Raw genomic sequence first — 72089 nt, forward strand, 5'->3', positions numbered from 1 at the left:
TTCCTTTAAAAAATAATGTCAAGAAAGATCATTCCTGTTGGTGAATGTTTTTTTGACCGGTTAACTTTTTTATTTTATATTTTGTTAACAATTTAAAGTTTAATAGTGCAAATTGTGATAGTATTTACACGTAAGTACAACATATGTGGGTCTATAGTGTCAATGGGGAAGACATTGTTGTCTAAACTCACATACACTTATGGGCAGGGCCAGCTTGTGGGCATTGGGGGCCCAAGGAAAATTTTGGTATTTTTACAATATTTATATATAAAATAATATTTTTGTAAAATTATGAGGCCTTTTTGTATAGAAAAAAAATGACATTTTTAAATATTGAGGCATTTTTATTTGGGGGCCCTAGGCGCATGTGTGCTTATAGGAGAGGATTTTGTTTCTTCTTTTACAATTTTCTTTTCTTTTTTCAAAGGTAAATGTGACTTGAATGGTCCATCCTACTCAAGTTTCAACAATATGAGTACTCAGATCCAATTTAATTAGGGATAGTGGAATACAATCTATTTATTTGTTTAATTGCATTTTAAAATATTAGAAAAACAATCCATTTGAATATTCATTCCAAATAACTACAATTATAACATTATGTTGTATTTAATTTGCAATTAGTAGAGAATTCAACCAGATGCAACAATTATATAAATTGAATATCAAGTAAAAAATGATTAACCACCATTCAAACAATGCTCAATTTTTGTTTTATTTGGAGCTCAAGAAAACATCAACTCAAATTCAACTTCAGCCATAGATATTCTTCACATAGCAACATCAATATTTTATCATAACTCAACTAAAGAAACATCAATTTGTTACTGTGTTAAATGCTTAATTAAGTAAAAAAATTAGCTGCAAAAATATATACCGTTACAACTTTGGTGCAATCGTAGGTGTCTGATCGTTAAGTTTGACCAGAGAGCTACGTGGCAGCCACGTGATTGCATTTGAAATGTTTATCTTTTTATAAAATAATTAAATATTATATAAAATTGATTAAAAATATATTTTTTAAAATCTAATTAATTTAAAATAATAAAAAATAAAAACTTAAACTTAACTAATTAAAAACATTAAACCTAACACAATTATATCAAGAAAAGGCGTGTGTAGAATCCTCTCTTCTTTCCCGCGATGAAGAAGAAGAAGGTTACTCGAAAGCCTGCATCTAGATCTCGAAATGAGGAGCCCCCTTCATCCACGATCGTGACTAAATCTCATACGAAGGATCAAGTGCGGAGTATGCAGTCAGAGGTAGATTTACTAATGCAACTGTCTGAAGGAAAGGATCTGATGAAGAACCCATTATCGAAGAAGAATATGAGCCCTGTATGTGGTGGTGGTCTGATTAGCCTAGAGGAAGAAGTGCTGAAAACGAATTGGGCTGAGGATTCTGAGAAGGACGATTTTCAAGCTTCAGCTCAATCTCATTGGGCGAAACTTAAGGATAAGCATCAGATTAGTGAGGCGGCCAAGCTTCATTGTGAGGAGCCGATACTGAAAAATGGGAAGAGAGTTGCTCAAATTGATATGGCAGAGGTTGCAGAACAGGCTCAAAATTGGAGTTCTGCAATGATATGTATGGTGATGGGAGCCAATCCCCCATTTGCTATTTTTGAAGGCTTTGTGAAACGTATCTGGGGACACCTTGGCATTGAATGAGTTGTGAGGATGAATATGGGACTCACCATTGTCAAATTCAATGATGAGGCTACTCGAGATTTTGTTCTGGAAATTGGCATTGTGCAGTTTGACAAGAAACCAGTTATTGTGCGACCTTGGACTCAAGATCTAAACACAATAAGGTTAGTCCGTTCTGTACCTCTTTGGATCAGATTTCCTAATCTAGGTCTTCAATATTGGGGCCAAAAATGCCTCAGTGCCTTGGTTAGTACTATAGGGAAACCAATTATGGTGGATAAGTTTACTAAGGAAAGATCTATGATTAGATATGCTAGAGTTCTGGTTGAAATGGAGATAACAGATGACCCTCTGTTTGTCATTTATTTTGTGAATGAGAGAGGCCAAGTTTAAGAACAGTTCACAAGTATGAATGGCTCCCCATCAAATGCAACAATTGTAAAGGATTTGGCCATAACATGGTTTAATGCAAGAAAAATTGCCCTAATAGTTGGGTAAAGAAGAATGTGACCGAAAAGGAAACTGCTGGAACCAATGTTGTACCTGAGATTGCGGCTACTGATGCAATTTCAGGAGATTTAACTAGAGATCCTGTGGCTATTAAGGAAGTGGAAGAGAAACATGATGAGGCAGGGATAGATGTTCGAAGGGTAGCAAAGGAAAAGGGAAATTCACTGGATCATCCCTTAACACCTGATCAGGACAACAAAGAGAATTGGGAAATTCCTAAGAGAGTTGGGAACTCAAAAGGGAGAGGGAAGTTAGTGAGGACTGATATAGACAAAAAACAGAATGCTTTCAAGGTTCTTCAGGAACAGGGGAAAGGAGAGAAAAAAGGGAATTGAAATGACTCAAAGATTGAGGGACTGCTCCAATATACTTAGTTGGAATATAAGGGGTATGAATAAGAGGGAAAAGCAATATGCTATTCTGAGTCTCTTAAAGATGAATAAAGTGGGAATTGGTGCTTTATTAGAGAATAAGATGAAGAAGGACAAAGTTGATGATATGATGGCTAAATTGTTCCTTGGCTAGGATTATTATAGTAGTAATATCACAGAAGGCAGAATTTTAGTTCTTTGGCAGAATTCGTTTATCAAAGTTCAGGTCCTGCTAGAACAGCAACAATTTGTTCACTGTTTGGTTAAACTTACAGGCATGCAGACGGATATTTTGGTCACTTTTGTATATGGTCTTAACACTATGGATGAGAGATTGGAGATGTGGAGGGGTCTTTCTTTTACTCATGAACTGAAAAAGCCTTAGTTGATTGTGGGAGATTTCAATGTTGTGTTTAATTTTGATGATAGAGCGGGAGGGAGGACAATAAGTGCTGCTGCAATTCTTGACTCTAATGCTTGGCTTGCCCATACTCAGTTGGCTTCTCTCAAGAGTATTGGTTCTAATTTCACCTGGTCCAATAAGCAGAATGGAGGGGATAGGGTTTACTCGAAAATTGATCATGTGTTTATTAATGAAGATTGGATAGATGCATTGCCTAACACTATTGCTGAATTCCAATGGGATGTCCATTCGAACCACTGTTATTGTCTCATCAAAACTCTCAAACATGGTAATCTGGGCATAAATCCATTTCAGTTTTTTAATTTATGGATTGTTCACAGAGGGTTTAAAGAGGTAGTTATAGATAGCTGGAATAAACCTATGGCAGTGAGGGGTTTACTGGGTGTGACTAAAAAACTGCTTCGGCTAAAGCATATTTTGAAAGCATTTAATAGGGAGGAAATTGGAGATGTTGAGCAGGGATATCATCAAGCAAAATGTGACTATCAACTGGCACTAACTAGAGCTCAAGCTTCACCAACAGATAATGCTGCTCAAGAGGCTGAAAAAATAGTAGCAGTTCGATATCAATATCACTCTGCTAGGTACATAAGTTTTTTGATTCAACGCAGCAAAGTTACTTGGCTGCAGAGGGGTGATGATAATAATGCGTACTTTCATGTGTGCATTAAAAAAAGAAGGGAGGAGAATCGTATTGTTTCATTTCTGAATGAGCAGGGGGTCATAATTGATGATTACAACAAAGTGGTTCATCATTTCCTGGACCATTTCAGAGGTTATATGGGAAGCACCAGTTCAACTAATAGTACTTTTAATTCTCAATGTATAGAGCTGGGTCCTTGTCTGGATATTGAGATGCAGCTGAGTTTGATTAGGGAATTTAGGAAATCTGATGTCAAGAAGGCTTTATTTAGCATTCCGGGCACTAAAAGTCCAGGGCCGGATGGCTATGGTTATGAGTTTTACAAGGCAATGTGGCAGAATATAGGTGATGACATATCAGAGGCTATCCTTGAGTTCTTTCATTCTGGGAAGATTCCTGCAGAGCTTAATGAAACAGTTCTTGCTCTGGTCCCTAAAACTGATAAGCCTAGTAGGGCAGTTGACTATAGACCCATAGCGTGTTGCAACACTTTATATAAGTGCATTTCAAAAATGATATGTAGTAGGCTCTCGGAAGTTTTACCTAATCTGATTAGTCAAAATCAAGGTGCCTTTGTAAAAGGGGTATCTCTAGCTCATAATATTCTAATTTTTCAAGATTTGATCAAGAATTACAATAGAAGAAATACTTCCCCGAGGTGTGCTTTAAAGATAAACCTAAGAAAGGCCTATGATACAGTAGACTGGTGCTTTTTGGAGAGGTTGTTAATCTGTCTTTGATGTCCTACCAGGTTCATTCATTGGGTGATGGTGTGTCTCCATGGCACTTCTTATGTACTCATGATGAATGGAAGATTGCAGGGGGGTTTTCAGGGAGTTAAGGGACTTCGCCAAGGAGACCCTATCTCACCATTACTGTTTGTCTTGGTTATGGAATACCTCACTCGGCTGCTTCAACTAGGGGCTATGCAACAAGATTTCTAATTTCACCCTATGTGTAAAAGCCTTAAGATTATCAACCTTTGCTTTGCTGATGACTTAGTGATTTTCTGTAAAGCTAACAGCGGCTCAGTTTAGAATGTTAAACAGGTTTTTGAGGACTTCTGCAGTAGTATAGGGTTGAAGGCCAATCTCAGTAAATCTCAAGTGTTTTTTGGAGGTGTTTCGGCTGCTGTCAAGGTCCAGCTGCTTCAGATTTTGCAGCTTGAAGAGGGAACATTTCCTCTTAAATATTTGGGGATTCCTATGAGGCCAACAAAATGGAAAGTGGCAGATTGTGGAGAGATCCTTAAAAAAATTAAACTAAGGCTTCACACTTGGGCAAGTAGACATCTATCTTATGCAGGGCGGACTCAACTCATTACATCTGTTCTTTTGGGTTTGCGAAACTACTGGATGAACATCTTCTTGCTCCCTCAAAGCACAGTCAAAGAGGTAGACAAGCTATGCTTGTGGTTTCTGTGGGGTAACAATGGTACCAGAAGTAATTGTCATCTCACCTTCTGGTCCACTGTTTGCTTGCCAAAATTTTTTGGGGGTTTGGGTTTCGGTGAAGGAGCTAAGTGGAACAAGGCAATGCTTGCCAAATATGTTTGGGCTATTAGTCACCAACAAGAGACTCTGTGGGTGAAATGGATAAACACTATATACTTAAATGGTCAATGTTTCTGGCAATACCAACTTAAGGCAGATTCAAGTTGGTATTGGCGCAAAATTTGTCACATTCGAGAAATTTTTACTCAAAAGGAAATCGATGAAGCTGGCAGTCAAGGGAGATTCAAAATTGGTTTGCTTTATACGAGATTTATACACCAAGATCCAGTCAATTACCATCACTTTGTGTGGAATAGGATGAGTGTGCCAAAACATCGATTTATTACTTGGCAAGCGGTGAATGATAAGTTGTTAACCCGGGATCACTTGCATAGGGTGCTTATGCATCTTGATTGCTTCCTTTGCCCGGTTTGTGAACAAGCTGAAGAAAACCATGAACATTTATTTTTTGATTGCTTTTTCTCTCAGCAGGTGGTGCATCAAATCCAAGATTGGATTGGATGCAATTGGCCTTTAAGATTCAGTGGCTGGACCCGATGGATTGAAGATATGAGAAGAGGTGTTAAGGCAGCGATTGTGGCAGCTGTGTTTTCAGCAACAATGTATTACATTTGGCATAATCGGAATACTTGTTTTTTTAATAGTTACTCTCATAGAGTCAATATTATAGTAGATATGATAAAAAAAGATATTGTATATAGAATTAGTTGCTTTAGACAAAAGAAAATGAAAGGAAATGAGAGGATCTTTGTAAGGAAAATATGTTCCTTGTAATGTTGCTGGTGCCATCTCCTTGAGTGAGGTTGTTAGTTTGTATTCTGATTGTGATTAATAAAGTCTTTCTTTTTTGATAAAAAAAAAAAAAACATTAAACCTAAAAACTAAAAACTAAAACTGTATAGGTAATAATACTATAACTCCTTGTTAAACCATAAATTAATCTCATTTTATTATTGTATTTCTCTAATTAGTTACAATGGTTATAGTGGTTATATGTAAAGGACAGATGTCCATTTTCTATGCATTGGTCCCCTCCTTATTGGACTGTATATATTCCTGTACTCTGTTATTGAATATTCAAGGAATACAAAACAGCTTCTATTATTCCTTCTATTTTTCTCCTTCTTTTCTGTTTGTTTTCATGGTATCAGAGCTCCAGTGATACGCATCCATGGCCTCTGACCTAAGTACGGGCTCCACTGGTTCTCCGCCGTCACCGGTGCCGGCTCCGCCCAGTTCTCCAGTCGCGTCTTCCCCGATCGGCCCTTCTTCCTCTTCTGGTCCGATCCCCTCTTCAGCATTTCCTTCGGTGACCCAAACAATTACCATCAAACTTGATGATTCCAACTATTTGGTTTGGAAGATGCAGCTACTGAATATTGTGATTGCTAATGGCCTTGAGGGCTATCTTGATGGTTCGGTGGTGTGCCCCTCCCAGTTCCTTGATGCTGCCTCCACGGTCCCTAACCCAGCTTTCTCATCCTGGCACAGGTATAATCGGTTGATAATGAGTTGGTTATATGCTTCTATTTCTGATTCCTTTCTTGGTCAGATTGTGGGTTTCTCTACTGCTTCTGCTATTTGGCACTCTCTGGAACAACTCTTCACTGCTGCCTCTTTTGCCAAAATTTCTGAGGTCCGAACCTCTTTGCAGACATTGAAGAAGGATGGCCTCACTGCTCTTGTTTGTTTGCAGAAATTGAAATCATTATGTAACATTCTTGCTTCTGTTGGTGACCCCGTCTCTTACAAAGATCAGCTGATTTATCTACTCAATGGGTTGGGACCGGAGTACAACTCCTTTATGAGCTCTATTCAGGCTCGGCCGGATCGTCCTTCCATTGAAGAAGTTCACTCTCTTCTTCTCAGTTTTGAGGCTCGTTTGGACCGTCAAACTTCTGCCGCTACCATTAGCTCCCTTCAAGCAAATTTTACCCAGCTTCCCTTCTCCAAACCCAAACCAAAACAGTTTCCCTACCCCTCCTATCGTCCTGCTCAGGCCCCCACTCGTCCCTCCCGTCCTCCGCTGCCTTCCTCTTTTACTTCTTCTTCTCCTCATGTTCCCAATACCCGTCTCCCTTACCGCCCTAAGTGCCAAATCTGTTTTCGTTTGGGCCATACCGCCGCTTATTGCTATCATCGCCATAACCATCAGTACAGTCCCTCCCCACCTCCTAAACAGTATACTGCCTATTTTTCCCAGCATCCCTCTCAGCCACCATTACTCCCCACTCCATCAGCTACTCCCCAAACTGTGATGGACCTGAACTGGTACATGGACTCAGAGGCGTCTCATCATTTCACTCCTGACATGAATCTGTTGGAATCGGCTCAACCTTTCCATGGTGGTGACACAATTACGGTGGGTAATGGTAAGCAAGTCTCTATCTCTCATATTGGCCATGCATACTTACCTGCTTATCATACTTCCCTTCAACTCAGTCAGGTGTATTACTCTCCCTCTCTCACTAAAAATCGGTTAAGTGTTTCCAAATTATGCCAAGATAATGCAGCTTATGTGGAATTTCATCCTCACCTCTTTCTTGTTAAATCTCAGGCAAACAATCGAATTCTCCTCAAGGGTCTTCTTGAAAATGGTCTCTACCGTGTCTCTACTCCTCCTTCCATTCCGTCATCATCCCCACGGCTGTTCCTTTCCTCCAAGACCGACCTCAGTTTGTGGCATTCTCGTCTAGGGCATTCCTCACCTGATGTTGTCACTCGTGTTATTTCTAAGTGTAATATTTCAGTTTCTAAGAAAGATCATTTTCGTTTTTGTTCCTCTTGTCAAATGGCTAAGTCTCACGACTTCCATTCCCAAATTCTGTATCTAGGGCTTTAATGCCTTTTGAATTAATACATACGGATCTTTGGGGACCTTCCCCTGTTTCTTCTGTCAGTGGTGTTCGTTATTTTATTTTATTCATTAATGATTATAGTCGTTTTACTTGGTGTTACTTACTTAAAACAAAAGATGAGGCCTATCAAGCTTTTCTTATCTTTAAATCCATGGTCTCTACTCAATTCACTAGTTCCATTAAGCGTGTTCGCTCGGATTGGGGCGGTGAATTCCGTTCCCTGTCCACTTTTTTCTCTCATCATGGCATTCACCATGAACTGGCCTGCCCATACACTCCTCAACAAAACGGTCGTGTCGAACGTAAGAATCACCATGTAGTTGAGACCGGTCTTGCCCTATCAGCTCACGCCCATATGCTACTTCATTTTTGGCCCTATGCTTTTTCTACTGCAGTTTACATTATCAATCGTCTCCCTACTCGTGTTTTACTTTATCAAACTCCTTTTCGTGTTCTTTATGACAAAGATCCCTCTTACTCTCATTTTCGTGTCTTTGGGTGTGAATGTTTTCCCTTTCTTCGGCCATACAACTCTCATAAGTTAGAATTTCGGTCTTCATCATGTGTATTTCTTGGGTATAGTAGCCATCACAAAGGTTATCTCTGTCTTAATGCTTCCACTGGTCGTCTTTATGTTACTCGCCATGTTGTTTTTAATGAACTCCGTTTTCCTTATGATCACTCCATCTCTTCACTTTCTACCCCTCCCGTGCCATCTCATACCGTCATTCATACTCTACCTTTTCCTTCCTAACCCGCGACTTCTCCTTCCCCTTCCCCTCCCCAACCCGAGGCTTCCCCTTCCCCTTCTTCACCCGAAGCTTCTTCTTCCACTCCCCCACCCGAGACTTCCCCCTGTCCCATCACTCCCCTTGTGTCTCCTCCCTCCACCTCTCCCGCCGTAAGTTTGCATGGTCCATGTGTGCCTACCATTACCCCTCATAATTTGCACCCTATGGTAACTCGAGCTAAATCTGGGATTCACAAACCTCGGTTATTTTATAGTGTGGTTGCAGGTACACCTATTGAGCCGTCCACTTTCAAGGAGACTAATTCTCAGCCGGAATGGCAGTTGACTATGCGCCAAGAGTTTGATGCTCTTCAGTCTCAAGGTATTTGGACTCTTGTCCCGCCGCCTCCACGATGTACTATTATTGGCTGCAAGTGGGTCTATCGGCTTAAACTTAATGCTGATGGTTCGGTTGATCGTTTCAAGGCACGCTTAGTTGCCAAGGGTTATCATCAAACTGCTGGTCTTGAATTTCATGAGACATTCAGTCCCGTCATCAAACCAGCCACTATTCGGTTCGTTCTCTCCATCGCTGTCTCTTTTCACTGGCTTGTCCAACAAATTGACATCCAGAACGCTTTCTTACATGGGGACTTAACTGAAACTGTCTATATGACCCAGCCGCCTGGTTTTGTGAATCCCGCTGCCCCCACGCATGTTTGCAAACTTGCTAAGTCCCTATACGGCTTGAAGCAGTCCCCTCGTGCTTGGTTTCTTAAGTTGACTACTGCCTTACTGGATTGGGGTTTTCAAGCATCAAAAGCTGACTGTTCTATGTTTATGTACAGATCTGGAGCTATTATGTTGATTGTTCTTATCTATGTAGATGATATTATCATCACAGGATCTACCTCTGCTGTTATTTCTGATTTGATTGGTTATCTTCGCACCAAATTTGCAGTGAAAAATTTGGGTTCGCTACACTATTTTTTGGGCTTGCAAGTGTCTCGGACTGCTCATGGAATGCATCTTTCCCAGACCAAGTACATCAGAGATCTTCTTACAAAAACATGTCTCTTGGACTCCAAACCAGTCCCTACTCCAATAGCTTTGGGCTCCCTTTCTATTCATGATGGTGACTTGCTCTCTGATGCCACTTCATATCGCAGCATTATCGGTGCTCTTCAATATTGCACATTCACTAGGCCTGACATCTCCTACTCAGTTAACAAGTTATGCCAGTTTATGCATTCCCCTACTACGGTCCATCTACACGCTGCGAAGCGGGTACTACGATATCTTAAAGGGACTCCTCACTTGGGACTTTTCATTCAGCCCGATTCTATTTCACAACTCCGCTGCTTTACAGATGCGGATTGGGCTTCTTGTCCTGATGATCGGCGTAGCACTAGTGCATATTGTGTTTTCCTTGGCCTTAACCTTCTCTCGTGGTCCTCTTCCAAGCAGAAAGTGGTCTCACGCTCCAGTACGGAATCTGAATATCGAGCCCTTGCCAATGGGGCCTCCGAAGTCTCTTGGCTTGAAACATTGCTGGCTGAACTTGGATTTCCAGTCTCCAACCCGTCTGTGCTTCATTGTGATAATATCGGCACCCTTCATTTAGCCTCCAATCCAGTTCTGCATGCTCGTACCAAGCACGTGGAAATCGATTGTCACTTTGTGCGTGAATGGGTCAATCGCGGCAGTCTTCGTCTTGTCTTCACTCCTTCGTCGGATCAACTTGCAGATTGTCTAACCAAACCGCTTGTGGCTTCTCGGTTCCATGACTTACGCACCAAACTCAACGTCCTTCCTTGCCCGTTGAGTTTGCGGGGGGGTGTTAAACCATAAATTAATCTCATTTTATTATTGTATTTCTCTGATTAGTTACAATGGTTATAGTGGTTATATGTAAAGGATAGATGTCCATTTTCTATGCATTGGTCCCTCCTTATTGGACTGTATATATTCCTGTACTCTGTTATTGAATATTCAAGGAATACAAAACAGCTTCCATTATTCCTTCTATTTTTCTCCTTCTTTTCTAATTGTTTTCACTCCTCATCTTATAAATTTTGTATAGCTTCGTCTATTGTATACTACTCAAGTTGTGTAATTAAAAGGAACTAGATTATAATAATAAAAACAATATATAAAATAAAGTATATAACATTGTAAAATCCATAATAAATCAAAGTAAAAAATATCTTATTATAATTTTTTTTTACCAAAATCAATAAACTTGATAAAATTGTATCATTACAATTTTTTTTAAAAAATAAAAAAAATCAAATTTGAGACTTAACTAGACAATTAAACTATTACTTTTATTTTTCTTAATAATAATAATAATATTTTCCTTCTTACAATCATAGAAAGTCAGTTCAATATCCATTCTTAAGAGAATACCCACACCCCATATGGCCCGAGCCATTGGAATGGAAGCTCTCCAATCTCAGAGCTTACTTTTTCAGGTTAAATCACCATCTTCTTCCACTCCTGTAAGGTATGAATCTTCCTTTCTCTTCCCGCTACTACTTTATCTTTTTCTTTCTGGTAATGCCATTTTTATTGGTTTAGATTAGAATTCAATTCTGTATATATTTTCTCTGTCTGCCATTCCATTTTACTTCTTGAGCTCAAGTCAACACCATGGTGTATATTGGCTCTCTGCTATGGTACTAGCAAGAAAAAGAACCATTTTTTACTGCTTTATAGTCAGAATTTGGAGTTTTTGTTTCACAAATCTGTGATAAAATGGTTTAGAATTCTACATTGACAGTGTTTCACTTTTGGGTTAACTTCATTTTAGGGTTATAGTGTTGTTTTTATCATCATGAGTATCGTATTACATACAACAAACTAGCAAAATCTCACCTCTCAGGTGCATAAATAGGACCTTATTTGCTCTTTTTTTTTGTTTTGAGAAAAATAAGAAACTATAGAGATTGCTATATAGGTAAGAGCAAACCACAAGTCTGATAGTTTTTACTCTTGTTGGCAATTGGGAAGATATTAAAACACCAAGATTGTCATAATGGCTCAGAGTTTTGACAGTGCTATATATGGTTAAAATGTCATGTTCTTTTCCATTTAAGTATGTCTCTTGATTTTGTATTAAACTTGTGCACAAACCAGCTGCTGCATTCATAATGATCAACCCAAGAAGGCTATGGAAGAGAGATTGCAAAATAGTTTTCGGTCACTAACAGCAAAAAGGATGCCAAGGAGGCTGCTTTTGAAGTTTATGGGGTTCAACCCTCTCCTATTCATAGTACAGCCTGCTTTTGCAGCAACAACACCAATGCCAGAAATGAAGGATCCCGAAGTCATTCGGTAATTGTTTTTTGTTGTATGTATTTGTTTGGTTGGTGTTCTTTCCTTAAAATTTATAACTCAGGTCTAAATTGGAATCTAGAAGGTGATTGTTTTGATACTATTCATGTTCTCATTTGGGATCTTCTGTTTGGAATTTGAAGTGTCCAGGACCTTAAAGCTTCCTAATGGGGTGAGGTTTCAAGGTACTGCACTCATAACATTCTATAGTATATTTGCTCATAGCAGATGGTAGGGTTGCTTTAGTATGCATGTTTAAGTGTAGAGGTGATGTAGAACCAAGGGAGAAAATGAAAGAATAAGTATTTAGAGAGAGAACTATATAGAAATAGGGGAATATCTAGAAAAGAACAAACGAAAGATAATAATTATATAGAGTGTAAACGAAGATATGTATATATACACACACATACCTTTCACTATAACAAGTCTTCTAAAACTTTTGTATAAAGAGACCTGTTTATAGATAGGCAGTTGGAGACAAACCAATTTAGAATTTTTTGAAACTAGGCTACTGATCGGTCTGTAGCAACTGTTGTTATGTAGATGTTTATCTAGGAGGTCTCGAACCATAGACTTTGTGAGAGCAAACCCCTTGCCTAACCATTTGAACAATTCCTCTTGGAAACTAACACAATTGCAAATCATAGTTCCACTTAATAATATATCATTAATATCATATTTCAAATCAAGAGCCTAAGTTATCTGGTCAGCTAGTCTTATCCATTATAAAATACAGATTAATAACATTATAAGCTTCTTTTTATGCAGTCAACCGATGATCTATGATATGATACCTTTTGTTGTATGCATTATTTCTCATTTTCTAATTAGTATGATCTTTTCGGAGATGAGTATTCTGGTTCTGAATGTTTATGCTAATCAGAACTTTCCCTTCGATTTAGAGATACTTGAAGGGAAAGGACTAGAAGCCAATGAAGGGAATCGAGTTGAAATAAATTATGTTTGTAGACGTTCAAATGGATACTTTGTTCATAGGTCAGTTTCCTTGCCAATTTCTTTTCATACAAGTTATACTTACATTAATTCTATTTTCTTAGCCTTCCTCTGAAAGTGTAATGTACCTCAAATCCATGTAGCACTGTGGATCAATTCAGTGGAGAAAGCTCACCTGTTATTCTTCCTTTGGATGAGAATGAGGTAATCAGTTCCTATTTTATTCAACATTTTCTCAAAAAATACTAATATAAGTATAATTTCTACTAACATATATATATATATATAGAGTAATTGGTAAAACTAGACATTTTTTTAGTGTCATTTTGCAAAATGACATTTCTTTTATAATTCTCTGCAGTGTGTTAGACAAAGTGTAAAAAAAAATGTCTATTTTCCAAAGTGACATGAAAAAAATATAAATTTTACCAAACACTTTATATATTTATGAATGTATCTGTTTACATGTCAAAGTTTTCTCCTTTATGACAGATTATAAAGGGTTTGAAGGATGTGATTATTGGGATGAGAGTTGGAGGTAGATTGAATTGCTTATTATCTCTACCCTTTTTATTGTTTTCTTGGCTTCTCAATCTTTAACTTGTACTTTTCACTTTTGTCCATTAATCCCTTGTGACTTATTTTGATTTTGGATATGAGATTGATTCATGATATTATAGCAAATTTTCATACTTTGTTTGGATTATTTCATTCTCAGGAAAGAGAAGAGCATTGGTACCTCCTTCAGTTGGATACATAAATGAAAACTTACAGCCAATACCTGAAGAGGTACATTTTAACTTCCCTATACATCTATATATAGGAGAATTTGACACTTCCTTGAACTATGCAGATTATTACAGTTTAGCTCACAAAGTTGGAGCTTTAGTTATAAAGTCCATAAATTTCAACTTTCTTAGCATTCAAGTCATTTTTACTAACCAAAGTCAATTTTTTATCCAAATAAATTAGAAAATATTATACAGACTAAGAATCTAATTTTTTTTCCTGAACATATTAAAATGCTAACAGATAAAAAAACATGTGATTTTTTACTTAAAAAATTAAACTTTTGTTATTCTAAAGGACTTAATTAGTTAAAAGTTTAGGACTTTAATGCTAAAACTGAAATTTTGAGGACCAAACCATAGTAAGTGGTATAATTTAGAGACTAATAGTGCCAACACCATATATATTAATATATATATATATATTATTCCTTTATCAAATAGACTCTTCTGATATTGCTCTTTTTTGCCTTTCTTTTGCGAAAACTATGAAGTGTCATAACAATGTCATTGTAGTGTGGCCTTATTAGGCTCTACAAAGTTGTGTTTCAAGTTTCCATTTGAAGATTTTTCAACACCCTATGCATGCTGGTTCATTAGTAAAGAGAAAAGTGGATGCTTGTTGTCTTGTCCATCGAGTTTTTTGTACACAGTACTCGCACTTCTTATATTCATTGTTGCTTGCAGTTCGGTCCTCGGCGCAGCCTCATGTCTCACATGAACGAGCCTTTGATATTTGAAGTGCAGCTGTTGAAAGTACTTTGAGTTTGTGTGTTTTTATTATTTGATTTATTTGCAGAGCTTCCCTACCATTGTTCCCATGAACAAACCTTCTATGTTGGTGTCCTTCTTCACTATTCAACACACACTTTCACCAAACATTTATTTGATTTATACGAAATACGTATAAATTGTTTGTATTTGGTTGGCTAGTTCAAGTGGTTGGTTGAGTGTGTATGAGTCAAGAACCTAGAGTTCGAACCCGAGTTAGGATTAGCTTGGCTAAGAACCAATTGTTTGAAGTTATTTCATTTGGTTATTAATTGAAGAGACTGAATTAAGTATATTTCAAAGATTTCTAGACTCTGTAGCTGTTCTTGTATTTTAGTTTAGAGGAGCCTAGTATTTTTAGTTTATATTTATTTCATAATCTAAGTCTGGTCTTGTTTTCATCAACATATTTATTTTTTAGTAGCATTTTTTGCTTTTGTCATTTACAACATTCTTGCAAGGATATAATGTTTACCATCTTTTCTTTTACCCATAAATTTATTATAGGTCTTTTCGTGTTATTGATCATGTTGTGTTTTGTTTTTCTTCTAGCTCTTAAAATGGTACCTTTTATATGGTTATAATTGTGTAGATTTTGAACCATTTTTTCCTCATTTTTTATGATAATGTTTAGTGAATGGAGTCAATACCAATCTTGATACAGAGCAACGGTCAATGGAATAAAAACAAGAATTATATTGATTTTGAAGCTAGTGGCGAATTGATACCGATAGATTGCGAGTAATGGAATAAAAACAAGAATTATATTGATTTTGAAGCTAGTGGCGAATTGATACCGATAGATTGCGAGTATGAAGACCTGGTACAAATATTGTTGCATAAACTATATTGCAACCCCGAAACAACACATATTCAACTATAGTATCAAGTTAAAAGAAGACTATCCACCCTTGAAAATAATGCATGGTGGCAGTCTTATTTTCAATGTGCAACTAAAAATTAAGAAAATAGATTTCATTGGATATCCATTATGTGTGAATATAGTTAACAACATCAATGAGAATGAAAGAAAAAGATGGAGAGAGAGAGAGAGAGAGGTGTTGGACAAAAAAAAAGAAAAAAATAATGAGTACTAAGTATCGGAAAATAAAAAGGAAAGATAAGAAAGAAAATAAAAGGAAAATAAAAAGGAAAGACAAAGTAAAAAAATAAAAACCACAACATTTCAAATACTTCTAATGATCGACAAAACTTTATGCAATTTTTGTTTTTATTGGAATAAACAATTATTAATAATACATTTTACCTGTAGCTAGTATCTCCCTCTTTTTTTATTTTTTGAAAAATAAGTTTTTCTCTTACTCTTTATTTGCATCATACACTTTTATTTTCTCAATATTATATTATTATTATATAATCCTTTACAACTTTTTGCAAGTACTCATCGAGACTAACAATTAGTTTTTAAATTTGTAAATAATTTATCATACAATTTTTGCTCTGTTGTTGCACTGTTTCCGTGACTTATAAACACTACTTACAGTTTGTTCTATTCAGTTGCTCTTAAGATACTTTTGCGTTGTTTTAATATATATATAAAAAAAATAACTCAAGTTCTTAAAAAACAACTTAGCATTGATAATAAAATTTGTCTACAATCACATATGCATTACCTAACTAAAAGATTAAAAAAATATAAGGGCATGGTGCAAAATGACATTTAATGATGTGTGAAAATAAGTAAATGTCCATGTTTTTAATTTTGTAGTAAAATAGTTCAATCATCTCATTAATATCACATATTAGCAAATATGCACTTTAACAAATTACTATTTTATTCTAAATATTTTGATATTATGGTATATGTATATTAGTTTTGTTTAATTAGTTTTTATTTTAAAGTTATTTTGAATTTTTTTCGTTTTTTTATGGGTAGTTGAATGATATACCATACCACAAAGTATATATACTGAGTTGAAAAATAATATACCATCAAAACTTACAAAATTATTACTAAAAAATATATATACTATGCTAACAAAGTTATATACTATCATTAAAATGTATATACCATGATACAAAATTATATATTACCACTATGTATAATAAAATAGAAACTAAATATCACAAAAAAAAATTATATATCATACCACAAAAAACATATACACTAATTGGAAAATAATATACCAACAACCTATAAAAAGCTTAAAAAATCAATATAACTTTAAAATAAAAACTAATATATATATACCACTATATTAAAATCATACAATCCTAAATAAATAAATAAATTATAAAAAAAATGGCAATTTAGGTAATCAACGATGTAAAAACGTCATTTATCTACAATTTTAAAAATAAGGACATTAGCTTCTTGATACTTTTATTTTGGGTCATTTACTATAATTTATCAAAAATATATTCTTACATAATCCAGAATATAAAAAACAAAAACAAAAGATGCATTCATATGATGCACATCATAGATAAACAAAATTAAAAAAAAAATACACACGCAACAAAAATCATAATAACAACTACACTACAACAACAACAACAGACAAACTACAAAACAACTCCAGCATCTAAAGATCAACAGTCATTCCTGAAAGGAGACTTCAAAGTTACTCCAGGCTTGACACTCCTCTTTTGCATATCACGAGTAACTTTAATTGTAAGTACTAATTTGACAACATCTAACTCAGGAACATTAATATTCATCGCAACTTGACTCCAACATCAAAACAACTAATTAAGAAAAACATCTTAATCTTTGTCAACATTACCACTTGCTTCTTCGACAAAAGTACTTAACAAATAACGGTACAAAAACACCACAATCGGCAAAAGTACTTAACAAATAACGAACAATAACTACAGAACAACATAAAAACAACTTATAACTAAACAAAAAAGGAAAAACCAACAACTTATAACTAAATAATAAAATTCATACTTAGTGTAGATTAGATAAATTATAAGCAAAATAATGTGGATTGGATTGGATGAATACTCCTAATAACATAATTTTAAAAAAATCAATTGAAATAAAAAATTAATATATAGTAAGAAATGGCACGTACATTGCACATGCTATCAAAAAAGTAATCACGCAAACAATTTTTTAGGAGAATTACATATATTTTATATATGCATAATTAATTAAATAATATGATTAAATTACTAAGGTAAGAAAAATATATAAGTATACTCACATTTATTTACTAAAAAATAAAATAAATTTTCACTTACTAAAGAACTGTAAAATTATTAAATATTTTTATTTAACTAATTGAGTTAATTAATATGACAAAGAAAATTATAGCTTGTTGATCTCTACTATTATTTGGATGTTCCTTAAAATTAATGTTGTGAAGTTATTATAGATTAAATATTATTGGAATATTTACGGCAAAACCCTGTAATCTTTCTGAGTTCACGCACCAATAATCCCAATAAATTTTTTTTACGGCAATACCCTCAATTGTTATATACTGAGTATGATATCGTTCGGAGCTTAAGTCTCTGTGTTCGTGCATGGTCCTAATTGTACTAGTACTTGTTAAGTAAGCATGTTGAATACCTTGTATATGGATATTGGACATGTGATATATGTTTGGTGGCATGACTTACTTGTGTATGGCACTGACTTATTAGTCAGATTCGACAATGGTGTTAGATCCATCTGTGAAGCTGTGATTTATTAGTCAAGTTCACAATGAGTCGAACACTGGTCGTGTTTTACTGACCTAAGAGTCAGAAATGGCATAGCATTATGAACGCCGAGCCAAATGAAGATTAGATCTAATCGACATCAGCATTAAATGACTCATATGGGGTATTAATGCTGGACCGACCAGAAGGTCGATGAAAATTATAAGCGCTTGGCTAGTCTAAGACTAGTTATTCAAAGCCAGGGCATATGGCCCCGATGACTGTTTGTCACATGGCTAGGGAACACTGTTCCATAGTTATGACTCTAGAGTCAGGAGGAAGGTTATGTTGGTGACTAATCACCATGCACCTATCCTGTTAAAGCTAGTGAGATGCTCACTTATTTGTTAAGCCCTGGTGATCTTATCGACACATGGCTAAAGGGTGTTGTCCCCATATTTGTGACTTTTGTGATAGTCACCTATTTGTTTGGATTGTTGGTCCTGAATAATTAATACGATCAATGTTGATATTATATCATGTTATATTGTGTTTTCTTGCTGGGCTTCGGCTCACGGGTGCTATGTGGTGCAGGTAAAGGCAAAAGAAAGCTAGACCATCCTTGAGCTGGAGAGCTTAGGTGATGACGTGTACATATGCAGCTGCTCGTCCACCACGGCCAAGGTTTGAAGGGGAACTAGGGTTAAACCCTGTTTTGCCGCATAGAACGGCCTGTTGTAAATATTTTCTTATAGCAGACTCTGAAATTATAATTTTGGGATCCCAACATATATATTAAACGTTCTAATGAAACGTTACATCTTAACCAATTTTTTTTTAATCCCTAAACCGCTAATCATACTTAGTTACACGATTTTGGCCAAATAACTCGATTAGCGAGTTTAGCACTGTTTACAAGGCACACCGTAACGGTCCCTAGAGTTGGGGCATTACACTTTATGTTAGTGGAAGTTGTAGAATAGTACAGAAGTTTGAAGAAAGAAAATAAGGAAAAACAGAGTTGTATTCTCTAGGGTCGGTTTGTGGTTCTCTCACCACTTTTCTTGGGTTTTCTTGGAGCAAAGCTCAGAGGAGAGCTGAGTTAGGCTGAGCATCAAGGATCCTAAGCTAGGTTTGAAGAACTGGCAAGGGTTTAGCAATAACACACCATCACTTGAGGTAAGACTTTAGAGTTCTTCAGTTTCTGGTTTTGGTTCTTGAAATATGGTGTTTAAGTTGAATCTGATGGGAACTTTAGGGAATTCAAGCCAAAGGTTGAGGGAGAGCAAGCTAAGGAGGTGTAGAGGTTGTCTTGAAATCGAATTCCCACTAAAGGTAAGAAATTCTAAGCTTTTAACTTTGATGTCTTGACTGGTTTCTGCTGAGTTTTGATGTCTAGAAGTGGCTATGGTGAATTTTGAGATTAGGGATGCATGTGCTTGAGTTATGGGTATTTGGGGTGCTTGGCATGAGTGGAGTGTGTTAATAAGGCTGTTTTTGAGTTTGGTGAAGGTTTGGAGAGGTTTTGGTTGAGTTTGGCTCGAGGAAATCGCAGGAGGGAAAACTGGGGTATTGCCTGTCTGTGACTAGAGCTACAGAGCTAGCCTTTGGGCGCTGTAGCGCTAGGCCAAGCTTTCAGGGGGAATTTGGTTCTGCTTGTAGCGCTGCAGCGCCCTCCTAAGAGCGCTGTAGCGCTGCCTTGTTTCCAGAAAGGGATTTTAGGGTAATTTGCAAGGGTTTTTGACCAAGGGTTTGGGGTTTGGTTCCACCACCTTGTTTGGTGGAACTAGGACTCCCCGGGGGCTCGGGATTGGTCCCGAGGCTAGGTTTTGAACTTGAGGTTTGGTGATGACTTTGACCTATGATTATGTTTAGGTGAGCGCTAGGGCTCGAGAGGGATCGTGCTCAAGCAGTCAAGTGATCAAAGCTAACAAATCGAGAGGTAAGAAAGCTGCACTTGATTATGTGGTTAGGTTGGGACTAAGTGTTCCCTATGTTTGTATGCATTGTTGTGAATGTGATTAACCATGTGGACACGATGGGCCTAAGAGCTCCCTATATTTGTATATCATGTCATGAGATGGTATTATTATGCCATGGGACATGCGATAACCGGCCTAAGGGTGTCAGAATCAATATTTGCGCACAGGGCGCGACTCGGCCACTGGTACCTGAGGCAGCTTATTTATCACTGAGCTCGGTTAAGCTGGCCGGAGTCAGTGAGTATTACACTGGGGGCGGCCCAAGTGAGCCGAAGACAGTGTGTTAAATAGAGGGTGCGACCTAAGGGCGCCGACCCTGAGTATTATTTGATGGATGTGATAAACTGTTGATTATGAATGTGATTATTGTGTTATGGGCAAGATTGATTGACTGTCTGGATGATAAGCTGTTAATCTGCTGAGTGTTATCACTGATTGGATAAATGTTTTGAATTGCTGAATTCCTGGTTGTGCACTGTGGAATATTTGATTAATGATGTTGATCTTGCTATGTTATCATGCTTTCTTGCTGGGCCTCGGCTCACGGGTACTACGTGGTGTAGGTAAAGGCAAGGGAAGGCTGAGTTAACCATGAGTTGGAGAGCTCTGGGGGCGAGGTGTACATTGTCAGCTGCTCGGCCGCCACGGTCGAGGAATTATACAGGGATGGAAACCTAAAATGTATATTTTTCCATTAGAATGGCTTGAATTATTTATAACTCTTGGAATTTGCTGTAACTAAGTCGTCTAAACCCTGTTTTGAGTTTCCATGTATTAAACTGTCATTTTTAATGAAAATAGCCTGTTTGTGACCAAAATCTTTTATTCCTAATCCGTTGATGACGTTGAATTCACATTCTGTTTAAATGACATGATTAGCAAGTCTTGCACTATTTTAAACACACAGTGTAACGGTCTTGGTTATCCAGGGCGTTACAATGATCGACCCCGAGGCCTAAGGCTAACATCCCCGAGCCAAAAACTCAATTCTGGCCAAAATGCCACTAAGGGCCGCGGCCCGCCCCTCAAACAGAGGCGACATCCTTCAGCACCCTTCAAGGGTTGCGGCCCTCCCTGGCCATGCCGCGGCCCAACCTCCAGTTCAGCCAATACCCTGGTTTTTCTTCCCTTGCGATTTTCCTTGAAACCAACATTTCAAACCAAGTTCAAACACCACTCAAACATCCAATACAACCCCTAAAATTGATCTATAACACTCCCTCAACAAAACCCAAGTTAAACCCCAACCAAAACTTCCATTAATTCCAACTATCCACAAAGAAATCACAAGCTGAAAATTAAAGCCAAAACAGAGCATACCAGAAAACTAATGACTGGAAACTTACCTCAAACTCAGGTTGTGATGCTCTTCAATGGTGGAACACTCTCCCAAACTCCCAAGGTCTACTTCCCAAGCTAGAATCCTCAACAAGAGCTCAAAGATCACAAAGAAGATGAAGGAGGAGGAAGGTACGGGTAAACTTCAAGACTTGCTCTGTTTTTCCCTTTGTTTCACAACCTAAAGAGTTTATATCTATCCTAGGGGTAAAAAGACCATTATACCCCTAGGTCAATTAAGGGTTTCTAAAAGCTCCCAAGGGCAAAATTGTCATTTCCAACCTATCTCGTTAATCATAATTAACGCTCTCCAATTCTCGCTATCTTCGATAATCTCAAACACCAATAATTCATATCCCGTTACCATTTAATTCCCGGTAACGCTCTAATCATTAAAATCACCCCGAGACTCATCCCGAGTCCCGAACTTAAACCCGTTACGATCAGACCGCTAATCAATATTCCAAGATCGTCTCATACTGAATAGCTCGAACAAACCCACATTATAATGTGGTCTCAACAACATATCATCGACATGCTTACAAATATACAATTATATCCTCAACGGGCTAAATTACCATCACACCCTTGTAATTAAAATGTGGACCCACATGTATGCATTTAACATCATATTATAATATAATTCACATATACATACATTCTATAAATTAATGATATAATTAAGCAAGTATAACCCTCCCGAGCTACTATTCTCACTATTAAATATATCGGATAATTCAAGGCATTACATTAATAAAACATCTATTGAAAGTACTATATGAAAATAAACAGAAAATTGAAGAAGAAGATAATGTGAAAAATTAGGGAGGTTGTTTTTTGGTATTATCAAAAGATTTTACATTTTACAGAAATGATTAGATGATAAAGTGTGAAAGTAGTTTGGCGTGTAAGATCAAATAGAATAGTACAAAACAAAAAAAAACTATGAAACTACCAAAATAACCTTAGCAAATTTTAAAATTCTATTAGTATTTCAAGTACAAAGTAAGACAAAATAAGGATAGAAATGGAATAAAATCAATGCATTCAGTCAGTATTCATTCACTATAAAGCTGAACCACTCGCAATCATCCGTCTGTCGAAGTGCTTGTCATCAAAACAAGTTTACAAAAAACGACAAATTTTATAATTTAATAAATAAATTTTGAAAAAGACATTTGTTTTGGGCCATCACCAGAAATACCTCTCATATTCTCACACCCTTACCCTAGCCCTTACCTCTCTGGTCTTCTTCAGCTATGGTGGCTTTGATCTTTTCCCTGGTCATTGGAAAAGTAAAGCCAAAACCTTGGATTCCTCCTTACAAGCCACGGCTACTCCCAAGTCCCAACCTTGTCTCACCTTTATCAATAATAAACCCTTTAAACCTCTCAAACAAATCCCATAGCTCAACCTTCTATTTCTCCCAAAAGACCCCAACTTTTCTCACTCTCACCAGATTTGGTCACAAATCAACAAACCCCGTCACACCCAGAAGAGTATTCACCCTTAAATGCAAGGAAAGCAACTCAGTTGAGGTACTGGACAGGCTCATCTCAGCAGGTTCTTACTTTTACTCTTTCTTTGATGCAATTCCAAGGCGAGGCAAGACCCAACTCGAGGTAACGAAACACATTCTTGGCATGTAAACACTGCGTCCGTTCCTGCTTCCAGAAAAGGTTAGATTTTGCATAAAAAGTTATGGGTTTAGGGAGTGAGTTTTGGTTTTGGTGAGAATGGAGCAACTGGGTTATCTTCATTTGTGTATGTTGTTAAGTAATTCACTTAAACAGATTCGGTTTTTTCAGGTTGTTTCAGTGTTTTGCAAAAGACCCAGAAGTTATATTTGGAGGTTTCACCTAGCAGACAGAGCTGGTAATTTTGTTTTTCATTACTATTTTGATTGAAATTCTTGTTTTTGAGTTTTTTTAATGGTTGAAGAAGGAGAGTTGGTGTTTGGTGTTTTAGTTAGGTGGTGTCATATATTGAGCTGGCTTGAGTTGTTCCTCGAGCGATTGTTTATTGGTCATTGTCTTTGTTACTTGTGTGCATGCAGTGTCTTGTCTGAGGTTGATGAGAATAGAGCTGATAATTGTTTTTCATTTCTAATTTGAGTGAGATTCTTGTTTTCGAGTGTTTGTTTACGCAGTCTATGATTGAAGAAGGAGAGTTGTGTTTGATGTTTTAGTGAGGTGGTGTCATATTGAGCTGGTTTTACTTGTGAGAGTGTTTTTTTTATTGGTAATTGGCTTTTTTTACTCTTGTTTATGCAGTATCTGCTGTGAGGTTGATGAGAACAGAGCTAGGTGGCGCATTTGCTGACCTGACCTGACCTTCTTAATGAGAAAGGGAAAGGTTATGGTGATTATGAGATGGGATATGTAGAAAGGACTCTTGGCTTTCGCACAAGGGATCTAGAAGATGATGGTCTTAGATTGGTTATCTCTCATTCCAAGCTTTTTACTTCGCATTAAATTTGATTTTACTTTTATACAAGTATTATTCTATGCTATCAGATCGGCATGGCACTGAATTGTTTCTTTGGATATCTCTTGATTTCTTGTTTGCATTTTGATTTGCATAGGTTACTGGTATAGTTGGAGGAACAATCCGCTGGAGGCGATATCTAGACCATTTGATCAGTTAATTATGCCATGAGAAGACTTTTAGCAGCATGGAACCTCTACTCTTACAGGTACTATACCCTTCTCTGGTCTCCACATCCTGAATAAAATACTGAGCTCCCTGTAATTCTTGGTTTTATTTTGTTCCTCTTGTTTTTAGATTCTATGGATTGGTTTCTATGAGATTGTTAAGCTAGACATGCCACCAGATGCTGCTGTGTGGAAAAGGGTAGTCCCATTTTCCGGTACTACGTTATGTCATTATAGAAACGGAGTCCAAAATCCATTGTTAAGTAGGAGAATACCTCCACTCCATATGACTGGGCCATTGGAATGGAAGCTCTCCAATCTCGGAGCTTACTTTTTCAGGTTAAATGCCCATCTTCTTTCACACCTTTGAGGTATGAACCTTCCCTTCCCTTCCCGTTAGTACTTTATCTTTTTCTTTCTGGTAATGCCATTTTTGTTGTTTTAGAATACAATTCTGTATATAATCAAGAACAAGGTTGTGTGGCCTAAAGCAAGCCTTCCTTCATAAACACATTTCCATCGAGTAAGATTTCTTAGGAAAGTCCTTCAATCTCTTCAAATGCCAAAGTATTAAAAAAAATGACACGTTAATCTGTCATTACAATTAGTATTAGTTGCAGAATAACATTGATTTGTTTACAGCCACTTTGCTCCTCCTTTCTTGAAATTGATTTGTGCAATTTTCTTGATGTGCCGAAATTAGCAAGAACTCAACCTGCATTTTTAACAACCTACATACATGTCATCAAATTTCTATTTCTTGAAGTTGCTACTACTATAGAATCTCAGGCAGCAATGGAAAATGTAACAAAGGTGCCAAGTTAGTGACCAATTATTGTTTCAACTTTCATGTCAACTTACAAAGACCACCAGAGTATAGTTTAGTTTCACTGCATAGTTCATACGAAAGAAGCCAAACACAAACTTTCTATACTATACTCTTCACCAATAAAAAAAAAAAAGCTAAGATATATATTAATCATTCGATCAGTGATTATTATAAAAAGCATTAGTGGTGTAGTTGAACAGAAATCCCTCAATTAGAATGAAAACAAATCAATTATAGCTATATAAACTAGTTTCTGAGAAGAAAATATAGAAATATGCTACAAGTATATGAATCCAAGTAAAAACTAACCCAAGTGAAGTCCAAATTCGTTTAACAATCTTCACAAACACACCGAGGAACTTGAGACATTGAAGGACAGTTGAAACAACTTTTCTTCCGGCAAAGGTGAAGCAGTTCCCGGGCGCAGAGAAAACTGATGAACCACCTGACTCGTCAAATTTCCGCTTGGAGTACGCCTCACGTCAATCTCTGCGCACCATAACATGACACGCCCCGAATGATCCACCTCTCCTCACATCCCTACCAGCCTCTCTTTCAAGTTTATGAGTGTGGTGCAATACTTGTGGCGATCACTTATCACTAACGCACCATCACCCACCAATTTCCAACCCATTCTTGCTACATCATACCACTCAATTATCTGACCCATATAAGCACGATAATATACTCCATCAACCCGACAGTCAGCTTCTATTTGAGAATCATTCACAATACGCACCTCCCAGCTCTGGGTCTCCACATCCAGCCGGAACTCTCTTACAACATTATCCTCGAGACTTATCCGAACAGATAAGATGACACCCTCCACAGCTTCCACATTCAATGTTGCGGCAAGGAGGTAATCAAATTACCAGCTCTGTCTGTAAGTTTTCATTTATGTATCCAACTGAAGGAGGTAACAATGCCTTTCCGCAACATTGAATGTGGAAGCTGTGGAGGGTGTCATCTTATCTGTCCGGATAAGTCTCGGGGATAATTTTGTAAGAGAGTTCCGGCTGGATGTGGAGACCCAGAGCTGGGAGGTGCGTATTGTGAATGATTCTCAAATAGAAGCTGACTGTCGGGTTGATGGAGTATATTATCGTGCTTATAGGGGTCAGATAATTGAGTGGTATGATGTAGCAAGAATGGGTTGGAAATTGGTGGGTGGTGGTGCGTTAGTGATAAGTGGTCGCCACAAGTATTGCACCACACTCATAAACTTGGAAGAGAGGCTGGTTGGGATGTGGGGATAGGTGGATCATTCGAGGCGTGTCATGTTATGGTGCGCAGAATTTGACGTGAGGCGTACTCCAAGCGGAAATTTGACGGGTCAGGTGGTTCATCAGTTTTCTCTGCGCCCGGGAACTGCTTCACCTCTACCGGAAGAAAAGTTGTTTCAGTTGTCCTTCAATGTCTCAAGTTCCTCGGTGTGTTTGTGAAGATTGTTAAACGAATTTGGACTTCACTTGGGTTAGTTTTTACTTGTAGCATATTTCTATATTTTCTTCTCTAGTTTATATGGCTATAATTGATTTGTTTTCATTCTAATTGAGGGATTTCTGTTCAACTACACCACTAATGCTTTTTATAACAGTGTCACTGATCGAATGATTAATATATATCTTAGCTTTTTTTTTATTGGTGAAGAGTATATAAAGTTTGTGTTTGTCTTCTTTTGTATGAAAATTATTAATTTTTATATATTAAATAGTTAAAAAAAAATACATTTTTTAAAATTTATTTAGGCTCAACTCCTTTCTTTCTTCATGTGGGACTAATTTAAGATTATTTCACATTTGATCTTATTAAAACCAAATTGCTTCACAAGCGCCATTGAAAGAATCCACTCATTCACTTTCGCACTTATTCTTTTTGCTTTGGAGTCATTTTCCTTCACGATGCCATGGCTGCAGGCTTCTTCTCAAAAAAGCTCATGGATTCTTGAGAAGAGCCTACATGCTTGCCTCCGCATAACCTGCCCGACCCAAACCCCGACAACCCGCATAACACGCCCACCCAAACCTCGAGAACCTGTTTTTTTTTTCTTCAGAAAATCCGTTTATTTTGGGCTCAATCTGATCTGAACCCGACATGTGTCTGGTCGAGTTCGTGTTCTAAAATTTAACTTACACAGACTCGGGTGTAACACGAATATGAGTGTATTTAAAAAATATATATATATTTAAACCATAACACTAAATTAATCCCTTTTAGACTTTGGACATTAGATAATAGATAATACGTAAGAGATTGGACTTTGGACTTTATGTTTAAGCGTTTTAGTATATTACTTTTGTAGTTTGTTTCTTGAAATGCATTAAAATCACATTTCTTTTTTAATTTCTCATTTTCTATAAACTTATGTCATGATTATATTTTTTTCAAAAATTTTACCAAAGCTCAATTTGTAAAAAAAATAATTGAACCAAACTAACAACAAACTTTAAAAATAATAATAAAATAGTATTTTTGAAAATTTTGTACCAAAGCCCAATTGGCCCAGCCAAACCCGAAACCCGACCAAACCTAATACCCGAAACCCAAAAAATTTGGGTCGAATTTGGTATCACTTTTCTCTATCTGAAACCTGCAAAATCCGAACTCGATGTACCCGAAACCCGAAAATTCGACCCGTGTGCACTACTTCCCACTGGTTCAAACTCAGCTTCTTTGCATTGCATTGAAAACACGCTTCTCTTACAGTTGAACAAGAAATGGTTTCAATACCACATTCAGTAAAGCAAAGAACAACTTTCATCTAAACACTGTCTCATCTACAAATAGTATCTGAATTTCGATTCCTTTAAGCTTTTGGAGATTTTCCTTAGTTTCAAGGGTGTTTACATAAAATGAATTAGTTTGGAACCAAATCTATAGGCACAAGTCTTTGCTAATAATTATACAGATCATAATACTAACTTATCATGACAAAGCTAAGCCATTAAACAGTGACATTTTACCATTGAGAGTTCAACTCTTTAAGATAATTCATTTTAGACTCTATCTTCTTCTCGAGCTCTTCTTCAAGATCCTCTAACTCTGCTGACTTTGCACGCACCTCCACCATGGAAACTTTCTCGCAACTTTGTGTTTTTTCAATCCAAACCATTAATTCAAAAGATAATCAGTATAAACCACACCCACATTGACTATCCAAGCTTTCTTAATTCCACACAAACATACCTTAGAAGAAGTTAAGATCTGATCAGAAGCTGAGCAAGCTCCAACTCCATCCTTTCTCCCAATATCCAAAGCTTCTTCAACCAAAAAGCTTTCAAACTAATCTGTTTTCACTTCACTTCTATCAATATCACCAATTCCTCCACCAACTTTGGAAGACTTAGAAAGCCTCTCCTCCAAAAATCAAACCAGCTTAGATAAAGGAACTGCCTATGCAACACATAATAGTTTGTAACTGAGCATAATCTCCAATACAACAATATGGATAATACATACTCATATACATATACATATATATATAGCAAGTATAGACTTTTATAAGGGTATATTTGGTCGTGCAAGTCTTATAAACTTTATAGTTTCTCATGTGGAGCTAATGTCATTACTCATTTTCTTTTACTGACGAGTTGATACTAGAGCTTGTTAGGCAAAAGCACTTAAAAGTTGAGAGAAAATTAAAATAATTTATTCTATAGTAACTAAGTCCTTTCGAAACAGATATAGTTAATCAATCGAAGTACAATCAAAAGCCATATTAATAACTGAGAAACTAAATAGAATCATATGGGGCCAAACACAAATTGTAGCTTTCATAAAGAAACAGATAAAGATTTTCTATAGAAACGAAATGCCCAATTAGCCGAGCGCAAGTCATTTACGGTCAAACTCGAAGCCACTTGTGGAAGCAAAGAAAACTTGTGAACCTCCCTACCCCACAATTCTCCATCATCATCTTTATTTTTAAAGACATCGATCTCTGCGCACCATAACTCGACATCCCACTCATTCACCTCTGCCCACATCACAACCAACCTTTCTTTCAAATTGACACATTTGGCACTTACAATGTTCTTCCCTTCCACCACACCTTTGACCATTGTCCACATCATGTTTCTTTCGTCAAACCATTGAAGTCTTGGCCATTGTTCACTACAGCGATAAGTCACCCCATCGACCACACAGTCCACACCGTCCCCTATTCTTTGATCATCTACTAAATCTTCTGACTCCTCCCACCTATTGGTCTCTACGTCCAGCCGAAATCCATGAAAAGTTACCATGTCCATGATGAAGATGAATATATCATACACAACATCTAAAACTTCCACGAATTCAGAACACTCACTGCACCCGTCTTCATGTGGGCTTGGAACGTGTTCCCACTGTCCAACCAACGGGTCAAACACTTCGACCAATGGTTTGTTCATCATCCCTCCTCCGAAGACATAAATCTTGTTGCCCACTGTAGCTACATCGACGTCTAAGCGTGGTGTTAGCATGCTTGGGCCTTTCTGCCACGTGTGGGAGCGATAATCCAGTATCCACACATCGGAGGAATGTTTCGCACCACCTAGGTTTCGAGCGAAGACGCCAATGGCGTAGATGTTGGGGCCCACAGCAGCATAGCCAGATGCTGTTAATTTAGATGGGTTTGGTTGGATTCGGACAAATCGAAGAAAGCTCGTACGATTGGGGTTATCAGTGGAGGAGACAACTGACTTTTGGTGGATGGCGAACCAATCGTCGGAGTCGACGCATGAGAAGCTGACCTTAAAATAGAGCAGGTTTTCAGTGGAGTTGAGGAGAGATCTTGTAGTGAACAACTGTGGAGAGGAGATGGCTGATCTAAAGGATTTGGATACAGCTAACAGGACCGGGTGGTATTGTCTCGGTACACGGGCTAGAATGTCGAACCCCAGCTCGTTTGGGAGGCCTGGGATGAGAACCTCCGGTGATGGCATTGGTGATGAGCAAGAAGTTTCTCGGATGGGGTTGTATTCACTAAAGAAAAAATAGAGAGAAATTAATCCAATGAAAAGAACAAATCCATCTCAAACACAAATACCACAGTCAAACAAGTGATGTAATGCTTCATGAATGAGATGATGAAAAATTTGTCACCCAAATCTCAGACCTGTTATACAATAAAACAAAATCAATGTAATAATTATATGAGATTTTAAGGGCAAGCAAAGAAGAAGAAAGTAGTAATAACAAATAACTAACAAACAAACAAAAAACAATTAAATTCGAAGAAAAGAGATTATACACTATAAAATAACACAAACTGAACTACTGTCTAAAACTAACTCATATTATACACTATATTATCTGTATACAAAAGGTAGAATATTCCTTATCACTATAAATGCTTTAAAAACTCTTTCTCTTTTGTTTGCTTATAAAAAAAATTATTAATTTATAGATAGAGAGATGGTTTGGCTTGTATTCTCATCACTTTTCCTCAGTTCCTTCTAAACAACAAAACAAGTAAATGCAGGAACAAACTTAAACAAAAGTTGTTAAATAAGTCTTTGATTCTAACAAATTTCCCAAATTTAAGATTAACATTCATCAATACAGAATCCTTATTCCTGTTTTTCTAAACTACATTACTGTAAAATCTGGTATTTGGAATTGGAAGCAATACAGTGTGTTCATATTCATCAATTCATAAAACTTTCTCAAGAGATGCACAACAAAATAGTACTGATTTAATAAAGCCATATAATTTAGTACCAATTTCTTAGGATGAATCCACAAGATATTCGAATACATAAAAGACCCCAAAACAAAAGACATCTTGATATTTGTTGATCAAAACTCATGAACTAAAACACATCAATATCTATTGCAAACAAGTAATGTAATGCTTCATGAATAAGATGATGCAAAATGTGTGACCCGAACTAGAATTGCAAAAAAATCAGTAAAGTCAATTATTTTACCTTGACGACAACCAAATTTTTGAAAGAAAAAAACAGAACTGAGATTTTGAGAGAGAGAGAGAGACCGTGGGGTGTGGCTGGCCGCTGGCTGCACGAAAGCCGGTGAGGCGGTGCCGGTGGGTGAGAGGCTGAGAAAGAAGATGAATTGAGATTTTGAGTGAGAGAGAGAGGATGAGACTAGTGAAGTGAGAGGGAGGGGTAAGAATTTAGGGTTGGATTTATATATATATATATATATGCAAAATGGCTTTTCTTTTTTATAGTGCACTTTGACCTTTATTTAGTTTCCATAGTTTTTAGCTAACTCACCTTCTTTATTAATAATTTTTTTGTATTACCCATTTTATTCTTAAAATAAAATAATAATAAATTAAAATAAAAATCCTAATAACTATCATCTTTTTCCTCTCACCCATCCACCCACACCCGTCCACAACCACCAACTATAATCCTCCGCCGCCGTCACCACCACCACCACCGGCGACCACTGCCCTCTACCGCCGGCGAATACTGCTCATCACCGGATGTTGCCATTTCTTCACAAATCCAACCACCACTAATTCAAAAGGTTGGTTTATAAATGTTTATATATATATATATATATAAAATATGAGATTTTTGATATTATTTTTATAGATTTAAAATACAAAATGATTGTTTTAGTATATTGAAAGTATAAGTAAGGATTTATGTTTATTTCTGGGGTTTTATGGAGGTTAAAGCTTGAAAATCTAAAAAAAATTAATGGTGGTTTCGGCTATTTTCGAGATAGAGAAATTCAGAATTTTTTGACAGCTTGTCTAATTTTTCGACAAGGAGTCTAATATTTTAGACCACCTGTTTTAATTTTAGACCATCTGTCAAATTTATACAGGTAGTCTAATTTTTAGACATATCTTCATATATTTTCTACCACTTGTCGAATTTTTAGACGGGTTGTATAATTTTCAGACAAGTTGTCGAATTTCTAGATTTTCAACTTGATTCTCATTTTTTTATATGACTTTTTAATCAAAGTAATACCAATAATTTATATTTGTTTATTGTATTATTTTTTTTCCAGATGTTATTAAAAAATATTGTAATATTATGTGATGGAATGTGGAAAAAGAATGAGGATTCGTGGAAATAGATTTCAAATGGCTCACGATCAAAGATTAACTTTGATACAAACGAACTTAACTTATGAGGAGTTAGTTGAACATATTTATGAAGTTACAGAAATCGATCGCAGCCTCTTCGATATAGAATTAACTTACAAAATAACGATATTTGTGGAGACTGAACCAAGAGACTTTAGTTTCTTTACATTGCAAGAGCGTGATTTGGTTTCATTATGTGTGGGTTTGATCAAAAAATAGAAAATGTGTTCATTAAGGATAAACTTGTTACTAATATTGATTCTACAACAAATGTTAATTAAGATCCAATAACCTGCTTTCAAAATTATTCTACCCGATAGCCATCTTCTCCTTGGATTGATTAAGTTATACTTGGATTGTTTCTTTTGTGATGTGTAATGATGACTCGAAAGGACTGGTGAAACTTGAATTACTTTTAAATAAAATAAATTGTGCTACTTATTTTATTTGTATATTCTTATTTATGTCCAATGATCTATAAAATAAATTATTTCAATTTTCTCTCAACTTTTTGCTCAACAACCTCTAGTATCAACCAACTCTCAAATAGACTCTTTTCATGTGCCTATAAAAGAAAATGAGTAATGACATTAGCTCCATACGGGAAACTATAAAGCTTATGAGACTTGCTATATATACCCTTATAAAATATATGTATAGCTTATGAGACTTGCTATATATACCCTTATAAAATATATGTATATGTGTACTATTATCCCCAAAATTTGAAAATGATGACGTGGCAATAAAAGTGACAAATGGCAAAGAATGGCTGGGTAATCTGGCTTAAGAGTGGTTCGGTAGACCGGTGAAGATTTTTGACTGACCAGTCAAGTGTCATGATTGACCAGTCAGGTGCTTGTCCGCCCGATTATATGCTTGTCCGCCCAGTCAGGTGCTTATCCGCCCAGCCAGGTGCTTGTCCGACCAGTTATGTCCTTGTTCGACCAGTGAAGGTTTGGCCCACCTGCGAGGAATTTTGGCCCTTTAGTTATCCTCCTGAGTGTGATGTGGACCGACTAAACAGAGTAGGGCTACGCAAAAGATCTCAGTAATGGCTTCAACCAGAATCGGTCATACCTGCGCGGGAATCTCTCAAACTATCCCACAAAAATAGTGTTTGTTGTATTTTGATATTATTATTAATTGAATATAGTGAGAATAACGAAATATCCTGAGAATGGGGGACATCATTTGTACGATTCTGAGCCTATAAATACAAGACTCAGGGCATCATAAAGGGGGTTCGGATTTCATTTTTCCAGAGAGAGTAATTGTATCTTGAGAGAACTTTTGTATTATTTTAATCATCTGCACTGAAGAAACTCAGTTGACTCAAGTTCATCTGATCTTGAGTGTAGATCTATAGTCATAACTCTAAGTGGACTAGGCTATTACCAACACATTGAGGGCTGAAACACTATAAAAATTGTCTGTGTCGTATATTTCTCTTGAAGATTTTTTGTCATTTTGACGTCTATATATCGTTGTCCAAAAACGCGGTCAACAAGTACATTATTCATAATAAAATATTTTTAGAACACCTATATAAAATAAGATAAATCTGTTTTATAAAAATACACTCAAACTTTATTGGTTTTAAATTTTATTGGGCCTAATAAAATCTAATTTAATTTGTTTTAAGTTTTATGGGCCTTATTTAGGATTAGTTATGCTTTATTGTGATTTCTGCCTCACTTCTGCTTAGTAAGGCACACGCCTTGATGTGTTTTGTTTCCGTCTTAAATTAAGGCGTGCCTCAAAATCCTTTTTAAACGTTAACGTATAATATGATTCACCGTTGTAGAAAGAGCTATATAGGCTTGTTTACATGCTGAACCAGTATAAATATTTCATGTCATTTGATTACTGCATTAGTTTTCTTTAACTTATTATTTTTCACAAGCCTATGCTATAACTCAATCCAATTAATTTTTTAATTGATTTAAATATGAAAATATTATTTGATTAAAATATAAATTAAATTAAATCCAAAACCCCAAAATTTGTCATTTTAGTAGAGACTTAAGCAATTCAAAATAAATAAAAAAAATAACATTCTAGCTTCTTAATTAGCAGATGACAGGTTACTGATCCAATAATATAAAATACACTGAAACAAAAAATTTGCTAACAATGATATGGATGAATTTCTTTATTTATCACCTTATAAAATGTACTAAGGCGAGTGTGATTTAACTTATATGTTTAGAGAATTGCACAAAGAAGTGACATATCGTTATTGGTGAAATCTAATATTGAGTTTGACACAATTTAATTTAATAATTATTATACACTTTAGTGTGCCAAATAATAATTTAACATTAACAAGAATTGATTTTAAGTAGTACTTTGCTAAAGCCACAGCCAAAATGAAGTGATGGCTTAAAGAATTGCCCATATTTTAGAAGTAGATTTTAAATACATCAAGTATTGAAACTAAGATTTTAGGTGTATAATGACCATTGTACTTCATTATTATTATGAATGAGTATTTTGTTATTTGTCAAAAAAATAATAATTAAGATTTAGGTCTTTCAAGAGATTTGATTTGATAAAATATAAATTCATGTTATTCTTTCAAGGTAGTTATTTATTTATTTTTATATAAAATTTATATCTTAATTAAAGCATTATTTATATTGGTGCTATTTGGTAACACCTAAAAAAAATAGTTTTTTTATTTAATTAATTAAAAATTTGATAATTAAACATAAAACAGTGTTTAGTAACTCTATTTTTATTTATTATTTTTAAAAAATTTAATTAAAACTCATTAAATTTTAAAAATAAAATTTTTTCACTTTCAAATTTTTTTAAACCATTTTTTACTTTTCATTTTTTTTCCTTGTCTTCTTCGAATTAACACATCATCTTATATTATTAAATAAAATTTATCAAACACATTTATTATTTTTTGTTTTTAAAAACAAAAAATAAAAATAGTTACCAAACATATTTTTATTTTTAAAAAATAAAAATAATATTTCCATATTTGGGAAAATTTTACCCTACACAAGCATTATAACTTCATAAATTTAATCTCAAGTGTGATTTAAAAAAAAAAAAAATAATTGATGATAAAAAAAAAAGTCACATATTAATCTCTAATTAGATAACTTATTAGAAGAGCCTATGCATGGCAGGGTCTCTAATTTTAATAAAAAAACAAAACACTTAAAGAAAAAAATCACAACTGAGAAATAAAACAAGACCATACTAATAGTGAGGAGAAACGTTCCTTCGATGAATAGCCAATCACCAACTTTTTCCAACACGTCCTCACCGTTACTACTACACCTTCTCAACACCGATCCACCGTCGCCGCCGTCGTGATCCGTAGTTATCGTCTCATTGGAAGAGAAGGGCACCTTCAAATTCTCACAACCAACCTCCATCCCAATCGTTCTCTGCTTCGACCAAGGTACAATAACATTACCGCTTCTGTACGTGACATCATAAGTCAACGAAAAGTCAACGTAAAAAACCCCAGATTCTCGGTCCCAGTGCTCGACCTCCGCCGTCACGTTCTCGAGACAAGCGCCGTAACTGTAGTCATCTTCTTCGTAATGATCAACTGTGGCGACTGGTGGAGAATCGGAGTTATTGGCAATGGTGAGATGATTTTTGTGGTTGATGAGTTGTGAAGCCGAGAGTGTTACGTGGTCGACGATCATGGCCTTCTTTGCTGTGTTTTCGAAGAGAAAAGCTACGTTGAGTCTGGCGGTTACGCGGTTGTGGACGGCGTCGACGCCGCGAACGGTGGTGGAAACCGCCGTGACTGAGACTTGGGGTGGTTGTGGGAGATGTTTTCGTATGTGTAGCGTGTAGAGGGCAGTGGGAAAGAGGATCGATCCCATGGTTATGGTGATCGTGAACACTGTGGTGAGCCATTGATCAAAAGATTTCTTCATGTTTGGTCGATCGAGTAGGATCTTTATCGATATAGTGATCGATCAATATGGGAACACGTTTATATATAGATGCTAGTAAACTTGGGTTGTGATTAGATTTTTTTTTTCTTTTTAAAATAATTAAATAAATATCTTTTAAAATGTATGAATAAGATAAGGAATTTAAAATCTGAAAGATATTTAGTAATTAAATAACATGTTTTCTGATAAACTTTTTAATAGAAATTAAAATTATATATTATAGATATTTTATAGTATTTGAATTTATATTATAATATAATTATTAAATATTTAGTTTTATATTAAATATTAAATATTAAATATTATAATAATAATAATATTTAAATTTATATTAATATAACTAATAAATATTTATTTTTAATTGAATTTAGAAGTAGATATTCTGTTAAAGTTGTTTTATGTGACGGTTTAGGGTCTCGAATTTGGCAGAAAATTCAACAAAAATGCCTCCTAACACATAGAATAAGTGAAGTGAATGAGTACATTCTTTCATTGGCGCTTGTGAAGCATTTTAATTTCGGTAAATAAAATAAAATGTGAAAAATATTAAATTAGTCCCACATTATTCGTATATAAAGAAAAAAAGAGTTTGGTCGAAATAAATTAGAAATGTTTGTAGTTATTTTTTTAATATAAACAAATAAAAACTTTTATAATGTATTATTTAGTTCACTAATCTAATTCCAAAAAAATTCTCATTATTTTTGGGAAGTTGTCTTTCCCATAAATGATATAATTTATATGATTTGTAGCATTATACAAATATTCCTTAAAAAAAATAAAAATAAAAACAAAAACAAGCAAAGAAAAATGGTCTTTTGAAATGTTCTTTTGATGTCATAGAGAAGTCTAGTGTATGTAAATGCACCTCTAGAGAAGTCTAGCATGGTCTTTGGGCAATTATTTATATGTATACTTTAGTGGCCACATCTAAGGAGACAAAATGTAATATATATATATTTAACATTCTTAATCTCTTAATATTTTCAATTAACTTCCAATTATTAATACATATATATATATAGAAGGCAAGCAAAATTCCAAAGTGCATACTTGGTTATATTGGGAACATATGCTCGGTATTTATTTTCTTTTCGGTGACAAGAGGCTCTATTCACTTCTATCTGTTATTGGACTCACAATCATTATGCATCAATTCAGTCTTGCAACCCAAACTTAGAGAACAACTCAAATATGCCACTTATGTCCAAAACAATTCAAACATACAACAATATCCATTGAGACAATACAACAAACATAGCGTGCCAATAATATCAAGCAAAATTTGCATATTGGGATCAAAACATGTAGTGGCTTGCTCTAACAAGTAAATCACATAACCCCCAAAGTCATATACTAATACACATATTTTGAACCCATTTCATGAAGGATAAACACATGCAATTAGCCCATGATTTCAAATGGCAATAAAAACCAAAAAAGTACCTATCTTAGACGAATTCGTTGTCATGGTTGCCAAAGAGCTCCTAAGTCCCAGGGTCTACCTATCTCAGACACACTCGAATGGGGGTTGACAAAGAGCTCTTGAGTCATGGGGTTTACCTATCTCAGACGTATTTGTCATTGTGGTTGCTGAAGAGCTCAAAAGTGGTGGAGGCCGTCCGGTTGGTTGGTGAAGAGAATAACTTTGGGCTTTGAATGAGTGGTTGTTGAAGAGCTGCGGAATGGTGTGGGTGGTTGACGAAAAGCTCAATGGTGGTGGCGGTCATCTTGATGGTCGCTGAAGTTGTGTGGCGAAGAAAGGGCAGCAAGGAGGAGAATATATAGCGTGAGAAAATAGAAAAAAAGGTAAAAATGAAATAAAAACTTCTAATGTAATATAAAAATGAAACAAAAATAAAGAAACCGTAACGTATATGTGGTAAAATCCATTTTCTTTTACTTTCATTAAGTTAATAGTATTGTAACACAACTATTTATATAACAAGGGAGAGATGACTTTCTATGCAAGTTCATTATTTTCTATTCAATATCAACCTTTGGATTATATGTGGGAAACTATAAAGTGTCATTGTTAGAATATTTATTTAAATGGTATATAAAATCAACTAATTGATTTAATATATTAAAGTCAATATTTAATTTATTGACAAAATATTCTAATTAATGGTCAACATTGTTTGTTACCTGATTTTGTTGTTACCCGATTTTTCATATCCCAACTGATTGAGAAAATATCTCAATCTGTGGCAGAGACTCTGATGGTAGGTCTCACTCTATAAATATAGAGTACCGGTCCCCAAGCTCGCTGCTCATTCTGACTTTCTGTAACTCTATCTAAAAGAGTTAGTGAGAGCTTGGAAGCCAGTGTACTCGTTCTAATTATTTTCATTTTCTTTTTGTAGATCTAAAGCTAGATCGAGATGATCAATTACAATGCCTGGAGGTATACAATATTTGATCCTTTATTCGTATATGTTCAATCTATATATATCAATTCCGCCTATATGTATAGAATTGTTCGTACGCTTATATTTCATTTTAATCTAACAGTCATAACATTAGACTTGAATTGAGTCACTTAATTTGGCCACACTCTCACATTAACTTGTTTCCTCAAGACTTGTCCTAATATCATATAGCTTAATTATTTTTTACATGAATTGGATAAAGAAGAATGGATTCATTCCTTCTAAGTCCTCATTTTGTTGCAACAACATTAATTATTATTAGTAATTAACAATACTCAAATACCCAAATGAGTGTTTTAGTTGTTTTCTTCTAATTGCTGTAATTTAGACTACTTACTATCCATATTATGATGACTTGTATCTTTTCTTGTGTGTTTTGTTTGTTATGTTATGTTTTTTCTTTAAAAAATTTGGTTTGTAGTTATATAAAAGATGACAAAATGTTATTTTTCTCCAAATTATAGCACTTATAGAATTTTGTCTCTTGAATTTTTTTTGTTTAGCAAAAATACTTTCGAATTATGACACTTGTAGACTTTTTCTATTCCTTCCAAAATAATAACACTTTGATGGCGTGACAGTTAAATAATTTTCTTTATTAATAAATTGATTTTAATTGAAAATATATTTTTAAATTCAAATATAACAATTACTTGGGAGACAAGAAATAAACCATTAAGTAAGGATGAGTTTTAAAAACTAATTTTTTGTTTATTGTTATTTGATATTTTAAAGCGTCCAAAAGTAGACTCTATAATTCGTTAGTCATACTTTATAATACTTATTAAATTCAAGTGAGACCCATATTATATTGCAATAATAGCAATCGGAGCCTTAACATTTTTTATTTATTTTTAGGGTTAGGGCAATTAAAATAGTCTAATTAAAAGAGGAAATATAATTGATTACAATCAATCCAAACGGTGCTCTCCTCTTTCTCAGCCACCGGCACCACCTCACCGGCTTTCTCCCTTTTCCGTCTTTCGTGCAGCCAGCGGCCGCCCACACTCCACGGTCTCTCTCACTCTCACTCTCACTCTCACTCTCACTCTCACTATATATATACATATATATATATACACACACAGTAGTCTATCCATGATATGACTTGTAGCTTTCCTTGTTTGTTCTGTTCTGCTTTTTCTTTCAAAAACTTGGTTGTCGTTAAGGTAAAACAATTGACTTTACTAATATTTTTTGCAATTCTAGTTTGGGTGACAAATTTTGCATCATCTTATTCACGAAGCATTACAATACTTGTTTGTAATAGATATTGATGGGTTTTAGTTCATGAGTTTTGATCTACAGATATATAACGATGTCTTTTGTTTTGGGTCTTTAATGCATTTGAATATCTTGTGGATTCATCATAGGAAATTGGTACTAAATTATATGTGGCTTTATTAAATCAGAGTATTATTTTGTTCTGTATCTCTTGAGAAAGTTTATGAATCACACTGTATTGCTTCCAATTCCAAATACCTAATTTTACAGTAAAATTGTATAGAAAGACAAGAATAAGTTTTCTGTATTGGTGAATGTTAATCTTATATTTGGAAAATTTGTTAGAATCAAAGACTTATTTAACAACTTTTGTTTCAGTTTGGTCCTGGATTTACTTGTTTTGTTGTTCAGAAGGAACTGAGGAAAAGAGATGATAATAGAAACCAACCATCTCTATATCTATAAAGAATATTGTACCTTTTGCTTGCCCTTAAAATCTCATAATTATTTAAATGATTTTGTTTTATTATATAACAGGTCTGAGATTTGGGTGAGAAATCTTTCATCATCTTATTCATGAAGCATTACATTATTTGGTTTTGTGTGGTATTTGTGTTTAAGATGGATTTGTTCTTTTCATTTTTTTTTTCTTCAGTGAATACAACCACCGCCTAGAAACTTCTTGCTCATCTTCAATGTCAACCACCGCCCCAGTACCTCCACCGCCATCACCGGAGGTCCTCATCCCAGGCCTCCCAAACGAGCTGGGGTTCGACATTCTAGCCCGTGTACCGAGACAATACCACCCGGTCCTGTTAGCTGTATCCAAATCCTTTAGATCAGCCATCTCCTCTCCACTGTTTTTCCCTACAAGATCTCTCCTCAACTCCACTGAAAACCTGCTCTATTTTAAGGTCAGCTTCTCATGCGTCGACTCCGACGATTGGTTCGCCATCCACCAAAAGTCAGTTGTCTCCTCCACTGATACCCCCAATCATACGAGCTTTCTTCGATTTGTCTGAATCCAAGCAAACCCATCTAAATTAACAGCATCTGGCTATGCTGCTGTGGGCCCCAACATCTACGCCATCGGTGTCTTCGTTCAAAACCTAGGTGCGAATCATTCCTCTGATGTGTGGATACTGGATTGTCGCTCCCACACGTGGCAGAAAGGCCCAAGCATGCTAACACCACGCTTAGACGTCGAAGTAGCTACAGTGGGCAACAAGATTTATGTCTTCGGAGGAGGGATGATGAACAAACCATTGGTCGAAGTGTTTGACCCGTTGGTTGGACGGTGGGAACACGTTCCAAGCCCACATGAAGACGGGTGCAGTGAGTGTTCTGAATTCGTGGAAGTTTTAGATGTTGTGGATGATAGATTCATCTTCATCATGGACATGGTAACTTGTCATGGATTTCGGCTGGACGTAGAGACCAATAGGTGGGAGGAGTCAGAAGATTTAGTAGATGATCAAAGAACAGGGGACGGTGTGGACTGTGTGGTCGATGGGGTGCCTTATCGCTGTGGTGAACATCGGCCGAGACTTCAATGGTTTGACGAAAGAAACATGATGTGGACAATGGTCAAAGGTGTGGTGGAAGCGAAGAACATTGTAAGTGCCAAATGTGTCAATTTGAAAGAAAGGTTGGTTGTGATGTGGGCAGAGGTGAACGGGTGGGATGTGAAGTTATGGTGTGCAGAAATTAATGTCTTTAAAAATAAAGATGATGATGGAGAATTGTGGGGTAGGGAGGTTCAAAAGTTTTCTTTGCTTCCACAAGTGGCTTCGAGTTTGGCCGTAAATGACTTGCGCTCGGCTAATTGGGCATTTCGTTTCTATAGAAAACCTTTATCTGTTTCTTTATGAAAGCTACAATTTGTGTTTGGCCGGCCCCATATGATTCTATTTAGTTTCTCAGTTATTAATATGGCTTTTGATTGTACTTCGATTGATTAACTTTATCTGTTTCGAAAGGACTTAGTTACTATAGAATAGATTATTTTAATTTTCTCTCAACTTTTAAGTGCTTTTGCCCAACAAGCTCTAGTATCAACTTGTCTGTAAAAGAAAATGAGTAATGACATTAGCTCCACATGAGAAACTATAAAGTTTATAAGACTTGCACGACCAAATATACCCTTATAAAAGTCTATACTTGCTATATATATATATATATATATGTATATGTAGATGAGTATATATTATCCATATTGTTGTATTGGAGATTATGCTCAGTTACAAACTATTATCTGTTGCACAGGCAGTTCCTTTATCTAAGCTGGTTAGATTTTTGGAGGAGAGGCTTTCTAAATCTTCCAAGTTGGTGGAGGAATTGGTGATATTGATAGAAGTGAAGTGAAAACAGATTAGTTTGAAAGCTTTTTGGTTGAAGAAGCTTTGGATATTGGGAGAAAGGATGGAGTTGGAGCTTGCTCAGCTTCTGATCAGATCTTAACTTCTTCTAAGGTATGTTTGTGTGGAATTAAGAAAGCTTGGATAGTCAATGTGGGTGTGGTTTATACTGATTATTTTTTGAATTAATGGTTTGGATTGAAAAAACACAAAGTTACTAGAAAGTTTCCATGGTGGAGGTGAGTGCAAAGTCGACAGAGTTGGAGGATCTTGAAGAAGAGTTGGGATTGTTGCGGTTGTGGTATTTGATGTTGAATTTTAGCTCGTGGGGAAGATAGAGAGTCTAAAACGAATTATCATAAAGAGTTGAACTCTATGGGAGTGTTTGGTATGAGGTTTGAGTTTGTGGGAGTAGAGTTAGAGGAGTTTTAGATTAAGGGAATGTGAAACTCAAGTGTTTAAAGGGGTCAATGTGGGTGTGGTTTATTCTGATTATTTTTTGAATTAATGGTTTGGATTGAAAAAGCACAAAGTTACTAGAAAGTTTCCATGGTGGAGGTGCACGTGAAGTCAGCAGAGTTAGAGGATCTTGAAGAAGAGCTCGAGGAGAAGATAGAGTCTAAAAGGAATTATCTTAAAGAGTTGAACTCTCAATGGTAAGATTTCACTGTTTAATTGCTCAGCTTTGTCATTATAAGTTAGTATTATGATCTTGTATAATTATTAGCAAAGACTTGTGCCCATAGATTTGGTTCCAAACTATTTCATTTTGGAAGCTCTCAAAAGGCCTTTTGGAAAAGCTAGTGAGAACTATGGAAGACACTTTTTATGTAAACACCATTGAAACTAAGGAAAATCTCCAAAACCTGAAAGGAATCGAAATACAGACACTATATGTTGATGAGATAGTATTGAAACCATTTCTTGTTCAACTGTAAGAGAAGAATGTTTTCAGTGCAAGCATATATAGGCTTTTCACAAGAATCCATGAGAGCTTTGAGAAGAAGCTTGCAGCCATGGCATCGCGAAGCTTGAATGTAGACAAACTGCAGTATGAAGTTGGTGCAATTAGGAAGGAAGATGAGTACTTAGAAAAATGAGTCCAAAACAAAGAGAATAAGTGAGAAAGTGATTGAGTGGATTCTTTCAATGGTGCTTGTGAAGCATTTTGGTTTTAATTTGGGAAAATAAAATAAAATGTAAAATGATCTTAAATTAGTCCCACATTAGTCATATATGAAGAAAGAAATGAGTTGAGCCTATATAAATTAATATAAAAAATAATAATTTTCGTTATTTATGTAACTAATACATGTCTACCACCGCACAGAAGAAATGCTTGAGAGGTGGGAGGTGTCTGTCTACTAAGTCTTGCATCGATAAAAAAATTTGTTAACTTTAATGGAAGATTAATATTCCTTTAAACTAACTAAAATAGATATTTATTAATTATATTAATATAAATTTAAATATTATAATAATAATATTATTATTATAATAATATTTAATATAAGACTACATATATAATAATTTTATTAATATAAATTTAAATTCAAATGTTATAAAATATCATTATTATAAGGGTTTATACTTTTTTGGAGTTTGTATTTTGTCTCATTACCTGTTATGACCCTGTATTTTCACAAATTATTTTTTTGGACCATATGATTTGTAAAATAGTTAAAATAGAACCATAAACACAATTTTGATGAAGAAAAAATTGAATATAACAAAACAGTTTTTAAGCAAAATAATTTTATTTTTGTTCTGAATTGTTAGTTTGGTAAATTATTTGTGATTTTAGTTAAGAAAACATTGACCAAAATCGGGTTTAGGGTTCTATTTTAATCATTTGACAAACCATAAGGTCCAAAAAGTAATTTATCAAAACACAGGGTCCAAATAGGTAATGGGACAAAACACATGGTCCAAAAAGATGTAAACACTTATTATAATAATATATAATACAAGACTAGATATTTAATAATTATGTTAATATAAATTTAAATGTTATAAAATATTATTATGATGATAATATTTAATCCTAATTTTTTCTAATTATATTATATGAATTCAAATATTATAAATTATTATTAAAATAATATTTAATACACGAGTATATTTAATACTTATATTAATATAAATTTAAATAATATTAAATATCATTATAATAATATATAATGCATAATCTTACTTTTTATTAAAAAAATTATTATTTAAAAAAGTTATTATATTATATAGATATATATATTTTTTTAAATCATAAACAATGTTTTGGTTTAATTTTTTATTTAATATGTTTATGTCATTCTTTTATATATAATATTATTGTTTACCCTAAAAAATACTTACTTGCTGACATGGCATGACTGAGGGGCATGTGACTATTTAGTCATGGCAGTCTGGTCGACCATAGACCAGAATAGAAGTGGCTCGATAGATTTAAGAAATATGTTGAACAATGCGACAGAAGATATATTGACATATGCGATCAAGTCTAATCGTAGTAACGAAACCAGAATTCAAATACAGTAAGTCAGATATTTCTAAAATATTTGGCATTATTTATGTGTAAAGACTATGATTTCTGTTATTATTAAAATGCCCTTGTAACAAAGTTTAAACAGGACCCATCGACCTATATGTGCATCCTTGAGCCTATAAATAGGATTCATGGGACTCATTTAAAGATACGCAATAATTTGTATTCAGAGACACTACTACAAAAAAGGTTATTTGCGTCAGTTTTTAACTGCCACAATTAAGTTTTTGTGTCAGTTTTATATGTGACGCAAAATCATATGACACGAACCAGGCTGGCATTTGCAACAGTTGAAAAATGTCACAAATCTGACATTTGTGGCAGTTCTCCACTAACGCAAAGGCGTTTGCGTTAGTGGGGCATTGTCACAACTTGAGATGTGTGGCAGTGCCCCACTGACGCAAACACTAGTGTTTGCGTCAGTTGGGCACTGTCACAAATGTCACGTTTGTGATAGTTGGAAACTGACGCAAATGTTATATTAATTTTTTTTTATAAAAAAAAACGTTATGAACCCCGACAAGTGTACCCAGCCCCTAGCCACCCCATGTGACCCCAGTCCCCTTGTACCTAGTCCCCACCAGCCACCTCTCAACCCCCGCGACCCCAACCACCCCCCACGACCCCAGCCACATACATGACCCCTGCAAACTCAGTCAGAGAAAAAATCAAGATGAAGGTTTTTGGGTTTTCAAACAATATAATATTTGAAATCAGAAGTCTATACAGAAAATTAATAAAAAAAACTACATATAAGGTTCATAAACATAATTATATTCATTAATTTAACCTTAAAATTTTAAGAAAATGCAAAAAAAAAACTCACCAAAATGGGTCTAGGAAGTCAGAGGCGCCACTGGTTCTTGGGAGAAAACCTAAGTTTTGAATTTGGGAGAATGAAGGGCACGGGGTCGATGGCTGGGATTAAAGTGGCGCACTGTTTGTGTTAGTGGGCAACTGATGCTAACGGCGTGTTTGCATCAGTAGGGCACTGACGCAAACGATTAAGCAAAACACATATTTTTCTTAAGCGTTTGCGTCAATGCCGTTAACGGCGTCAGTTGGACACTGACGCAAACTTTGCCAATTAACAGCGTCGGTGTTATCACTGACGCAAATGCCCCTGTATGTGTGGCAGTGCTCAACTGCCACAAATGCTTATTCTCGATCAACGACGTTAGTTAATTGCGTTGACTGAGGCGTTTGACTGACACAAAATGAGTATTTTGGTGTAATGAGAGAACTAGTGTCTTTTATATACGACTTTTGTATCCATTTTTGGAGCATGTGAAACTCAGTAAACTCTAGTTTGTTGATCGCAGGTTTCAGAGTACATATAAAAACACTAAGTGGATGTACGTAGTAACGCCCCAAACTTCAGGGACCGTTACGGTGTGCCTTGTAAACAGTGCTAAACTCGCTAATCGAGTCATTTGGCCAAAATCGTGAACTAAGTATGATTAGCGGTTTAGGGATTAAAAACTTTGGTTAAGATGTAACGTTTCACTAGAACGTTTAATATATACATTGGGATCCCGAAAATATAATTTCAGAGTCTATTACAGAAAATATTTACAACAGGCCGTTCTAAGCGGCAAAACAGGGTTCAACCCTAGTTCCACTTTAAACCTCGGCCGTGGCGGACGAGCAGCTGCATATGTACACATCATCACCTAAGCTCTCCAACTCAAGGATGGTCCAGCTTCCTCTTGCTTTTACCTGCACCACGTAGCACCCGTGAGCCGAAGCCCAGCAAGAAAACACAATAAAGCATGATATAATACCAACAACGATCATAATAACCATTTTGGACTATCAGTCCAAACAAATAGGTGACAATAGCCAAAAGTCACAATAATGAGCATCGCTCCTTCAAGCCATGTGACGATAGGGTCACCAGGGCTTAACTCCCCTAGCCATGTGACAAACGGTCACCGGGGTCAATACCTTGGCTATAGTCATCTGGTCGTAGACCAGGCAAGCGCTTATAAGTTCTTCGACCCTTTGGGTCGGTCTAGCATTAATACCCCATATGAGTCATTCAATGCGTAATTCTCGACATAAGCTTGTTTAGGATAGGTGCAAGGTGATTAGTCACCAACATAACCTTCCTCACGACTCTGGAGTCGAAACTATGGACAACGTCCCTTAGCCATGTGACAAACGGTCACCGGGGTCAATACCTTGGCTATAGTCATCTGGTCGTAGACCAGGCAAGCGCTTATAAGTTCTTCGACCCTTTGGGTCGGTCTAGCATTAATACCCCATATGAGTCATTCAATGCGTAATTCTCGACATAAGCTTGTTTAGGACAGGTGCAAGGTGATTAGTCACCAACATAACCTTCCTCACGACTATGGAGTCGAAACTATGGACAACGTCCCTTAGCCATGTGACAAACGGTCACCGGGGTCAATACCTTGGCTATAGTCATCTGGTCGTAGACCAGGCAAGCGCTTATAGTTCTCATTGACCTTCCGGTCAGTCCAGCACTAATACCCCATATGAGTCATTCAATGCCGACCTCGATTAGATCTAATCTTTATTTGGCCCGGCGTTCACAACGCACTGCCACCTCTGACCCTTAGGTCGATAAAACACGACCAGTGCTCAGCCCGTGGTGAACTTAACTAATAAGTCACAGCTTCACAGACGGATCTGACACCATTGTCGATTCTGACTAATAAGTCAGCGCCATACACAGGTAAGCCATGCCACCAAACATATATCACATGTCCAATATCCATAAACAAGGTATTCAGCATGCTTACTTAACAGATATTAGTACAATTAGGACTATGCATTAACACAGAGGCTCAAGCTCTGAACGATATCACACCCAGTATACAAGCATGTCCTAATCACATGTTTCTTATGCATCATATGCAATATATTCAACAATCCAACATGCACCAATAACAGCCATGCATGTCACGTTTAATAGTCAGCCTACATGCATCAAGAATAACCACGCATGTCATACCCAGTAATCAACCAACATGCATCATAATAGCCATGCATGTCACATATACATAGGGTGCAGTTTTCTTACCTCAAATCCGAGCTAGAACCAATATAAGAACGACCCTTGAGAACGGTCAACCTTTAAGCCCTTAGCGGTCACCTAATCATAACCAAACATGGAACACCATCAATAACATGATAACCCAAAGGTTTCCAAACCAATATCTAGCCTCCAAGAGATCAATCCAAACTAATCCAAGTAGTAGGGACACTCCCGAGGCCCGTAGCTAAGTTCCCGGGGTCAAAACGAGCAAACGGGGTGAAAACAGGGCAAGGGCTGCGGCCCTAGCACCTTGGGCCGCGGCCCCCAGAATTTCCAGAGGCAAGCGCCGCGGCACCCCACACAAGGGCCGCGGCGCCCAGCGGAACAGAAGGGCCACCTGCTAACTCGAGCTAGGGCCGAGGCGCCTAAGAACAGGGCCGCGGCGCCCAACCCAGAACCATTCTCCAACGTGTTTTCAACACTTCAAAGTCCTCAAAAACACACCTAAACATTCCCCAATCATCAAAACAAAGTTCCCAAGCTTCCCAATACCTCAAAACCCTCAAAACCCAAGGTTCAAACAAACCGAAAACTCAACGATTCACAAAATCAATTCAAAGCTTAGAAACTAGAAATAACTCAAAACTTAAACTTCAATTACCTTTGATTGGGTTGTTTTCCGTCAAATCCTTCGGCTAAGAAGCTTCTATTCCTTCCTAGGATCGCTATGCCTCGACCCTCGCTTGATTCCGAATCCTAGAACTCAAGATATCTTCGAAAACGCTCAAACGGTAAAACGGACCGTCCTTGAGAGAGAACGAGACGTTTCTAACGTACGTTCTTATCTGACAAGCTACTTCAAGCTTAAGTAACCTCAAATAAAACCTTGTGCTCGGGGTCCCGAAAACACCCCCGGGGACACTATAGTCAAAACTTCCAGAATTTCACCCTGATCTCAAATATTCCCAATCTATCACCAAATAAACATTTCTATTACCCCAAAATTGACCCCGTTATGACAAAACCGCTAATCCATTATATATGACCATCTCATGTCGAATAGCTCGAATATATCTCCATAATAATTAAATCTCATTCACAAATTACGATACGCACCCAATTTACAAATATGCCCTCAATAGGCCAATATACCAAAATGCCCTTATCATTATAAATACACCCATATACATGCATTTACCATCATATAATAATATAATTCACGTAAACATGCATATAATCATTAAATACAATAATAAATCAATTATGGCCCTCCCGGCCTCCTAATCAAGGTCCTAAACCTTATTAGGAAATTTGGGGCATTACATACGTCATTACCAATATCTGGGGCCGAACCACTATAAATCTTTGTGTTGTTTAGTTCTTGCATTCAGCTGATAAATCTTTATCGTTTTGGTGACTCCGTGTTGTTGGCTAAATCATCAGTCAACAATTGTTTATTTATTTAAAATTTATATGACAATGATACAAATTTAGTAAATATAATTGAATTTTTTTATAAATAAAACTAAGCAAACAACGTGCATTACACGTTACTTGTATCTAGTATAAATATATATATAGGTGCAAGCAATGTGCAATGTATATTTACTTAGTTTTATTTAGAAAATTTATTAATATTTTATTATGTTTTTATGATTTTCATATAAATTTTAAATAAATAAATAATATTATACATAACAAAATGACATAAACACATTAAAAGAAAAGTCAAACCAAAACATTATGATAATTTTTTAGATCACAAACTACTCTATTAAAGGTATAAAACATTCATGATATTATTCAAATTACACTTCATCGATTAAATAAAAAGGTTATTTTTAATTGAAGAAAATGATATTCTCATTTCTTATGTATTTAAACAATCATCCTATTTGTACACACGCACGACATTTATATATAATATAGTTATAATGTTTGTTATTATTTAATATGAATATATATAGGGGAATTCTCCTATAGGGGCTTCACTTTAAGCCTTATCGGTAGGACTCTCAGTGTTTACAACCCGTGAACAGTTTTCGGCACGATTTTTTTTAAGACCGTGTATATTGTAACTATTTAGAACATTCTGCAAATTTTCAGAAAATTCCGAATAGTTTACAGTACTGAAAACTAGGTTCAAACATGTTGTTGCACGCGTGACTAATTTTTTTTATGCGAGTGGAAAACATGTTTGAACCTAGTTTTTGATACTGTAAATTATTCGAAATTTTCTGAAAAATTTGCAGGATGCTCTAAATAGCTACAATATATACGGTCATAAAAAAAAGTCGCGCCGAAAACTGTTCACGGGTCGAGAAACACTGAGAGCCCTACCGATAGGGGCTTAAAGTGAAGTCCCTATAAAAAAATTGTCCTATATATATTTATATAAGTTAGAATAAGTAATAAAATTAAAGTAACATATTTTATTTTTAAATATAAATGATAAAAAATATAATAAAAATTAACATTGTATATTATATATTATTATAATAATGATATTTTATAACACTTGAATTTGTATTAATATAATTATTAAATATTTAATTTTGTATTAAATATTATAATAATAATAATATTTTGTAATATTATAAATTATATTAATATAATTACTAAATATTTATTCCACTCAAAATTTATATAAATTCGAATTATGTATTATATATTATTATAATCCTAATATTTATAACATTTGAATTTATATTAATATAATTATTAAAAGTCTAATTTTGTATTAAATATTATTATAATAATAATATTTTTTAATATTTAAATCTATATTAATATAATTACTAAACATTTATTCTAACATATTTTTTTAATTGATTTTAAAAGTATATTTCATTAAATATTTATAATATTTTGTTAAACTTAACAAAAAAACAACGATTAAAACAAATAAAAATCTATTAAATACACGAATTTTATATAAAAGTGATATATATATATATATAACTAGGAAGAGATGACTTAGAAACTAATTTTTGTTTTTAGATTAATATTAAATATTTTAAAAGTAGATTTTGAATGCATTAAGTATTAAAATTAAGATTTAGGTCCTAAAAAAATTTGATTTAATAAAAAATAAATCCATGTTACTTCTTTTAAGGTAGTTAATTATTTATTTTTATATAAAATCTATACCTTAATTATTTAATTTTCAAGAGAATCAAACAATATTATTTGTAAAATTAAGACATAGAAGCCTACAACAAGGAACCAACAACAACCTATATGCAATAAAATATTAAACCCAATTTTAAGAAGAAGAAAAAAATTCAATATAGGAAAATAGGTGGAGCATCTTTTTTGGGTTTAGTTTACTGGACTTGCAAAAGTCATTATATTCTTCATCGTGTTTCTTCTTATTCTAACAAATCTCGTTAATTTTGTTGTTATTGTCATTATCGTTTACAAGAGGGTTTATACTTTTTTGGACCCTATATTTTTTTACATTACTTGTTTGGACCATGTGTTTTGACAAATTACTTTTTGGACCCTATGTTTTGTAAAATGGTTAAAATAGAACTCTAAACCCGATTTTGATCAATGTTTTCTAAACTAAAATCACAAATAATTTACTAAACTAACAATTCAGAACAAAAATAAAATCATTCTGCTTAAAAACTGTGTTGTTATATTCAATTTTTTCTTCATCAAAATTGAGTTTAGGTTATATTTTAACCATTTTACAAAACATATAGTCCAAAAAGTAATTTGTCAAAACACATAGTCCAAACAAGTAATGAGAAAAAACACAGGGTCCAAAAAAGTATAAACCATTTATAAGAAAACAACCATAAGAATCATGGTTTTCAAGGATTCATTGATGCTAGTTTTCAAGGATTCCCAGTTAAGAATCATGTCTATGTGGGAATTCAACACTCCCAACCCTAATTTGTCTCGGGAGCAAAACTCAAAGCAGTTATGTGTGGCTTATTCTGTCTTGGAAGCTAAACTCAAAGTAGTTATAAGATCAATGGGATGAGTTCAGAGAAGTAAAGAAAGCGGTCGATGAGCTGAGAATGAAATATTATATTTGAAAATATTTTGACCGAAATCGGATCTAGGGTACTATTTTGATTCATTCTGCAAAACAAATGGTTCGAATTGTCATTTAACAAAATACAAGGGTCGATCGCGTATTCAATAAAAATATAGGTATCAAACTGGTATTTTCTCAAAATTAAAATAAAGAGATTTTAGTATAAATATGGCCTACTTGGCAATTCATCCTTGAGAGAAAGAAACAAAAATGTGGTTATTAAGTCCTTAACTTCTTTAAATAGTAAGTAACAATTAGATCCTTATTTATTTTTCTCAAAATGTTTAGCTTATGATTTTCTTTTTAATATTTTCAATGCAACATGATGTGTAAAAATATTTGGAGGTGTATAATATTTTGAAAAAAAATGTCAATAATATCCATAGAAAAATTATAATTTTGTTAAAAAAAAAAACTAAGAGGAACTAATTGCTATTGTTTTTGAAACTTAAGGACTTGATTGTTAGAAAAAATTTCAATAACTAAATTGTCAAATAGTAAAAACTCAAGGGGTATTTATGCTAAAATCCTAAAATAAATATTTTATGTTAATTTTTAATAACAAATGAAGGTGTCTTCAATAAAGTTTTGGGGTGTTAATATAATTCCACAAATAATAATAAAAAAACCAACATTTCAACATTGTCAGGAATGAAGACGGAGACGGGCGATGGGGGAGGACATCGGAGCTTCGGACATGTCGAGAGCAAGGAAGTTTGAAGGCGAGAGAGTTATTTGATACACATTTAGCAAGTTTGAGTATCTAAGTAATACAAAATAAAGTTTGGAGACTTAAATGATATTTTTCAAACAAGAAAATAGAGACCTCTAGTGATATAAATCATAATGATTATATTTGCACCTCAAAATTTGATTAAGACACTCTATTTTTATTAAAAATTAATGTATAATATTTATTTTTATCAACTTATGCTCACATTTTCTAATTTTTTTTTCCTTTTCATATTCTAAAAAAATATATAAATAATATATATTTTAAATATTCAAATAAAATAAAAATTTAAACAAAAAATATATAAAAATTTGTCAAACAATAAGTGTTGACCGCATTTTTGGTCAACGACGTGAGAACGTCAAAAACGATAAACCTTCAAGAGAAATAAAACGACACAGACGATTTTGAACAGAAAGTAAATAACACACATAATTTTTATAGTGGTTCAGCCCCAATATGTTGGTAATAGCCTAATCCACTTAGAGTTGTGATTATAGATCTGTACTCAAGATGAGATGAACTGAGCCAACTGAGTTTCTTCAGTACAGATTACAAGAATACAAGAATTCGTTATGATCCCAGCACTTTCTCTCTCTAGAAAACTCAGACCCAAAATTTCCCAAAAGTCTCTCAAAAGAAGAGAGAGCCCCTTTTCTGATCCTATAAGCCATATATTTATAGGCTTAGGATCATACATCTGATATCTCCTAGAATTATGATATTTTATTATATTTATTACATTTAAATTACAAAAAACATTCAAAATGTAACAAAACCCCCAATTTGTGGGAAGAATGAGAGATTCTCGCGCGTGCCAAGACCGGTTCTTGTTGAAGCTGTTTCTGGGAATCTTGACTTAGTCTTCCTCTATCTGGTCGACCCATATCTCTTACTGACCACTCATGCAAGTGCTGGTCGGACACATGCATGCTGGACATATGCAAGTGCTGGTAGGACATACACTTGCTGGTAGGACATGTGCATAGAGGTAGGACATGTGCATGCTGGTAGGACATGCACTCCTCTCGCCTAACATGGCACTCTCCTCTAGTATGCCATATCTCTCCTCTAACATGACACTCTCCTCTAGCATGCCATGTTTCTCGTCTAACATGGCACTCTCCTCTCTTCGGACCAAGATCCGACCACCACCCTTGGGCTCTCCTCGAACCAAGGTCCGACCACTCCACCTTGGGCTCTCCTCGGACCAAGATCCGACCACACCATTGGGATCTCCTCGGACCAAGATCTGACCACACCATTGAGCTCTCCTCGGACCAAGATCTGACCACCACCCTTGGGCTTTCTTCGGACCAAGGTCCGACCGGGCACACTGTAACGCCCCAACTCCAGGGACCGTTACGGTGTGCCTTGTAAACAGTGCTAAACTCGCTAATCGAGTCATTTGGCCAAAATTGTGAACTAAGTATGATTAGCGGTTTAGAGATTAAATTTTTTGGATAAGATGTAACGTTTCACTAGAACGTTTAATATATACATTGGGATCCCGAAAATATAATTTCAGAGTCTATTACAAAAATATTTACAATAGGCCGTTCTAAGCGGCAAAACAGGGTTCAACCCTAGTTCCACTTTAAACCTCGGCCGTGGTGGTCGAGCAGCTGTACATGTACACATCATCACCTAAGCTCTCCAACTCAAGGATGGTCCAGCTACTTCTTGCCTTTACCTGCACCACATAGCACCCGTGAGCCGAAGCCCAGCAAGAAAACACAATATGACATGATATAATATCAACAGTAATTGTATTGATTATTCAAGACCAACAGTTCAACAAATAGGTGACTAACATAAGAGTCATAAGTGTGGGGACAACACCCTCTAGCCATGTGACGATAGGGTCACCAGGGCTTAACTAGTAGGTTGTCCTTTCATAAGTTCGACCAGGATAGGTGCATGGTGATTGGTCACCAACATAACCTTCCTCATGACCATAGAGTCATAACCTGGGGACAGCACCCTCTAGCCATGTGATGATAGGATCATCAGGCTTAATGAATAAGTGAGCATCTCACTAGCTTTAGCAAGATAGGTGCATGGTGATTGGTCACCAACATAACCTTCCTCCCGACCCTAGAGTCGTAACTATGGAACAACGTTCCCTAGCCATGTGACATACCGTCACCGGGCCATAAGCCCTGGCTCTGAATAGCTAGTCAAAGACTAGTCAAGCGCTTATAGGTTCATCGACCATAGGTCGGTCCAACGTTAATGCCATAGAGCCATTCAACGCATGCTCATCGATTAGATCTAATCTCCCGACTCTAGAGTCGTAACTATGGACAGAGTCCCCTAGCCATGTGACGAACAGTCACCGGGGCCATGTGCCCTGGCTATAAACATCTGGTCTTAGACCAGGCAAGCGCTTATAAGTTCTTCGACTTTAGAGTCGGTCCAACATTAACGCCATAGAGTCATTCAATGCATGATCATCGACCTTAGGGTCGGTCCTTGACTAGTCAGTGCCATACACAGGTAAGCCATGCCACCAAACATATATCACATGTTCAATATCTATAAACAAGGTATTCAGCATGCTTACTAAACAAGTGTTATACAATTAGGATCATGCACAAACCCAGAGGCTCAAGCTCTGAACAATATTATACTCAAAGCATGTTCTAATCACATGTTTCTCATGCATCACATGCATTATATTCAATAATCCAACACGCACCAATAATAGCCATGCATGTCACATATACACAGGGTGTAGTTTTCTTACTCAGATTCGAGCTAGAACCAATATAAGAACGACCCTTGAGAACGATCAACCTTTAAGCCCTTAGCGGTCACCTAATCATAACCAAATATGGAACACCATCAATAACATGATAATCAAAGGTTTCCACACCAATATCTAGCCTCCAAGAGACCAATCCAAACTAATCCAAGTAGTAGGGACACTCCCGAGGCCCATAGCTAAGTTCCCGGGGTCAAAACGAACAAACGGGGTGAAAACAGGGCAAGGGCTGCGGCCCTAGCACCTTGGGCCGCGGCCCCCAGGGTTCTCTGAGGCAAGGGCCGCGGCGCCCTCCATCAAGGGCCGCGGCGCCCAGCAAGGCCAATTTCCTGACACCTGCACCATCGAACCAAGGCCGCGGCGCTCAAGAACAGGGCCGCGGCCCCCAACCCTGGGCCATTCCCAAACGCGTTTTAAACACTCCAAATCTTCCAAAAACATACCCAAACATTCCCCAATCATCAAAACAAAGTTCCCAAGCTTCCCAATACTCCAAAACCCTCAAAACCCAAGGCTCAAACCGACCAAAAACTCAACAATTAACAAAGTCCAATTCTAAGCTTAGAAACTTTAAAAGCTTAAAACTTCAAACTTAGATTACCTTTGATTGGGTTGTTTTCCGTCAAATCCTTCGGTTAAGAAGCTTCTAATCTTTCCTAGGATCGCTATGCCTCGACCCTCGCTTGATTCTGACTCCTAGAACTCGAGATTCCTTCAAAAAGGCTTCGAATGGTAAAATAAGCTATTGGGAAGGAAGAGAGAGATTTTCTAACGTATGTTCTTATCTGACAAGCTACTTCAAGCTTAAGTAACCTTAAATAAAACCTAAGGCTCGGGGTCCCGAAAACACCCCTGAGGACATTATAGTCAAAACTTCCAGAATTCCATCCTGATCTCAAATATTCCCAATTTATCATCAAATAAACATTTCTATTACCCCAAAATTGACCCCGTTATAACGAAACCGCTAATCCATTATATATGACCGTCTCATGCCGAATAGCTCGAATATATCTCCATAATAATGAAATCTCATTCACAAATTACAGTATGCACCCAATTTACAAATATGCCCTCATAACTATAAATACTCCCATATGCATGCATTTACCATTATATAATAATATAATTCAAATAAACATGAATATGGTTATAAAATACTATAATAAAACAATTATGGCCCTTCCGGCCTCCTAATCAAGGTTCTAAACCTTATTAGGAAATTTGGGGCATTACAACTATCCCCTCCTTACAGAAATTTCGTCCTCGAAATTTACTCGATAGCTCGGAACAAGAATTCCACACGAATATCGCAAATTCCTTAAGTCATTCCTTAACCTCACTATTTCCATAGCCTTACCTTAACCCAAGGTACATTCTGCTCAATAGAATCTCATTACTTATGTCACCATCTGAACTGGCTATTCCTTACCGGAATACTTAACCTTAACCTTCAGATTCTCATCACTCAACTCATAAGTTGCTTCAGCCCATGCCCACTGCATGGAAGCACATAACTCACTGTATACAACTGTCAGTGCCAAAAAGTAAAGCTGTTTTAGAGTCACCCTGCTCTGACCCAATTAGGTTCCAATTGCTGAAGCAAACTAGAGCTTAACCTATCTCAATTCCTCACCCCTTTTCCCATGGTGATACCTTAGAGAAGATACATTCTCCTATTTGGAATTTCCACATTCCTGCTTCTTAATTCTGTAAAACTTTTTCATTTATTCTGAGAAGTGAGCATCCAAGCTCCACTCCTTGGTAATCTCATTAATCCCCTGAACCCCCTCAGGATCCAGATATACATCAACGCATTCATCTTATAAGATGTCCCTCCAATAATAATTGGATAACCCTCTCTCTCTGATTTGCCACCAGTCTGAGAGTAATAAACTGCACTGAATGTTATCTGTGTTCTCATGGCCTTCCAACCCTTCCAAAACTTGGAAGTCACAATAAAGTCTTCATCTAATAAGATAGACCTTGAATTCACGAAGGCACTCTATCCGTCTCACAAGGAGACTCCAATATTGATCAACCGTACTATTCATCTATCCTTACTGATAAAATAAACTCACTTGGACTACCGGTTCACAATGACTTAATGTCCACTCATAACGATCCAACAACCTGGGAACCCCACCGCGAAACTCATCACAATGCCCTCTTATTCCCACTATGAAATACCCAAAGGCTGTAATGGCCTTGTTGTTTCCTGATATTCTATCTCGACCTGTTAACAGGTTAAGAGCTTTACACATGCCTCAATATATCTCCCTTCATCTCAGGCCATCACTATAAAGCTTTCACATCCTGTTACCTTTTCACGATGCCTGAATGAAGCGAACAAAAGAATAATATGAGATTCATCCAGAATCTCTCAGTTGATCTCAATGGCCATCGGTGTAACGCCCCAAACCCCAGGGACCGTTACGGTGTGCCTTGTAAACAGTGCTAAACTCGCTAACCGAGTCATTTGGCCAAAATCGTGAACTAAGTATGATTAGCGGTTTAGGGATTAAAAACTTTGGTTAAGATGTAACGTTTCACTAGAACGTTTAATTTATACATTGGGATCCCGAAAATAAAGTTTTCGAGTTTATTACAGAAAATATTTACAACAGGCCGTTCTAAGCGGCAAAACAGGGTTCAACCCTAGTTCCACTTTAAACCTCGGCCGTGGCGGACGAGCAGCTGCATATGTACACACCATCACCTAAGCTCTTCAACTCAAGGATGGTCCAGCTTCCTCTTGCCTTTACCTGCACCACGTAGCACCCGTGAGCCGAAGCCCAGCAAGAAAACATAATATATCATGATATAATATCAACAATAACCAAAGTAGTCATTTGGACCATCGGTCCATCCAGATAGGTGACAATAGCCAAAAGTCACAATAATGAGCATCGCTCCCTCTAGCCATGTGACGATAGGGTCACCAGGGCTTAACCGATAAGTGATTCTTTCTTAAATTTGATTAGGACAGGTGCATGGTGAATGGTCACCAACATAACCTTCCTCCCGACCCTAGAGTCGTGCAATGGACAGCGTCCCTTGGCCATGTGACAAACAGTCACCGGGGTCATATACCTTGGCCATAAACATCTGGTCATAGACCAGGCAAGCGCTTATAGTTCTCATTGACCTTCCGGTCGGTCCAGCATTAATACCCCATATGAGTCATTCAATGCCGACCTTGATTGGATCCAATCTTTACTTGGCCCGGCGTTTACAACGCACTGCCACCTCTGACCCTTGGGTCGGTAAAACACGACCAGTGCTCAGCCCGTGGTGAACTTAACTAATAAGTCACAGCTTCACAGACGGATTTGACACCATTGTCGATTCTGACTAATAAGTCAGCGCCATACACAGGTAAGCCATGCCACCAAACATATATCACATGTCCAATATTCATAAACAAGGTATCCAGCATGCTTACTTAACATATATCAGTGTAATTAGGACTATGCATTAACACAGAGGCTCAAGCTCTGAACGATATCACACCCAGTATACAAAGCATGTCCTAATCACATGTTTCTCATGCATCATATGCAATATATCCAGCAATCCAACATGCACCAATAACAGCCATGCATGTCACATTTAACAGTCAACCAACATGCATCAAGAATTGCCATGCATGTCATACATAATAATCATCCAACATGCATCATAATAACCATGCATGTCATACATATTAATCAACCGGCATGCACCAATAATAACCATGCATGTCCCATATACACAGGGTGCAGTTTTCTTACCTCAGATTCGAGCTAGAACCAATATAAGAACGACCCTTGAGAACGATCAACCTTTAAGCCCTTAGCGGTCACCTAATCATAACCAAATATGGAACACCATCAATAACATGATAATCAAAGGTTTCCACACCAATATCTAGCCTCCAAGAGACCAATCCAAACTAATCCAAGTAGTAGGGACACTCCCGAGGCCCATAGCTAAGTTCCCGGGGTCAAAACGAACAAACGGGGTGAAAACAGGGCAAGGGCTGCGGCCCTAGCACCTTGGGCCGCGGCCCCCAGGGTTCTCTGAGGCAAGGGCCGCGGCGCCCTCCATCAAGGGCCGCGGCGCCCAGCAAGGCCAATTTCCTGACACCTGCACCATCGAACCAGGGCCGCGGCGCTCAAGAACAGGGCCGCGGCCCCCAACCCTGGGCCATTCCCAAACGCGTTTTAAACACTCCAAATCTTCCAAAAACATACCCAAACATTCCCCAATCATCAAAACAAAGTTCCCAAGCTTCCCAATACTCCAAAACCCTCAAAACCCAAGGCTCAAACCGACCAAAAACTCAACAATTAACAAAGTCCAATTCTAAGCTTAGAAACTTTAAAAGCTTAAAACTTCAAACTTAGATTACCTTTGATTGGGTTTTTTTCCGTCAAATCCTTCGGTTAAGAAGCTTCTAATCTTTCCTAGGATCGCTATGCCTCGACCCTCGCTTGATTCTGACTCCTAGAACTCGAGATTCCTTCAAAAAGGCTTCGAATGGTAAAATAAGCTATTGGGAAGGAAGAGAGAGATTTTCTAACGTATGTTCTTATCTGACAAGCTACTTCAAGCTTAAGTAACCTTAAATAAAACCTAAGGCTCGGGGTCCCGAAAACACCCCTGGGGACATTATAGTCAAAACTTCCAGAATTCCATCCTGATCTCAAATATTCCCAATTTATCATTAAATAAACATTTCTATTACCCCAAAATTGACCCCGTTATAACGAAACCGCTAATCCATTATATATGACCATCTCATGCCGAAATAGCTCGAATATATCTCCATAATAATGAAATCTCATTCACAAATTACAGTATGCACCCAATTTACAAATATGCCCTCAACAGGCCAAATTACCAAAATGCCCTCATAACTATAAATACTCACATATGCATGCATTTACCATTATATAATAATATAATTCAAATAAACATGAATATGATTATAAAATACTATAATAAAACAATTATGGCCCTCCCGACCTCCTAATCAAGGTCCTAAACCTTATTAGGAAATTTGGGGCATTACAATCGGATCCCAAGTCCGATCTCTATACCACCATAAATTCATACCTGCCACTATACCACCTTTAGCTAATCCAGCTAAAGTTTTTCATTCAATTTTGCCCATCTGTGGCTCGCTTAACTACCTTTTCTTTTATCTTTCTTGAGATAATAATCTCAAACAATAAACTGGCCATCTTGTCCACCAGAAACTCTACTCCAGTCCTGGTCAAATTCTCTAATCAACATGTTTCATAGGCAATCACTCTTCTCTACCACTAGGATGTCATAACAATCCATTAACTGATCCTGGCCCATAAAAGACCTAGCACAATTTCCCTAAGGCACCTGAAATATCTTTACCATCCATGGACTCTCCTGTCCCCAAGGCACTCTTCACTCTTGGCAATTCTCCGTAGAGAAAACACCACTATACCATCGTCCAAGACGATCATAGATTCCATTCAAATAAACCTTTGAATGCTCTATTCATCTGACTCGCAAACACTTAGTGTCAAACCAACCCTCAAGATACATTCAGCACTCACAGTGCTCTAATCTGATACCAACACAATTCTTTACATAATTTCTTCTCTCTGATCTTTAACTGGTCCTAACCAGATCCAAGATCCACCTTAAAGAATTCCATCGTACTCATCAATTAACCCTTTAATCCTCATAACTCCACTGAGCCACTCAAAATAATATTTACATCTGATTCCATCTCTGGCACTAACCAATCACCACTCTAGTTTCCTGTTATAACAAGAAGTCCTGACAAACCATCTGGTAACCCATATTCAGAACCCACAGACTAATCCAGTCTGTCCTGATCTCACTGGTACAATCCAAGTGATATTCACCACGCTAGCTAAGAGTTCCATGCATCTCCCTGCAATACTTTAGCTCTCACTACAAGTATCATAAGCACACAGAACCATATACCAAACTGACCAACACAAGGCTCTCCACTCTCAAGCCAAGAATTACTACACTTTCCTTGCCATTCAAGACTGCTCTTTAATTACCTAACCAATCCAAACCCTGGATTAAACCAAAGCCTGCCATAACCAGCTTTATCAGAATCCCTGATGAGTCCTTCCCATAACTCAACTTATCTCTTAAGTGGCCAATACCGTGTTACATTTTCCAACACAACGTAGCCATGTGATCTACATATACCATCAATATACCCTTCTCTATATACATACCAGCAAAAGAATAGCATGGCGCCAAAGCCAAACAGCATAAATTCAAAACTCAGAACTAGAAAACTGACCCATCATCCCCGAGGAACTAGTCTCGGTCTCAGACTCTGATTGTCCTGGAGTAAACACTCGAGTTGGAATCGAGCTGTCTATCCCCCCTTGCTCATCCTTTAACACAGGACACCTCTTCACAATATGCCCAACCATACCACATGCGAAACATGTCTTTGCTCGACATTTTCTCAAATGATGCCTCTTGCGTCGAGCGCATTTGGACGAGTCTTTCAGCTGTCACTTTTACTTGTTTCAATAAGTGGAGATACCACTATCTGAGCTCCATGCTCTCCAGCACTCTGCTGCCCAACTACTATACTTTTAACAGCAAAAGCCTTCTCTACCACCTGAGCATAGGTAGAGACTTCATGCACTGGGGCAACTCTAATGCCCTAAACTATACCAGGATTCAACACCTGAATAAACCTTTCCTTCCGAGTTATATCTGTGGGTATCATATCAAGAGCAAACTTGGTCAACCCAACAAATTTAGTAACATACTCGGTCACTGATGCATTACCCTGAACAAGATTCAAAAGCCCATTCATCCTAGCAGTCCTAGCTGCATCACAGTAATACCTCTCATTGAACAGCTGCCTAAATTCTTTCCAGTTTATCACAGTTGTATCTCGTGTCTGGGATACTACCTCCCACCACGTCCGGGCATCATCCCGCAACACACATGTAGCACAGATCACTCTATCGTGACCTACCAGCCCCATACTATCCAGAATGGAACTGATCATACCTATACATTGCTCAGCTCTGAATGGATCCAGGCCTCCCTCGAAGACTGGAGGATAAAACCTCAGGAATCTTCCACAGAGGAATTCCCCTCTATTCTCAACCCTAGGCTGAGCTGAAACTGATGCCACCCCTGGCATAGCAAAGGAATGAGTACTACCCAACAGACTCCGCTATTGCTTCAGATACCTGATATCTTCCTCCTGCCTCTGCAAATCTTAGTTGCAAATCTGTAAGCGCCTGCTAAACATTCATAGGTGCAGACGAAGAACTCATACCCTGGCTGTAACTCCTAGCCCTGTATAACTATCACCAGGCCTCACAACCTGCCTTGAATAAACCTGCTGATCAAATCCGCAGCCAATAACTTGACCCATTAATCATAATAATCATATTAAGGGCTTTTCCCCCACGGGATAAATCGTACCACACCACAATCATAAACCACTTGCAGTGCTATAAACATGCCCATGGCATTCATACATACTCGAAATCCCTGCTCTTCCAACACTCAAACCATGCCTCAACTCCAGCATGCAAATATCACAATTATATATTCATGGAGCAGGCAATCATATGATCACAGTCATATATATATTCACGGAGCATATAATCATATAGTCAAGAGCCAGGCTCTATCAGAATCTCATGCTCCCTAATACAATGTGCAGGTAAAGCATTCACATTTTATTTAAATAGCTATACACATAGCTATAGTAATAGTTACCATTCCTTGAGTGAAGCTATCTTCAGTGATGAGTGTACATGCCCAGCTTGTCTTCAGGAACCATAAACCTTGGTCCGCTCTGATACCAAGTTGTAACGCCCCAACTCCAGGGACCGTTACGGTGTGCCTTGTAAACAGTGCTAAACTCGCTAATCGAGTCATTTGGCCAAAATTGTGAACTAAGTATGATTAGCGGTTTAGGGATTAAAATTTTTGGATAAGATGTAACGTTTCACTAGAACGTTTAATATATACATTGGGATCCCGAAAATATAATTTCAGAGTCTATTACAAAAATATTTACAATAGGCCGTTCTAAGCGGCAAAACAGGGTTCAACCCTAGTTCCACTTTAAACCTCGGCCGTGGTGGTCGAGCAGCTGTACATGTACACATCATCACCTAAGCTCTCCAACTCAAGGATGGTCCAGCTACTTCTTGCCTTTACCTGCACCACATAGCACCCGTGAGCCGAAGCCCAGCAAGAAAACACAATATGACATGATATAATATCAACAGTAATTGTATTGATTATTCAAGACCAACAGTTCAACAAATAGGTGACTAACATAAGAGTCACAAGTGTGGGGACAACACCCTCTAGCCATGTGACGATAGGGTCACCAGGGCTTAACTAGTAGGTTGTCCTTTCATAAGTTCGACCAGGATAGGTGCATGGTGATTGGTCACCAACATAACCTTCCTCATGACCATAGAGTCATAACCTGGGGACAGCACCCTCTAGCCATGTGATGATAGGATCATCAGGCTTAATGAATAAGTGAGCATCTCACTAGCTTTAGCAGGATAGGTGCATGGTGATTGGTCACCAACATAACCTTCCTCCCGACCCTAGAGTCGTAACTATGGAACAACGTTCCCTAGCCATGTGACATACCGTCACCGGGCCATAAGCCCTGGCTCTGAATAGCTAGTCAAAGACTAGTCAAGCGCTTATAGGTTCATCGACCATAGGTCGGTCCAACGTTAATGCCATGGAGCCATTCAACGCATGCTCATCGATTAGATCTAATCTCCCGACTCTAGAGTCGTAACTATGGACAGAGTCCCCTAGCCATGTGACGAACAGTCACCGGGGCCATGTGCCCTGGCTATAAGCATCTGGTCTTAGACCAGGCAAGCGCTTATAAGTTCTTCGACTTTAGAGTCGGTCCAACATTAATGCCATAGAGTCATTCAATGCATGATCATCGACCTTAGGGTCGGTCCCTGACTAGTCAGTGCCATACACAGGTAAGCCATGCCACCAAACATATATCACATGTTCAATATCTATAAACAAGGTATTCAGCATGCTTACTAAACAAGTGTTATACAATTAGGATCATGCACAAACCCAGAGGCTCAAGCTCTGAACAATATTATACTCAAAGCATGTTCTAATCACATGTTTCTCATGCATCACATGCATTATATTCAATAATCCAACACGCACCAATAATAGCCATGCATGTCACATATACACAGGGTGTAGTTTTCTTACCTCAGATTCGAGCTAGAACCAATATAAGAACGACCCTTGAGAACGATCAACCTTTAAGCCCTTAGCGGTCACCTAATCATAACCAAATATGGAACACCATCAATAACATGATAATCAAAGGTTTCCACACCAATATCTAGCCTCCAAGAGACCAATCCAAACTAATCCAAGTAGTAGGGACACTCCCGAGGCCCATAGCTAAGTTCCCGGGGTCAAAACGAACAAACGGGGTGAAAACAGGGCAAGGGCTGCGGCCCTAGCACCTTGGGCCGCAGCCCCCAGGGTTCTCTGAGGCAAGGGCCGCGACGCCCAGCAAGGCCAATTTCCTGACACCTGCACCATCGAACCAGGGCCGCGGCGCTCAAGAACAGGGCCACGGCCCCCAACCCTGGGCCATTCCCAAACGTTTTTTAAACACCCCAAATCTTCCAAAAACATACCCAAACATTCCCCAATCATCAAAACAAAGTTCCCAAGCTTCCCAATACTCCAAAACCCTCAAAACCCAAGGCTCAAACCGACCAAAAACTCAACAATTAACAAAGTCCAATTCTAAGCTTAGAAACTTTAAAAACTTAAAACTTCAAACTTAGATTACCTTTGATTGGGTTGTTTTCCGTCAAATCCTTCGGTTAAGAAGCTTCTAATCTTTCCTAGGATTGCTATGCCTCGACCCTCGCTTGATTCTAACTCCTAGAACTCGAGATTCCTTCAAAAAGGCTTCGAATGGTAAAATAAGCTATTGGGAAGGAAGAGAGAGATTTTCTAATGTATGTTCTTATCTGACAAGCTACTTCAAACTTAAGTAACCTTAAATAAAACCTAAGGCTCGGGGTCCCGAAAACACCCCTGGGGACATTATAGTCAAAACTTCCAGAATTCCATCCTGATCTCAAATATTTCCAATTTATCATCAAATAAACATTTCTATTACCCCAAAATTGACCCCGTTATAACGAAACCGCTAATCCATTATATATGACCGTCTCATGCCGAATAGCTCGAATATATCTCCATAATAATGAAATCTCATTCACAAATTACAGTATGCACCAAATTTACAAATATGCCCTCAACAGGCCAAATTACCAAAATGCCCTCATAACTATAAATACTCCCATATGCATGTATTTACCATTATATAATAATATAATTCAAATAAACATGAATATGATTATAAAATACTATAATAAAACAATTATGGCCCTTCTGGCCTCCTAATCAAGGTTCTAAACCTTATTAGGAAATTTGGGGCATTACACACACCCTAGCCCAAGTACTCTCCTCGGGTGCACTTGGCTTGGACATGCCACCTCTCAAGCAGTCCAAACTCTTCACTGATGCACTGGGCTGCTGCTAAGCCAGATCACCCAACTACTCCATGCCACTTGCCATTTCTATTGCCAAGTCATCGATCTCCAATTTTTGGGGATAACAATAAGTTTTTTCCTAAAAAAATTATACATCATTTAAAATAAAATATAAAAATAAAATAAACTTATTGAAATTAACAAAAAAAATTAATTTAAAGAATGTCAAAAAAATTATTGAGAAAAAATATTGAAAATAATTTTAAAAATTAATGAGGTGTCTATATATATTTTTTGGTGCAAATAATACCCAAAAAAAAATAATGAAATGCACCAAAGAAAAATAAATAATTTTTTTATAAAAAAAATACTCAAAGGGAAACGACGTCGTTTCTTCTCATCATCATTATCGTGCTAGTTTTGCTTAATTCATAAGCCTTGCGCGACTGTTATTCGAAAGTTTCAATTTTTATTTTTCTTTAATTGAATTTCATTGCTAAATTTTGAGGAAGCTGAAGAAGCTTGAGCTAAGAAGTGAGCTTGGGGGTGTTTGGGAGCCGAGAAAATCATGCAGAAAATGGCACAGGGTTGGTTTTCGCAGTCCGATAACGGCGGTGACGGCAGAGTTGAACTCTCAATGGTAAGATTTCACTGTTTAATTGCTCAGCTTTGTCATGATAAGTTAGTATTATGATCTTGTATAATTATTAGCAAAGACTTGTGCCTATAGATTTGGTTCCAAACTAATTCATTTTGGAAGCTCTCAAAAAGCCTTTTGGAAGAGCTAGTGAGAACTATTGAAGACACTTTTTATGTAAACACCATTGAAACTAAGGAAAATCTCCAAAACCTGAAAGGAATCGAAATACAGACACTATATGTTGATGAGATAGTATTGAAACCATTTCTTGTTCAACTGTAAGAGAAGAATGTTTTCAATGCAACCATATATAGGCTTTTCACAAGAATCCATGAGAGCTTTGAAAAGAAACTTGCAGCCATGGCATCGCGAAGCTTGAATGTAGACAAACTACAGTATGAAGTTGATGCAATTAGGAAGGAAGATGAGTACTTAGAAAAATGAGTCCAAAACAAAGAGAATAAGTGAGAAAGTGATTGAGTGGGTTCTTTCAATGGCGCTTGTGAAGCATTTTGGTTTTAATTTGGGAAAATAAAATAAAATGTGAAATGATCTTAAATTAGTCCCACATTAGTCATATATGAAGAAAGAAAAGAGTTGAGCCTATATAAATTAATATAAAAAATAATAATTTTCATTATTTATGTAACTAATACATATCTACCACCGCACAGAAGAAATGCTTGAGAGGTGGGAGGTGTCTGTCTACTAAGTCATTTTGAATTAAAAAGTGTGTAGATGACAAAAATTTTGTCACAAAATCTTGATTTTAATAATATTTAATATAAAACTATATATATATAATAATTATATTAATATAAATTTAAATTCAAATATTATTATTATAATAATATATAATACAAGACTAAATATTTAATAATTATATTAATATAAATTTAAATGTTATAAAATATTATTATGATAATAATATTTAATCATAATTTTTTCTAATTATATTAATATGAATTCAAATATTATAAATTATTATTACAATACTATTTAATACAAGACTATATTTAATACTTATATTAATACAAATTTAAATAATATAAAATGTCATTATAATAATATATAATGCTTAATCTTACTTTTTATTAAAAAATTATCGTTTAAAAAAAACAATGTTTTGGTTTAATTTTTTATTTAATATGTTTATGTCATTCTTTTATATATAATATTGTTGTTTACCCTAATAAATACTTACTTGTTGACATGGCACAACTGAGGGGCACGTGAATAGCACGTGACTGTTTAGTCATGGCAGTCTGGTCGACCAACGACCAAAATAGAAGTTGCTCGATGGATTCAAGAAAGATGTTGAACAATGCGACAAAAGGTATATTGACATATGCGATCAAGTCTGATCGTAGTAACGAAACCAGAGTTCAAATACAGTTATAAGTCATATATTTATAAGATATTTGGCCTTATTTATGTGTAAAGAATATGATTTCTGTTATTATTAAAATGCGCTTGTAACAAAATTTAAACAGGGCCCATCGACCCATATGTGTATCCTTGAGCCTATAAATAAGATTCATGATACTTATTTAAAGATACGCAATGATTTGTATTCAGAGACACTACTACAAAAAAGGTTATTTGCGTCAGTTTTATATGTGAGGCGAAATCGCATGACGCAAACCAGGCTGTCATTTGCAACAGTGGGGAACTGTCACAAATCTGGCATTTGTGGCAGTTCCCCACTGACGCAAAGGTGTTTGCGTCAGTGGGGCACTGTCACAACTTGACATTTGTGGCAGTGCCCCACTGATGCAAACGCTAGTGTTTGCGTCAGTTGGGCACTGTCACAAATGTCACGTTTGTGACAGTTGGACACTGACGCAAATGGTATATTAATATTTTTTTTTTAAAATGCTATGAACCCCGACCAGTGTACCCAGCCCCTAGTCACCCCATGTGACCCCAACTCCTAGTCACCCCATGCGACCCCAACCCCCTTGTACCCAGTCCCCAGCCAGCCACCCCCCACGACCCTAGCCACATACATGACCCCTGCGAACCCAGTCAGAGAAAAAATCAAGAGAAGGGTTTTTGGGTTTTGGTTTTTCAAACGATATAATCTTCAAAATCAGAAATCTATACAAAAAAAAAAACTACATATTATGTTCATCAATTTAACCTTAAAATTTAAAAAAATGAAAGAAAAAAACTCACTAAAATGGGTCTAGGAAGTCAGAGGCGCCGCTAGTTCTTGGGAGAAAACCTAAGTTTTGAATTTGGGAGAATAAAAGGCTCGAGGTCGATGGCTGGGATTAAAGTGGCACACTGTTTGCGTCAGTGGGCAACTGATGCTAACAGCGTGTTTGCGTAGTAGGGCACCGACGCAAACGGTTAAGCAAAACGCGCATTTTGCTTAACCATTTGCGTTAGTGCCCCACTGACGCAAACACGCCGTTAGCGTCAGTTGCCCACTAACGCAAACAGTGCGTTAACGGCGTCAATTGCCCACTAACGCAAACTTCGCCAATTAACAACGTCAATGTTATCACTGACGCAAATGCCCCTGTATTTGTGGCAGTGCTCAACTGCCACAAATGCTAATTCTCGGTCAACGGCGTTAGTCAATTGCGTTGACTGACACAAAAGAGATATTTTAGTGTAGTGAGAGAACTAGTGTCTTTTATACACGACTTTTGTATCTATTTTTGGAGCTTGTGAAACTCACAGTAAACCTTAGTTTGTTGATCGCAGGTTTCTAAGTACATCAATAAAAACACTAAGTGGACGTAGGTCATTACCAATATCTGTGGTCGAACCACTATAAATTTTTGTGTTGTTTAGTTCTTGCATTCAGTTGATAAATCTTTATCATTTTAGTGACTCCGTGTCGTTGGCTAAATCATCAATCAATAATTATTTATTTATTTAAAATTTATATGACAATGATACAAATTTAGTAAATATAATTTTTTTAATTAATGGGGTATTTATATATATATATATTGGGTGCAAATAGTGCCCAAAAAATAATGAAATGCACCAAAGAAAAATAAAGTAATTTCTTTTTAAAAAAATACTTAACGGGAAACGACGTCGTTTCTTCTCATCATCATTATCGTGCTAGTTTTGCTTAATTCATAAGCCTTGCGCGACTGTTATTCGAAAGTTTCAATTTTTATTTTTCTTTAATTGAATTTCATTGCTAAATTTTGAGGAAGCTGAAGAAGCTTGAGTTAAGAAGTGAGCTTGGGGGTGTTTGGGAGCCGAGAAAATCATGCAGAAAATGGCACAGGGTTGGTTTTCGCAGTCCGATAATGGCGGTGACGGGCTGGAGAGACCGTCCTCTTCTTTGTTAGCTGATTGGAACTCCTACGCCGCATCCCAAAATTTAGACGATGACTCTTCTTTGAATATGGGTTTCGATCTCGAATCTGCCGTTCGATCCGCTAACGACACTGTTTCCGGCACCTTCTCTGTGTAAGCTAATTCTCTACTGTTCAATTTTAACCATTTTTCGAAAACCCAATGTCTACATGTGTATAATTATTCTTCAGATGTTTGATTTTAGATTGTAAAAAAGCAAGCTTTGACATGTTTTCTGGTTTTAGATTGTGGATCTAGATGGTTCTTCTGGTTATTTGTGATTGAGTTGAAACAAGTTCAAACATTTTCTTACTTTGTTAAGAGTTGGAATGAAATGGGGACTATGCAATGAAGTATAGGATTCATTCTGGCATGGTGTAGGACCAGATAGAAAAGTCAGCTCTCTCAGTTTTGATTTGGAAAGTGGTTCAAATTTTAAAATTGGGTGCTTGTGAATTTGTTTGTTTTGAAATAAGTTTAGGGATCTGAGACAGTTATTTCACCAAAGGAAAGATCTTTTGTAATGTTTTGAAGGCATTGATGAAAGAATATGCTTTGGTTTGCTTATGAATTTGTGATTGAATTAAAACTTCAATTTCGAAAAGTGAATGTTAGTGTTTATAGTTGGAATGAGGGGAAGACTATGAAGTGGAGGGTTCTTTTAAGCTGTAAGTCAAGATAGGATAGTTAGCTCTCAGGTTTTGTATAGAGGGGAAGACTCTGTTAGTTTGTTGGTATTTATAGAAAAGTTTCTCTTTTTCTCATTAAATTTGGTGATATGAGATGGTTCTTTGGTCACTTTTGAAAGCATTGATGAGATTAGTTTTTGTGTGTGGATTAATGACCGTTTGTGTAAAAAGAGAGAATTATATAGGAATTGCTACCACATTTAAAAAAGTACTTGAAACTACATGAAACAAAAAAAAAAAGAGAATTACATTGTCAACATGTAAGATTTAAGCGGCAAATATTAGCAAGTCATTTTCCATGCAAATGCTGTGATGCATAATAACTAAAATCCAACTCCTTTTGTCAACTCAACAAATTGTGCAATGTGTTTATGAAAGGGCTTGGGATTTTTTTGTAAAGAAGTTAGCAAATGGGGGCATGACACACAAGTGATACTTTGGGGCGGGGAAGGTGTTTTTGTTCCTCAATGTGCAGTAATTGAAGGGAGGGTGTTTTTGTTCTATATTATGTGTTGTAAATGCAATTCAGTTCTGTATGATGACAGTGCCGTTTGTGTGTGGAATACAGTTATGCTCCTTATATCTGTTTTAGTTGTAATGCAAACAGTTGGGCAACTTGCCTATCCTATTTTTGTCATGTTTAGTTCCATTTAAATTTTTGTGAAGAAATCATTGAGGATAAAGCCAACCTGATTATAAGTGGTGTAACAATTGGGTTGGTAATTTTTTTGGGTGGTGCATTATAATTTATGCAGCTGTTTAATTTATTAATAACCTGTTCAGGGTTTCTAAAGGTGTGAGAGAACTACCTGTGAGCTTGCAGTCTGCCACAAGTAGTGTCCCATCTGGAAAAGCTCTCATGTACTTTGGTTTATTTCTGGCAACTGGGGTGTTTTTTGTTTTCCTCGCATTTACCATGTTCCTTCCTGTCATGGTGTTGATGCCTCAGAAATTTGCTATATGCTTTACACTTGGCTGTGGCTTTATTATCGGTTCGTTTTTTGCTCTCAAGGGCCCAAAAAATCAGTTCATTCACATGACTTCGAAAGAGGTACTTCTGTCTGCTAGATAAGGCCCTCCTCCTTTAAAAAAAAAAGCATAATCTGGCTGATGTGATTGTTAATATCTAACATGTTGCCACTTTTTGAAATATTTTGCCAGAGACTCCCTTTTACATTGATATTTTTAGGCAGTATGGTTGGCACCATATATGTTTCCATGGTGCTTCACAGCTATGTTCTCTCTGTGCTCTTCTCTGTAATACAGGTATCCACATGCAATCTTATTACTCTTTCCGTTATTTGTGTATTATTTTATTTTATTATTATTTTACCTTCCGGATGAGGTTCCCATTCAAATGCTCTTTCCATGATTTCAGGTTCTTGCACTTGCATACTATGCATTTTCATATTTCCCAGGCGGATCAGCGGGTTTAAAATTCATTTCATCCGCTCTAACCTCGTCCATACTGAAATGTTTTGGGAGGTGACCTCGACCTCATTCATGCTATGTTTCTTTCCTTTGTATATTTCTCACTCGACTTGAGATTTTTGCCGATGTAGTAGAAACTAGGGAGGGCCTGATATACGTAATACTGATTTTATGTTGTGTTTATTGAGCTATTCCCAATGTCTATGTTTCTGATATAATTTGTGTGAAAAAAACAAAATGCACTTTTATTCACCTAAAGTATTTTAGGTGAATGGAACAAGAAATAGTTAATGACTGTCAGTAAAACTGGTAAACATGAAGGATTCTTTGCCTTGTTATCTATTTCCCCCTGC

General features: G+C 36.5%; 4 protein-coding genes, 1 long non-coding RNA gene and 1 pseudogene across 6 annotated transcripts; 5 read left to right on the forward strand and 1 right to left on the reverse strand.

Moving 5' to 3' along the window:
* The first annotated feature begins 2496 nt into the window (after positions 1-2496).
* On the forward strand, positions 2497-5657 carry LOC133786089 (uncharacterized). The gene is made up of 5 exons (XM_062225304.1): positions 2497-2672; positions 2961-4076; positions 4350-4475; positions 4668-5344; positions 5584-5657. The coding sequence occupies exons 1-5, from the start codon at positions 2497-2499 to the stop codon at positions 5655-5657; spliced, it is 2169 nt and encodes a 722-aa protein (XP_062081288.1).
* A 5421-nt stretch (positions 5658-11078) lies between these two features.
* Positions 11079-14860, forward strand: LOC133783382 (peptidyl-prolyl cis-trans isomerase FKBP16-1, chloroplastic). The gene is made up of 8 exons (XM_062222998.1): positions 11079-11206; positions 11839-12036; positions 12187-12221; positions 12942-13035; positions 13137-13197; positions 13486-13531; positions 13712-13782; positions 14469-14860. Exons 1-8 carry the CDS (start codon positions 11121-11123, stop codon positions 14544-14546), a joined length of 669 nt encoding a protein of 222 aa, XP_062078982.1. The 5' UTR covers positions 11079-11120; the 3' UTR covers positions 14547-14860.
* Positions 14861-22668: 7808 nt separating this feature from the next.
* LOC133783383 (uncharacterized) lies at positions 22669-24786 on the forward strand. Of its 2 annotated transcripts, XR_009870876.1 has the most exons (6): positions 22669-23166; positions 23296-23362; positions 23761-23925; positions 24072-24182; positions 24272-24512; positions 24587-24786. It is a non-coding gene; the product is annotated as an uncharacterized LOC133783383 (long non-coding RNA). The 2 variants fall into 2 exon arrangements; XR_009870875.1 differs by having other exon boundaries at positions 24272-24786.
* A 3957-nt stretch (positions 24787-28743) lies between these two features.
* On the reverse strand, positions 28744-31030 carry LOC133786090 (F-box/kelch-repeat protein At4g39560-like). The gene is made up of 2 exons (XM_062225305.1): positions 30948-31030; positions 28744-29935 (listed from the first exon to the last, which is right to left on the reverse strand). Exon 2 carries the CDS (start codon positions 29893-29895, stop codon positions 28744-28746), a length of 1152 nt encoding a protein of 383 aa, XP_062081289.1. The 5' UTR covers positions 29896-29935; positions 30948-31030.
* Positions 31031-39251: 8221 nt separating this feature from the next.
* LOC133783384 (F-box/kelch-repeat protein At4g39560-like) lies at positions 39252-41636 on the forward strand (annotated as a pseudogene).
* Positions 41637-69423: 27787 nt separating this feature from the next.
* On the forward strand, positions 69424-72074 carry LOC133783385 (protein transport protein SFT2). Its single transcript, XM_062222999.1, has 4 exons — positions 69424-69730; positions 71089-71356; positions 71467-71571; positions 71684-72074. Exons 1-4 carry the CDS (start codon positions 69528-69530, stop codon positions 71792-71794), a joined length of 687 nt encoding a protein of 228 aa, XP_062078983.1. The 5' UTR covers positions 69424-69527; the 3' UTR covers positions 71795-72074.
* The last annotated feature ends 15 nt before the right edge of the window (positions 72075-72089 follow it).

This window comes from Humulus lupulus, chromosome 6, assembly GCF_963169125.1.
Source record: "Humulus lupulus chromosome 6, drHumLupu1.1, whole genome shotgun sequence".
NCBI classification, from domain to species: Eukaryota; Viridiplantae; Streptophyta; class Magnoliopsida; order Rosales; family Cannabaceae; genus Humulus; species Humulus lupulus.

Coding starts and splice junctions, on each gene's coding strand:
- LOC133786089 (XM_062225304.1), top strand. CDS start 2,497: ATGACTCAAAGATTGAGGGACTGCTCCAATATACTTAGTTGGAATATA. Junction 4,077..4,349: donor GTTGACTATAGACCCATAGC/GTGTTGCAACAC, acceptor ATGTCCTACCAG/GTTCATTCATTGGGTGATGG. Junction 4,476..4,667: donor GACCCTATCTCACCATTACT/GTTTGTCTTGGT, acceptor GGACTTCTGCAG/TAGTATAGGGTTGAAGGCCA.
- LOC133783382 (XM_062222998.1), top strand. CDS start 11,121: ATGGCCCGAGCCATTGGAATGGAAGCTCTCCAATCTCAGAGCTTACTT. Junction 13,036..13,136: donor AATGGATACTTTGTTCATAG/GTCAGTTTCCTT, acceptor AAATCCATGTAG/CACTGTGGATCAATTCAGTG. Junction 13,783..14,468: donor TACAGCCAATACCTGAAGAG/GTACATTTTAAC, acceptor TGTTGCTTGCAG/TTCGGTCCTCGGCGCAGCCT.
- LOC133783385 (XM_062222999.1), top strand. CDS start 69,528: ATGCAGAAAATGGCACAGGGTTGGTTTTCGCAGTCCGATAATGGCGGT. Junction 69,731..71,088: donor GTTTCCGGCACCTTCTCTGT/GTAAGCTAATTC, acceptor TAACCTGTTCAG/GGTTTCTAAAGGTGTGAGAG. Junction 71,572..71,683: donor TGCTCTTCTCTGTAATACAG/GTATCCACATGC, acceptor CCATGATTTCAG/GTTCTTGCACTTGCATACTA.
- LOC133786090 (XM_062225305.1), bottom strand. CDS start 29,895: ATGCCATCACCGGAGGTTCTCATCCCAGGCCTCCCAAACGAGCTGGGG.